The 62,397-nt window shown below is 39.3% G+C and overlaps 1 protein-coding gene, 1 long non-coding RNA gene and 1 other non-coding gene across 3 annotated transcripts; 1 reads left to right on the top strand and 2 right to left on the bottom strand.

Moving 5' to 3' along the window:
* The first annotated feature begins 33,187 nt into the window (after nt 1–33,187).
* Nucleotides 33,188–40,849, top strand: LOC131229320 (probable cinnamyl alcohol dehydrogenase). The gene is made up of 5 exons (XM_058225243.1): nt 33,188–33,276; nt 33,343–33,456; nt 36,568–36,795; nt 37,942–38,378; nt 40,511–40,849. The coding sequence occupies exons 1-5, from the start codon at nt 33,188–33,190 to the stop codon at nt 40,708–40,710; spliced, it is 1,068 nt and encodes a 355-aa protein (XP_058081226.1). The 3' UTR covers nt 40,711–40,849.
* A 10,639-nt stretch (nt 40,850–51,488) lies between these two features.
* LOC131229273 (uncharacterized) lies at nt 51,489–52,837 on the bottom strand. Its single transcript, XR_009163243.1, has 2 exons — nt 52,785–52,837; nt 51,489–51,736 (listed from the first exon to the last, which is right to left on the bottom strand). It is a non-coding gene; the product is annotated as an uncharacterized LOC131229273 (long non-coding RNA).
* Nucleotides 52,838–58,868: 6,031 nt separating this feature from the next.
* Nucleotides 58,869–58,975, bottom strand: LOC131230132 (small nucleolar RNA R71). Its single transcript, XR_009163856.1, has one exon. It is a non-coding gene; the product is annotated as a small nucleolar RNA R71 (small nucleolar RNA).
* Between the last annotated feature and the right edge of the window lie 3,422 nt (nt 58,976–62,397).

A 62,397-nucleotide genomic window follows, 5' to 3' on the forward strand; every position in this document is an offset into this window, starting at 1 on the left:
CGTGCGCTCATGTGCAAAAATATCTGCCTATCAGGGAGTCTCATAACAACCTGCCTAATGACATATGCAATGGTCAACCATATCTCATAATAAAGCAACGTGGACATGGTCAAGTACATATTAAGATATAGACTGTTAATAATATTCATAATCAAACCATCTCATGAATGTGGCATTAATCAAAACAAAAGCATGACATTTTCTTCATTGTGAATCTTTACATAGAGCACCCACAGTCAATCTGCTAATCAGTGTATTTATCCCATTTAAATATTTTTACAAAGAAGATCATTAATCTTCAAGTTATACAATTTCCATTAAAAAAAAAGATTTTATTAGACATCAATTCCATTTATAGAAGTTTTGGAATTTATCCCATAAACCTTTTATAGTAGTTTCATTAGACACCTTAAACAAAACGAAATTATCTAGTGGAAGAAGAGATTTGTCATAGCTACGTAATTTTTCTATTCAATTACCTCATCTTTCATTTCTTCTAGATTTATTTTCCTTCTATAGTAATTGTGCAACATTCGTTCACTAACATTGTGTTTATTTTCAGTTTTCATGTGTAATTAGATCTATTGAACTTTAATACCTGAAATCTAGTGGAATTTGATCTAGTCATCTGAAACACAATTGCAACACCAATGTCAATTCCAATCTTGTGCTGAAAGGTTTCTTAACATGTTTCTTATATCAGTTGTTATGGAAAAACAACGACTGATATATGACAAACCAAACTACAAAAGGAAAAGGGGCAAGCCAAAAAGCCGAAGGGCCAAAAAATACAAGAAACAAGAGGCACGTAAATTTACATGGTTCAATAATATGCTAATGTCTATAGGGTAGCAATATGAAGCTTTATTCTTCACTAAAATAAGAGAAAATGAAAATACAAAACTTATCTCGAACCACTCTTCTTCCTATACAAGAACTTCCAACACTAAAGGCTGTAAGTGCTAAAATGATTAAAGCACACTTTAGTTGTCAAATTTCATATAGTCAAAATAACTTGACAAGCAGGGCTGTACATCGAGCCGAGTCGAGTCGAGGTGGGCCAAGCTCGGCTTGACTTGTCCATGCTATACTCGAGTTTGAGCTCGAGCTCAATATTGAAGCTTGGCTTGTTTGCCAAAGCTTTCGAGTCGAGTCGAGTTTACCTCAGTAGGGTAAGGGAAAGAAAAAGAGGGAATGGGGACAGGTAGGGTTTTTTAGTAAAAAAAATTAAGTTTTAACTTCTTTTTTTAACTTAAATATATATATTATATATATTTAATATTAATATAATATATATAATATATATTATTACAATATATTACTCGAGCCGAGTCGAGCTCGAGCTCGAGCTTCGAGTCGAGTCGAGTTGAAATACACTATGGTCGAACTTGGCTTGAACTCAACTCAAGCTTTAGTAAACAAGCTTGACTCGCCTTGAGTTGGCCTTTCAAGCCGAGTCAATCCGAGCTAAGTCGAGCCAAGTCGAGCGAGCTTTTTAAGTTAGCTTAACTCGTGTACAGCCCTATTAACAAGAGATGTTCAAGATCGGTCCAAGATCAAGAAAAGATCAAGCTCAAGATTAAGAGAAGATTAAGCTCTAGACTAATACATTCTTAAGAGAAGATCAAGCTAAAGATCAACTGATGTTCAAGAATAGATGAAGCTCAAAAGTCAAGATGAAGTTCGTTAACAAGTTCAAGACAAAGAAGTTCAGATATTTCACATATCTCAGTTAGTATAAAACCCTAGAAAGGCCTTAGGATTAAGTGCTTTCAAAAATTATTTAAATTGGATTTTTATACTTGTGTTTGCTTGGAATTGGACTAGCCTAAGATTTGGTTTGACTAGTCTGAGTTTTCTTGACCAGTTTAACTTTAAGTCTAAGCAAAATCATTTTTTGGTTGCAAATTCGACTGGTCGAATTTTTGGTTTGACTAGTCGAAGCTTGACCTTCGACTAGCCTAAGACAATTCGACTCAAAGTCTAGCAATGACAACTTTTTGAATTTTTAGATCTTCGACTAGTCGAAGACCAAATTCGACTAGTTGAACAGACCTCTTTGACTAATCAAATTGGTCCTCGGGTGAGTCGAAGTTTGGATAGATCTTATCCCGCGCAATCTGAAATCCGTTAAACCAAATCCAGTCTTCTTTGATTGGTCGAAGACTACTCGAGCTAGTCCAAGATTCAACTTCTTTGCCTATAAATTGAGTTCCTCTCTCAATCTGAAATATCAATTATTATTATCAAAATCCTTCTGTAAGAGACAGAGAAGCTCTAGTTATTAATAAACTATTGAATGGTATTTATAAATTTTATTTATAGCTTTTGTTTAATTCCTTTAATCTTAGATCCTTTCATTCTGATTCTAAAGAGAGTAAATACTACTCTTCTTTTGAGATTTAAGAGAATTAACTCAAGTAGCTATTGGTTTGAACTTAATTAAAATCAATAGAACCCTGGACCTTTTCTATCTGACTGAACATTGAACAATCGACATTCAAGAAAAGCGGTTCTTCGGCTACAGCTTCTCATACATCTTCCACGGTGAAGATAAGTATACCTTAAATTCTTTATTTGATTTTTCTGAGAGTGCCAGAAAATCTCAGTGTATGATTTGTCTGAGATAACCTTAAAATCTCAGTGAGGGGTTTGATTGTGATAGCTCAGTAAAATCATACGAATTGTATCAGGTTTTAAGGTGAACCTGAGAAAACATTTTTCATAGTGAAAGTCAAGATTACGTGGAGAGTAATTTTGGAAGTGGAGTGGGTGTGGCTATTTTAGAATAGTTGTTGACACACCGTACCACTATAATTCTCTGAGTTATGAGGTGAATGTTTTTATCTTTTATGTGGTGAGTAGTTGTATTTACATTTCAGTTCAAGTGATGAATGATTGTAATATTTATTTTTATTTACTCTCGCAAAGTTTGAAATTTTGATTTTAAAGGAATTCATGAAATAAGGTTGTCCTGCCTAAACTTTTAAGTGAAGGTTGTCTTACAAATCATTTGGAATCAACGTCTCAATAATTAGGTAGTCAAGATCTCTGATTTATTTATTATTCAACCCTTTATTCGATTATTTGGCATAGTCCTATTCAAACCCCCCCCCCCCCCCCCCCCCAACTCTAGGACATCTTAAGCTTTCCTTTTCAAGGGCCTTATTCGATTATCATTACCACTGTAGTTGGAAGTAAAACGGGATATTCACTATACATTACACCACTCTCACAGGGTTCACTTCCAATTATGGATATGTATATAAAAAACTACGTGGTTGGATACATGGATATAAATTCTTTAATATGTATTATATCTACACCATCCATCCATTTTGCAATATCATTTTAGGGCATGACCTAAAAATGAGACAAATCCAAAGCCTTAAGTGGACCATATCACAGAAAGCAATGGGGACATTGACACCTACCAATGAAACTTTCTTTAGGCCCACCAAGATGTTTATTTACCATCCAACTTGTTCATAAGGTCACATAGACAAATTAAGGGAAAACACAAATATCGTCTTAATCCAACACTTCTTTGGACCCAAAATAGTTTTCAATGATAAGCGTTCGATACTCATGCTTTCTATGGTGTAGTCCATTTAAGGTTTAGATAAAGAAATTTCCCTCTGTAAATTTTACTTTTGACCAACCACCCTAACTAAACCTCCAAAACTTTACTTTCTATTTCTAAACATGTGTTGTACAGATTGAATTTTTTTGGATGAAAATACCCTTATTTTTTTTTGTTATATTCCTTTCACTAACCTATACCCTAAAACCCATTTTCTTCTCTTCGTTTTTCTTCTTGAAATCTCCAGTTATTATCATTTTACATCTGCAATCTTTCTCAGGGTTCTGTTCACTGCTTTAAATTGGTCGCATTGATAAACTCAAAATCTTCTGGGTTTTGTCCATAAGGGTTTTCTGTAATCTTTCACAGGGTTCTATTTTAAAATCTTGTTTCACTTCATCACACTCTTCTTCTTCTTCTTCTTGAAATCGTGTTTCACTGGAACGACGGCTATGGGAGGCAAGAATGAAGAATGAATGTATTTTTTTGTAATGAAAATTTACCCGAGTACAAGTGAATAGTAGCCAAGTACATGTGCAAATTCACCGAGTATAGGTGAATATTGACTGAGTACAGGTGAATATTGACCGAGTACATGTGCAAAATCATCGAGTACTCGATCGAATGCATCAAGTACATGTGAATATTGACCAAGTACATGTACAAATTCACCAAGTACAGGTGAATATTAACCAAGTACATGTGAAAATTCACCGAGTACAGGTGAAAATTCACTGAGTACTCACTTATAGTATGTTTTTATTTTGTAACAATTTGCTAAGAATATTTTGAAGTGTTTGTTTTTAGTAAATATCTTTGAGAATTATTGTATGCTCTTATGGTGGGGAGTTAATATGTGAAAACAATGAATACATGTATAAGGATGAAACTTCAAAAAATATTGTTTTGAGTTTCGGGACTACAAATGAGGAGATTCTACCTAAAATGTACAAGATTATTAAGATTACACCAAAGGATTATGATATTAGAATTAAAGTATTATACCCATACTCAAACTAATCAATAATTTCATCTGAAATCGAAGACGACGAAGACGTGCAAGTATTCTTGGCAGCATAGTCGGTTCATCTAAATACATGCATGCCTTTGGTGATAGAGACAGTGTAATGTATTAATGAGATAATACATGAATACCCCATCGGTTGTAATAGTGTCGAACATGATGTCGTCGTTGAACATGATGCCCCTACGGTTGTAAATCCATGTGAGGAATGTGGCGTTAGTGTTGAGGCGTGGAGCCAGCACACCAAATTGCGTCTGTTGAAAAATGGAGGCCTTTCACCACACCACTCGATCGGTCGAGTAGACTGCTTGACTAATCAAGTGGGCGACCGATCGAGCGGTGCTCGACTCAAAGTCCAGCAAGCTAATGTTTTGGAATTTCACGGTGCTCGATTAGTCGAGTGGGGTGCTCAACTGGTCGAGTGGGCCGCTAGACCGGTCGAGGCCCCTACTAGACTAGTCGAGGCTACGTAGATCCTAGTTTGGATTTGGTATGGACTGCATAAATTTGAGGCAATTTTCGCCATGGTGCGGAAGGGAGTTGCCTACACTATAAATAGGGGTTCCTAAGGCTGTTATAGGGTATTCTAAGGTGTATGCAAAGGGTTTTTTTATACATCTAAAGAGAAAAGGGCTATCTCTGTGAATGGGAGTATTGAGAAGGTTAGTACATTACTTGTAATCTCATTTTTCTTCATAGTGGAAGTTTGCACTCGTGGTTTTTTACCCTTGTTGGATTTTTCCACGTAAATTCTGTCTTGTGGTTTGTTGGTATGCTTTGATTCTACTTATAGATTATATTTCTTCTTGTTTATCGTTTATGGGTGAGACAAGAGATTGAATCTTTGTTCACTTACGTTGTTGGTGTGCTGTGCAACAACTGGTATCAGAGCTATTGGTTTAGTTCAAGTGGGAGCGATGACAGAAGAAGGAAAGACTAGAATTGAGAAGTTTGATGGTTCAAACTTTGCCTTTTAGAAGATGCAGATGGAGGATTATCTATATCAGAAGGACCTCTATATTCCTCTATGAGGAAAAGAGAAGAAACCAGAGAAGATGATGGATGATGAATGGTCTTTATTGGATTGGAAGGCTTTAGGAACGATTCAACTTTCTTTGTCTAAGAGCGTCGCCTTCAACATATCAAAAGTGAAGATCACAAAAGAATTAATACAAGCTCTAGCTACGATGTATGAGAAACCCTCGGTGTCCAACAAGGTTTATCTTATGAAATGGCTATTTAACATGAAGATGTCAGATGGTAGGAGCGTGGCTGAACATCTAAATGAGTTCAATACAGTCACGAGCCAATTGGAATCCGTTAGCATCACTTTTGAGGATGAGGTCAGGGCGTTATTGATCTTGTCCAGTTTACCAGACAGTTGAGATGGTTTGGTGATTGCCATGAGAAATTCTTCAAGCTCAACAAAGCTGAAGTTCGATGATGTGGCCAGTTTAATTCTCAGCGAAGAATTTAAAAGAAAGGCATCGGGAGTTTCAGGGGATTCGAGGAATGCTCTAAACGTTGAAGGAAGAGGAAGATCGCTGAACAAAGGAGGTAATAAACATGGACGTTCTAAGTTGAGGAAGAGTCCAAGGGACCAAAAGACATGGACGGGTATTGGCATTGCGGGAAGAAGGGGTATATGAAATGTGATTGTAGGGCACTTAAGAAATAAGAAGGAAGCTCTCAAGGTGGGAAGGATTTAGTGAATCTATCTGAGGAAAGTGATACAGAGGCGTTGATCTTGTCTCTTGATGTGCGGAATAAGTCTTAGGTCATAGACTCGGGTGCTTCGTTTCATGCCACTTCGTGTAAGGAAGTTTTACGTGATTATGTGTCAGGTGACTTCGGGAGAGTCTACATAGGTGATGATGAGCCGTGAAGTATTGTTGGAAGGGGAGACGTTCATATAAGTTAAAAAATAGAATAGTTTTGAAATTAAAGGATGTCAGACATGTATCAAGTTTGAAACGAAATTTGATCTCAGTGGGGCAGTTAGCCGATACCGAATATGTGACGACATTCACTAGTGATTCCTGGAAGGTCACAAAAGGTGCCTTGGTGATATCTCGAGGCAAGAAAGAAGGTACTTTGTATGTGACTTCCAGATCGTATAGTTCACTCACAGTCGCATCAACTAGAGTGAATGAGTAGCTATGGCATCAGAGGTTTAGACATATGAGTGAGAAGGGGATGAAAGTGCTATTATCAAAAGGGAAGGTACCAGGTCTAAAGTCTATTGACTTAGAATTCTACGAGGACTGCGTATATGGCAAGCAGAAGAGGGTAAGCTTCAAGAAAACAGGACGTGCTACAAAGATGCATCTATTGGAGCTTGTACACACTGATGTGTGGGGACTGGTACAGGTATCATCTCTTAGTAGTTCACGTTATTTTATTTCTTTTATTGATGATGCCAGTAGGAAATTGTGGGTCTATTTCTTAAAGCACAAATCTGATGTATTTGATGTATTTAAGAAGTGAAAAGTAATGGTAGAAAATGAGACAGTAAAAACAGTAAAATGTCTCAGATCAGATAATGGGGGAGAGTACTGTGATAAGAAGTTTGAGGAGTATTGTGCAGCAAATGGAATCAAACATTAAAAAATGATTTTAGGAACACCACAGTAAAACAGTGTGGCTGAGCGCGTTAACAGGACTATCCTTGAGTGCTCCATGAGCATGAGGTTACATGTAGAATTGCTTAAGACTGCATATCTCATCAATAAAGGTCCCTCAACACCATTGGATGGTGAGCTACTAAAAGAAACGTGGACAGGAAAATAAGTGAACCTTGTATATCTTAAAGTTTTTGGTTACACTTCATATGTTCACATTGATGTAGAGCACAGAAACAAGCTGGATGCGAAGTCCAAGAAGTGCACGTTTATAGGCTACGGGCAGCATGATTTTGGCTACCAGTTTTGGGATTCAGAGAATCAAAAAATCATCAGAAGCAAAGACGTAGTCTTCAATGAAAAAGTGATGCATAAGGACAGTGTACAACAAAATAAGGCTGATGAGAAAGAATTCGTAGAGTTTGAAGAGTTACCGGACACGGGTGTTACAGTGCCACAGGATGAGCATGTACAGAAGCATAATGAGGTAGAGCCGCAGACACCGGTTGTGAGGAGGTCTACTCGGGAGAGGATACCCAAGGTCTGATACTCACCCTCCTTACATTATCTACTGCTGACAGATAATAGTGAACCAAAGTGTTTTGAAGAGGCATTACAGTTAGATACACGGGTTAAGTGGGAGCAAGCCATGGATAATGAGATGGACTCTCTTGAGGCCAATCGTACGTGGGAGCTAGTCAATCTACCTAAGGGTAAGAAAGTTCTTCATAACAAGTGGGTTTACAGACTGAAGGAGGAGAACGATAGTTCAAAACGATACAAAGCCAAATTGGTTGTGAAAGGGTTCCAACAAAAGGCAGGTATAAACTTCACTGAAATATTTTCACCAATGGGAAAAATGTTTACAATTCACATGGTCTTGAGTATAGTGGTTACGGAGGACTTACATCTAGAGCAGCTAGATGTTAAGACAGCCTTTCTTCATGGGGACCTTGAAGAAGAGATATACATGCATTAGCTGACAGGATACGTGGCACCAAGAAAGGAGAATAAGGTGTGTAAACTAAAGAAGAGTTTATATGGCCTGAAGTAAGCCACGAGGCAGTGGTATAAGAAGTTTGACAGTTTCATGTCGAAAAATGGTTTTAAGAGATGTCTGCAGACCACTGTTGCTATTTGAAGAAGTTTGATACGTCGTATATCATCCTTCTTCTGTACGTTGATAATATGCTAGTAGCCATATCAAACATAAAGGACATCTCAGATCTCAAAAGACAACTGTCTAGATAATTTTTCATGAAGGATTTAGGAGCTGCAAAATAAATCCTAGGCATGAGGATAAAGTGTGACAAGGAAAATAAGAAACTAGTTTTATCACAAGTAGAGTACATAGCCAAGGTACTTGATCGATTCAGTATAGGAGGTACTAAGCCGGTTAGCACTTCATTAGCCAATCACTTCAAGCTTTCTAAGGAGCAAGGTGTGAAGACGCAGGAGGAACGAGACTATATGACTAAAATACCATACGTGTCAGCTATTGAGAGCTTCATGTATGTTATGATGAGCACGAGGCCAGATATTACTCAAACAGTAGGAGTTGTTAGCAGGTTCATGAACAACCGTGGGAAAGAACATTGTGAAGCTGTAAAGTAGATCCTTAGATACCTAGTAGGTACAGTGGATGTAGGACTGTGTTATGGAGGATCAAAAATTAAGCTACAAGGTTACGTAGATTCAGGAGATATCGACAACAGAAGAAGCACTACAGTATATGTCTTTACTCTGGGTAGTGTTGCATTCAGTTGGGTCACTCAGTTACAGAAGATAGTATCCATTAGCACAACAGAAGAAGAATATGTTACAGCTACAGAAGTGTGTAAGGAGATGGTGTGGATGCAAGGTTTTATAGAAAAGTTGAGAAAGAAGCAAGCAATTGCAAGCTGTACAGTGACATTCAGAGTGTAATACACTTGGCTAACAATTCAGTCTTTCATTTAAGGACCAAGCATATTGACATCAGATATCATTTCATACGTTCGTTACTAGAAGATGGATTGATTCCTCTAGAGAAAATCCAAACAAGTGAGAATCCTGTGATATACTGACTAAGGCGGTCACACGGGAGAAGCTAAAGCTCTGTTCAGTTTTAATTGGTCTTCAGGCTTGAAGACGGGAAGATGTTACAATCCGGATGTAGAAGACGAATGTTTATAGTGATGTGTCTCCAAGTAAGAGATTGTTGAGGTGTGGAGCCAGCACACTAAATTGCGTCCGTTGAAAAATGGAAGCCTTTCACTGCGCTGCTCGACCGATCGAGCGATGCTCGACTCAAAGTCCAGCGAGCAAATATTTTAAAATTCTATGATGCTCAACCAGTCAAGTGGGGTGCTCGACCGGTCAAGTGGGCCGCTCAACCAGTCGAGGCCTTTACTCGACTAGTCAAGGCTACGCAGATCCTAGTCCAGATTTGGTGCGGACTACGTAAATTTGAGGCGATTTTCGCCAAGGTGCGTAAGGGAGTTGCCTCAACTATAAATAGGGGTTCTTAGGGCTGTTCTAAGGTATTCTAAGGTGTATGCAAAAGGTTTTTTTATATACATCCAAAGATAAAAGGGTTATCTCTGTGCATGGGAGCATTGAGAAGGCTAGTATATTGCTTGTAATCTCATTTTTCTTCATAGTGGAAGTTTTCACCCGTGGTTTTTTACCCTTGTTGGAGTTTTTCCACTTAAATTTTGTCTTGTGGTTTGTTGGTATGCTTTGATTCTACTTCTAAATTATATTTCTTCTTGTTTATCGTTTGTGGGTGAGACTGGAGATTGGATCTCAGTTCACTTACGTTGTTGGCGTGCTGCATAATAGTTAGCTAGGCAGTTGACCTTAACTTGAAATGTGAATATATGACACCACCTTTACAAGTATGTCTAAGCGACATTCCACCGCTTGAGCTGCCTTAAGACCGGTCAAGTTAACGTGCCTTTTGAGGATGAAAATCTATGTCAGGAACGTGACGTTGTCTAGGCAACTGACCTTAACCTCAAATATGAATATATAACATCACATTTATCTGCAAGAGTACATGTGCATTCATCCTCCACCACCAGTGATAAATATGTACGTCTAAGTGACATTCCACTGCCTAAGTTATCTCGAACATCAAACTTCAAGACTGGTCAAGTTAATGTGCTTTTCGAGGATGGCACACTCATCAATGCATATCTGTCAGAATATTTGGATTCATTGGATGACACGATTGAGATAGTCGTTGGACAAACGTTTAAGGATAAAAATCGATGCCAGTATGTTTTGAGCCAATTTGCAATTCGAAAAAACTTCCAATATAGGGTCTTGTACTCATCATCTAAGAGATTCACAATGGTGTGTTTCGAAGATAATTGTGAATGGAGGGTTCATGCATTTAAGATGAATGATGCAGGAATATTCAAGATAAAGACCTACACGTCCAAACACACATGCGGCATGTCATGGATAAAGAGCGATCACCGACAAGAAAGTAGTAAGGTAGCCAGTTAGTTAGTTATTAGTCGTATTGAGCAACACATGAGATTAAGGCCAACTGACATCATATTGGTTATACATGAGAAATATAATATTCTTATTAGCTATAAGAAGACATGGTGGGCTAAGGAGATCTCAATCAAGCATGTAATGGGATCTTATGAAGACTCTTATAATGAACTCTTAGTCTATTTGCATGAGCTGATGAAGGTCAACCCAGAGACGATGACTGTCGTGCTTATTAACCCATAGACGAGCAGGTTTGAGAGATGTTTTGTTACTCTCAGATAGTACGTTAAAAGTTTTCAAAATTCTTTGCGAAAGGTATTGACCATTGACGTTACACACCTAAAAGGTAAATATAAGGATGTTATATTCATGGCTACAATCTTAGATAGAGACAATCATATCCTACTGGTAGCATTTGGTATCGAAAAATTGAAAAACAGTAGTAGTTAGGATTAGTTCCTTACCCACCTCAATTGTACGTTAAGGTATCTTCTGGATCTTGTCATTATATCAGACCGACATAAAGGTTTAATGAAAGAAATTCCTGAAGTCTTCTGATATGCAATTCATGGATACTGCACCTATTATATCTATAAAAACTTGGTTGACACATTTAAAGAAAATTCGTTCGAAAAGTATTATTGGCAGGCTATAAAAACATGCAGGAAGGCTTCTTTTGAAAAGTTAATGTACAAAATTGAAATGTCTAACCATCTAATACATGCATGGTTGATAGAAATATGATACAAAAGATAAGCATCTTCGCATTTGCTAGGAAAAGGATTTAACTTGGTCACTACTAACATATCGGAGTATGTTAATATTTTGTTCAAATAAATAAGAGAATACCTTGTGACCATATTGATAGAGACGGTCGGATTTAAGATCCAAGAAATATTCTACAACAGAAGAGAATTTGCATCATCATTTACTAGACCGTTGACATCATGGGCAGAGGAACAACTAAAGGGCTCCTATCGAAGACACGCGATGTTCGTTGTAATGCAATTTCTTGATATGATTATTATATTGTGGGAGATTATAATGACATAGTTAAGCTTGGCGAGCTTTCGTGTACATGTTGTGAGTTTGACTTCAAAGGGTTGCCTTGTTTGCATATTCTTTCGGCATATATAAAGCATAATCTTCCTCATTATACCTACTGCTCCCCATTCTATACGGCATAAAATTACTAGATCACATATAACGAATTCATATACCTAGTACGTGGCGAGAGCAAATGAAAAATATCAAACGAATTCAAGGAGTATTGTGAGAAAATTAAACTCCCATGACAGAAGATGTCAGTCGAAAGACCAAAAAGACAAGAATTCGTTCACGTTGAGAAGAATGAAAAACAGTAAAGTATGGAAGATGCAAACAAACGGGGCATAATCAATGGAAGTGCGAGTTTCTAATACCAAATAAATAATATATTTTTTGTGATATGCATTAATGTATTTTTTGTTTAAATGTAATGTGACGGTGAATAATTTAATTGCGAGACGTCTTTAAATATTATTGAAATTGAGGATTTACTACTACAAGTGAGACTTGAAAATATGGCTAATGTTACAAATTTAATCAAACTCAGCCCTTAAATAATTGCATTGATCAAAACTAAGTGACTAAGTGGCACAAAGTTCGGTGTCACCAACATTAGCATTCGGTTGCATTCGAATTTGGCAATTCACTTGCTATCTCATTTTGGATTAGTTCAGTGGCATCGAGTGTTGCCTTCGATAGCACCTAATGTACACTTGGTGCCACCAAATTTAGCATTCAGCTGCAGCTGAATTTGGCAATTCGCTATCTCAATTTGTATTAGTTCGGTGGCACAGACGGTGCTCTCATTGCCACCGAATTTAGCATTCAGTTGTGGCTGATGTCTCATTGAAGCTTTTTTCTGTGATACTGAATGTATGTTCAGTGCGACTGAATACATGAGAAAATTCATCGATGATAAGTCAAAATTCACCAAGTATAAGTAAAAAAAATTTGATTGAGTACAGGTCAAAATTCACCGAGTACATGTGAAAATTGACCGAGTACATGTGAAAAATCACCAAATTTGTGAAAATTCACCAAGTATAGATGAAAATTCACTGAGTACATGTGAAATTTGACCGGGTATGCACCGAATACAGGTTAACACCATGGCACACATATCTCGACTCTAGATGATCCAGGACCGAAATTGGGATCGAGTGGGCAGCCTATACCATTAATCATACATTCACATACACATAAGCAATGATACAGCTCAAAAAGATAACAATTAGTGACCGAGCTAGTCAAAATAAGTACCAATAACTGTTTTTCTAAGCTAACACACTCTCTCTCTCTCTAAACACAACAACAATTAAAAAGCTACTCTGTAGCTCCTCAGCTCTTAGAAATTGGTCTAGGTATCGCAACATCATCGTTGCATCGACAAGACAAGTGGGCGATAATGCTCTGGATGGTGCGTTGTATGGACTGGCAAAGCTGCTCAAAATTCAATTAGTATAGGTCAAAACTCACTGAGTACAAGTGAAGATTCACCGATTACAGGTGAAATTTGATCGAGTATAGGTGAAAATTGACGAAACTTGTGAAAATTCACCCAGTATAGGTGAAAATTCACTGAGTACAGGTGAAAATTCATCGAGTAAGGGATAAATTTAACCGAGTATATATCGAGTAGGTTAGCACCATGGCACACATATCTTACATTTCTTTGTACTTTGGTTCTTTCAAGTCTTCAAATCTTCTTTCTTTCTTCACAGGCCTCATCTGGACTTGAATTGACAAACTTATACGGTTACAATCTCCCCCTTCATTAATCACATGACAAAACCTAACCTAGACTCAAAGGTTAATGACAACCAATGTCAACCTCAAAAACTTACAATACTTACATGTCATACTAAAGATTACATAAATACAATATTTTTTACATGACATGATTACACAAGATCCCCCTCAATTCCTCTTCTTTCTTTATAAAAGATTGCCTGCAAAAAGATAATTTAGCAATTTTTGGTGGGAGCTATGTCTCCCCCCTTTTGTCAGAAATTGAAAAGGGGTTGTCGACAATTAAAAAATATTAACATGTACATAATTCTCAGACATTTAGATAGAAATGTATAGACAGAGAAAATATAAGGTGTTGAAAATATGTCTATCATATCATAAAATATCCAATCAAAAATGGTCATGATAAGGCAGGGCGGCCTATAATATCAAACATACAAATACAAACATAAACACAATAATAACCACATAGCTTAAAAGTATACACATAAGTGACCGAGCTAGTCAAAATGAATACAAACTATTGTTTCTCCTCACGAGGTCTCTCTCCCCAATACAACACAAAAAACTATTGTAGTAACTCCTCAAAACTTAGAGACTGGTCTAGGTGAGGCAACGTCATTGTTGCACTTACATGATAGGTGAACAGTGATGCTTTGAACGGTGCATTGGATAGACTGGCATAGCTTCTCTAATTAAGACTGGCGTGTAAAGATCTGTGTCTACTGGTCTTCAATGCGAGTGATGCACACGAGAAGATCACGTGTAGACACAGAGGCTGAAGGAGTGTCACTAGCTATTGGAGCCATGGGGTCGAACGACAACATGCCATCGATATCTGCCATAGTATCGTCGACCAGAGGATCAACAAGAGTAAACAATTCATGGGCTCTAAACAATCTGGGACCGGTGTGCTGATTAAGATTCATCTTCCGTATGCAGTGCACATTGAACCTAGGTGTTGTAATGGTACATTCTCAAGCTCTCTGAAACCACAATCAATGGAGATTCAACAAATCAGCCGACCGAAAGGAATCCTCGTATAATTGGACTCAAAGACAGAGACCAACTGATGGAAAATTATGGTGGACAAACACATATGCTCATGGTTTCCCAGGTTATATAGGGTCTCGACCATGAAAGGAGTAAGGTCTGTATGATTGCCGAGGTGGGGACAGAGGTTGGATGTAAAGATTAGATGAACAATGGATAATTAGAGGACATGTTTGACGCACGAAGGGCATTCCCATTATTTCATGGGACATTTTCCCCCATTGTAGAGGAATTTGGTCCATACTGCCCACTTCGCCTTAGATGATATGCATAGCTCGGTAGGCCAGTCAAGGCATAATGAGACTTTGATAAAATGAGAAATAAGTGTGAGCGTAATAGCCATCACCTGTGCCCTACATCGAACCTTGGATGTTAATGAGTCCTCATCGTTTGGGGGGATACAGCTAGAGAGGAACAACTGAACTAGATTCGAATTTACCAGGCCCCCAAATGACAAAATGGGCTCCCAACCCCTTGGTGACAAAAGTTCAAGCACCTTGTATGATTTTAGACAGGCCCTATGAACATCATGCTCGCAGATAACCTTGTGTTTGGCAAAGAGAGATTCAATTGGATTTGGGGGTGATGGAGGATCGGCCAAAGTTGGATTTGGATCGGGCGAAGAAGGGCCCGATCTCAAATTTTGGGTGGCCTCGCTTTGGTGCAAGTTACTTTGTCCTTGATCGTTTAGGTGGAAATGCATCATACCTCTTTCTTTAGCAGATTTCTTGAGGAGATTTGAAGGCATGACATGACATTATAGGAAAAACAAAAATAAAGATGGAAATGAAGCACAAAGGAGTGTTTTTACCTAAGATGCAAGAAGTAGATAAGGAAGCAAGGACTTTGGAAGGGAATGAGAGTTTCCGCCAAAACAAGGAGTAGAAACGCTTTGACCTAAAATTGAAAAAATGAGGCATCGAATTACCCTTAATTAGCACCAAATTAGGCATGAAAAATAGCTCTAGTAGCTAGACAGCTTTTGACACTTTCAATCCCACCAAAGGTGACTTCGGTGGCATTAAAATTGGCATTCAGTTGCAGCCGAATTTGGTACTTCGCTTGCTGTCTCATTTTAGCTTAGTTCAGTGGCACCGAGTGCACCATCGGTGCCGCCAAACTAAGCATTCAGTTGCAGTTGATTTATCATTTCGCTTGTTGTCTCATTTTGGCTTAGTTCAGTGGCATTGAGTGTTGCCTTCGGTAGCACTGAAGGTGTACTTGGTGCCACTAAACTAAGCATTAGGTTGCATCCAAATTTGGCCCTTTTACTTGATGTCTCATTGAAGCATTAGGTTATAGCCAAACTTGGCCCTTTTGCTTCTGGTGTGACCGATCACATATGACAATTCACTTAGTATAGGTGAAAATTGACCGAGTACATGTGAAATCTCACCGAGTACAGGTGAAATTTGACTAAGTACAAGTGAAAATTCACCGAGTACAGGTGAAATTTGACCGAGTATAGGTTAAAATTGACCAAGTACGGGTTTAAATTCACCGAGTACATGTGAAGATTCACCGTTTATAGGTGAAATTTGACTGAGTACACAACGAGTACAGGTGAAAATTCACCAAGTATATGTGAAATTTGACCGAGTGCAGGTGAAATTGACTACATCACCATTTACAAACAAATCACCATTCACCATTAATTTAATTCAAAATTCACAAACAAATCAGCATTCACCATTAATGTAATAAAGATATCATTCACAACATAATACAATATATCACAAAATTTCTATCTTCCTCCCACGCCTAAGACAAATCTCCTCAATATTCAACACTCAAACAATTATACGCCAATGAATTATTAAAAATTGGAGTGTATTGTTGCAACTCTTTTTTCACCAAAAGTTGACCACTGCACAATATGTCAATATATTTCATTACAAATATGTCGCAATCATAACCATTCGTCTTCTTTGGTAGAAAAATCTCTTCTTTGATGGTCCAGTCATGCCTGTCAAGTACAGACATGTCTCCTGTGGCATGGAAGATTATTGCGAGTCCCTTAGTCGTGATCTTGATCTATTTCTTGTATTTACTGTGTGCATTAGTTTGTAGACTATTTACAATAACAATCTCTCTTTTTAGTGGGTGGATGACCATCAAAATCCAATGTTTATTCTCATAGTTCACGGGTATGTATACCTATCCATGTTTTTTTTAAAAAAAAAATTATCATTAACGACATGATGGAAAAGGGTATGCCCAACGTGGATAAGTGTCACGCTCCAAACTTGGAAAACGGGCTCACAAAATTCTCGATTGCCGAATCCGGCATCAACAGCCTCCGTAGTGCCCCATTCTCGAATCCCGACACTCACATGCCAGATTCCGATCCTGGGATCCTACAGGGAGGATTTTCAATAGGAATTTTTTTTTGTAAAGGAGCATAACTACAAGTATAACCAAGTTACAAAACAACATCACCACATATCCACTATATCAAAAACTTTAAGTAAAATGTGGAAAGGAAAATACAAGGTGATCAAAAAGCTCCAAAATAGTTAAATGTGCACTCCTGCCTCAGCGCTGCTACTGTCCAACGCTACCTTCACGCAATTGTCATGCATAAGCTTACAAAAGCTTAAAGGGTGGTGTAAGTGTGTGTGCAAGGCAAGTGCCAAGTATATAATATCAGAGTAATGTGGAAATATGCCGATAAGTCTATGAATAATATCAGTTGTACCAAAGCTATGTGATGCAAGGCATAAATGCTATCGGCCATACCAAGACCATGCAATGCGAGGCCTATATAGCCAAATGTAGTATGCGTGATGTAAAGCAAGCATGCTAGTCCTCATCAAGTACACATATCAGTATAATTCCTCTCTAAGATATCATCGGGGTCTAGTACACTCCACACTGACTGCCGCCTCCCTAGCCGCACAGCCCAGCGAGTGGAATAGACCTCACTATCCGCCTGACCAGTAGTCTGCCAATACCTACCCGACTCGTCGATAGCGGACTCATTTACGAGCTGGTCAAACTCAGCCTAGCTTATAACCCCCTCACTCGGGCAGATAGGCCACACCCCCTTCCAACCAACCACGACATAGTGGGAGACGGGGCTTACTGGTATCTGGCACTCGGGTGCTCGTGTATCCACTCGATCTATATGTTGGAGCAGCTCTTGGTACCAAAAAGGTTTTGGGACTTTCACCCAAGGACATCTTAAGTACCCACAGTGATAGAACCAAGTATTTTCGGTATCCGATACAGCCATCCACGATGTGCCTGTGGAGCCACGACCCTGATGTCGCTAGGGCGTACAATGATCAAGTCATACATATACAAGATGTATAAGTCACAATGTTAAATCATGCAGCAATCCCGTGCGTATCACGCGCTCACATGGGGCACTCCGTCTCATAAGGAGTCCTATAAATGTCTCAGCCCAACGGCTTATGCTATACTCAAACATTCCTCATATCAAGCATACATATGATGCGTATGGGCATGAATCATGGAGCTATACTAAGCATGTTATAAAGTGATGAACTGTCCTTACAATAAAGATAGGCCTAGATGGCCTACACACAACAAGTACGAGCTTATCAATAGGCCCTAGGGAGAGTTATAATGTGGACATTTAACCAACATTATTCTTACAATATGGACGTCAAACCAACATTGCTCCTAAGGCATGACCCACCATAAAACATCATTAAACCATGGGAATCACACATTGCAATGGACCCTAAGGACATCCCGTTGGACCTCGACCCATGGGCCTTAGATACATCAAATGGGCCACATCAATGGGCCTTCTGTACACTGCAATGGGCCATATCCCATGGGCCTTTGAATACATCAAAATGGACCCTCATATGGCAAATGGGCCACATCACATGGGCCATATGTATATCAAATGGGCCACACCAATTGGGCCCCAGGCATAACAAATGGGCCATACCCAAGATAAGAGGTGATAATGATTTCCACCATTAAAATTCCTAAGGCCCACGATAACATTTATTTCCCATCCAATCTGATCATAAGGTCACAATGACCTAAAAGGGGTTTTAATGGTGGACGGTCAAACCCACTGATTTCTATAGTGTGGTCCACCTAATCCTAGATCTGCCTTATTTTTAGTCTCAAGCCATAAAATAAGCTTTCAAAATGGTTGGATAGATTGGATGTAACATATGCATCATGGTGGGTCCCACCGTCCACACCACTAGACGGTGGTGTGAATAAAACACATACATCATTGGGGGTCCCACCGTCCACACCACTAGACGGTGGTGTGAATAAAACACCTACATCATTGGTGGGTCCCACGTGGGGCCCACCATAACGTTTGTTTTCCATCCAATCTGTTAACGAGGTCACACAGACCTAGATGAACAGGAAAAACAAATTTCAAGTGATCCAAAATTTCTGTGATACCCAAAAGGATTTTAAAGGCAGACGTTCAATCACACTATTACCTATGACATGGGCCACCTGAGTTCCAAATACGGCTGATTTTTGGAGGGGGCCCACTTCAAGAAGGGGCCCACCAAATCAACAGTGCGGATGATAAACACACATCATGGTGGGGCCCACGGCTAGGACCATGGGTCCTGCTGTCTGTTTGCCTACACGCCACAGGCGCTGCCTACGCGCCCTTTGGCAGCAGCAGCGTCTGCTGCATATATATATATATATATTTTTTCACATTTTTTCATGTGTGGGGCCCGCATCGGAAGAATCCACCCGCCCATTGATTTCCATAGCTCAAGACAAGCCAAACAAGCCCAATATTCAATATATTTTGGGGTGTGGAAATATCATGTGGGTTTTAATGGTGAAAACCACTGTTTTCTATGCTATGGCCCGCCAGAAAGTCGGATTGGCCCCACTTTTCAGCTCAACGCCTAAAATGGTCTGGGGAAAAGGATGGATGGCGTGGATTGAATTTATACATCAATGTGGGGCCTACACAAGCGGCCCACCTAAATAGCTTGTGGAACCAAGCTAATATTTGTATTTTCCATTTCACGTCCAGCGTCCTTGGACTCTGGACGATTTGGGCTCAACACATACATTTAAGGTGGGCCCCACCCATGGACGTGGGCCACCAAAAAAAAGGGTTGGATGGCATGGGTAATACATACATCAAGATGGGGTTCATCCGGGTGGGCCACACGGCCACATCATCACACCAAAAAAAAAATATATGAAAGAGAGGGGGAGAGAGAGAGAGAGAGAAATAGTCACGTGTGATGGAGGGAACCCGACACTATGGGCCCTCCCTTGCATTTAATCATACATCAAGTGGGTTCCAATACATGTGGGCCCACCAAATCAAAGATCAACGGTGGAGATTCCTTCTCCACCCAAAATGGACGGTCTAGATAACCTCTTTTCATGCAAGGAAAATAAACATCATGATGGGGTCCATGGGAATGGCCCCATCATGAAATGATCATGAGAATCAAGGTGGGCCATCAGCCATCTAGGATCCAATGTGAGATCCATACCATCAATCGGTAGGCCTCACTTGGCCCATCATCAAAACATGAAAAATCTAGCATATAGAAGCACCCACCGTTCGATCTTCTTGGTCTGTTGGAATGCCGGTCTCCTTGTGCTTCACTTTGATGGAGGGTGATGAGAAGTGAATGGCTAGGATGAAGAATTTTGGGATGGGAAAGTGGGCCACACAAAACCACTTTCTCTCACACTTGTGATACTTGGATGTCCATTTTTTTCTCCTTTGTTGCTTGAAAAATGTGAAGAGAAGGAGAGAGAGAGAGAGAGGGTTGTAAGGGAGAGAGAGTGATGGGTGATGGATGTGAGGTGAGTGATGGGTGAGGTGAGAGACTTGTTGACTTTTGGGGTTTGCTTGACTTGTGGAGAAAGAAATGATGGGTTGCTCTTGTACTTGACATGAGGTGATTGATTGATTGATGGGACATGATGTAGAGATTCTCTTGGGATTTCAAACGCTCGGTGTTTTCTTCGAAATAAACGCTAGCCCACATCTCCCTGCCAGGGTATCGGATCGGTATGCAAGACGTGGTATTGGAACCGCGGCGACGGTACAGTCACAATGGTACAAGTCTCGGATTAAGCCAACTCAAATCTACAAGATACGACTTAAGGTCGGTGCAAACATCGATTATACGTCGCAAATTGCCGAACTTCGACGGGAAGGATCGCGGGAGTCGACGGAACAATACAAACTAGGATACGGGTCTTACAATTCTCCCCACATAATAAAAATTTCATCCTCAAAATTTATACTACCATCGCACTAAGCATAACTCATAAGGGAATATGGAACATAACATCATATATAATCAAAACACAACATATCATCAAACACCTAATAGATGGGGATAACGCCCACGAATCTCAAGCTCTAACTCCCAAGACGCATCATTCATGAGCAATTTAGCAAGACGGTATAGGGGCCAAGTCACACGAATCGTCGATGACTGCTCCTGATGACTGAGGGTCCTGCTGGGCGGCATAAAATCTGCCTTGGGCCTGCTGGGGAGGTCCCGGAGGCTGGTGCTGCGGTCGCTGCTGCTACTGTGGGGGCTGTCGGCGAGGCTGATACGGTGCCCTCGGCTGCTTCAGCTGCAGATGGGGACACTCATGCACAAGATGTCTTGTCCTACTGCATCCAAAATAGGTACCTCCCGTAGGTGGTACTGGGGGTGCCACTGGTGCTCGGAATGTTGGGCAGGTCATGCGCCACTGCTTTGGAAGATGTTTCTGCGGCTGGGAGCTACTGGAGGGCTCCTTCCTCTTCAGATCTCCCTTTAAGTCACGGGCTCTCTGCAAACTGGCCCAATCTGTCTCATAGATCTGAGCCCTCTTCACAATTTGCTCAAACGTCGGAAGCATGTGTCCGATCACATAGCTCCTGAGGGCAGGACGCAAATCGTTCTCAAAATGGCGGGCCTTCTACCCCTCATCATCAACAAGATACGTCGCAAATCTCGATAGTACGACGAAACATGCCTCATACTGGGACACAATCATGTCTCCCTGGACCAGAGTCTCAAATTCTAATGCGCGCTGCTGCCGCACATGCTCAGGAAAGAACTTCCAGTCGTATCGGAAGTCCTTGAGAAGGGTGCTCGCACACTCCTGCTCAGCCTTGGCTAGTGTCACAGTGGGACGCCTGCTCTGCCCCTGAAGAATAGCTGTCATCGCCTGTAGCATCTGCTGCAGCTGGGCGGCACTCACAGGTACGGTCGGATCCGCACCGGTCTTAGGTAGAGGAGTAGTATCCTCAGGCTTGAAAGTAGGAATATCCGGTGGTGGAGCGAGAGTAGCAGGTGGTGGAGCGAGATTTGCTCGGGTCGCTCTTCTAGGCATAATGTCCTATAGCAAGGAACAAGGGCCTATCAGCCTTGAGAATTCTCAAAGGCATAAACGTTAAGAGTCTATGTCAGAAAATCGCTAAGTCATTCAGACTCGGAACCTATTCATTCTAAATTTATAATAAATATGTGATGTGATCCTTAGGTATTCCCAAGTTATGCTCTGATACCAACTTCTGTCACGCCCCAAACTTAGAAAGCGGGCTCACAAAATTCTCGATCGCCGAATCCGGCACAAACAGCCTCTGTAGTGTCACATTCTCGGATCCCGGCACTTACATGTCAGATTCCGATCATGGGATCCTACAATGAGGATTTTCAGTATGAATTTTTTTTGTAATGGAGCATAACCACAAGCATAACCAAGTCACAAAACAACATCACCACATATCCACTATATCAAAAACTTTAAGTACAATGCGGAAAGGGAAATACAAGTTGATCAAAAAGCTTCAAAATAGTCAGATGTGCACTCTTGCCTCAGCGCTACTACTGTCCAACGCTACCTACACGCAACTGTCGTGCATAAGCTTACAAAAGCTTAGAGAGTGGTGTAAGTGTGTGCGCAAGGCAAGTGACAAGCATATAATATCAGAGTAATGCGAAAATATGTGGATATGCCCATGAATAATATCAGCTGTACCAAAGTTATGTGATATAAGGCATGAATGCTATCGGCCTTACCAAGACCATGCAATACGAGGCCTATATAGCCGAATGTAGTATGTGTGATGCAAAGTAAGCATGTCAGTCCTCATCAAGTACACATATCAGTACAGTTTCTCTCTAAGATATCACCGGGGTCTAGTACACTCCACCCTGATTGCCGCCTCCCTAACTACACAGCCCAGCGAGCGGAATAGACCTCACTATCCTCCTGACCAATAGTCTGTCAATACCTACCAGGCTTATTGATAGTAGACTCATTTGCGAGCTGGTCAAACTCAACTTAACATATAGCCCCCTCACTCGGGCGGATAAGGCCACATCCCCTTCTAACCGACCACGACACAGTGGAAGACGCGGCCTACTGGTATTCGGCACTCAGGCACTCATGTATCCACTCAGTCTAAACGTTGGAGCAGCTCTTGGTACCAAAAAAGTTCTGGGACTTTCACCCAAGGACATCCTAAGTGCCCACAGTGCTAGAACTAAGTATTTTCGATATCTGATACGGCCATCCACGATGTGCCTGTGAAGCCATGACTCTGATGTCGTTAGGGCGTAAAATGATCAAGTCATACATATGCGAGATGCATGAGTCACACCGTCAAATCATGCAACAATCCCGCGCGTACCGCGCACTCACATGGGGCACTCCGTCTCATAAGGAGTCCCATAAATGTCTCAGCCCAACGGCTTATGCTATACTCAAACATTCCTCATATCAAGCATACATATGATGCGTATGGGTATGAATCATGGAGCTATACTAAGCATGTTATAAAGTGATGAACTGTACTTACAATGAAGATGGGCCTAGATGGCCTATACACAACAAGTACGGGCCTATCAATGAGCCCTAGTGAGAGTTATAATGCGGACATTTAACCAACATTATTCTTACAATATGGACGTCAAACCAACATTGCCCCAAGGCATGGCACGCCACAAAACATCATTAAACCATGGGAATCACACATTGCAATAGACCCTAAGGACATCCCGTTGGGCCTCGACCCATGGGCCTTAGACACATCAAATGGGCCGCGTCAATGGGCCTTATGTACATTACAATGGGCCATATCCCATGGGCCTTTGAATACATCACAATGGACCCTCATATGGCAAATGGGCCACATCACATGGGCCATATGTATATCAAATGGGCCACACCAATTGGGCCCTAGGCATAACAAATGGGCCATACCCAAGATAAGTGGTGATAATGATTTCCACCATTAAAATTCCCAAGGCCCACGATAACATTTATTTCTCATCCAATCTGATCATAAGGTCACAATGACCTGAAAGGGGTTTTAATGGTGGACAGTCAAACCCACTGATTTCTATAGTGTGGTCCACCTAATCCTAGATCTGCCTTATTTTTAGTCTCAAGCCATAAAATAAGCTTTCAAAATGGTTGGACAGATTGGATGCAACACATGCATCATGGTGGGTCCCACCGCCCACACCACTAGACGGTGGTGTGAATAAAACACATACATCATTGGGGGTCCCACCGTCCACACCACTAGACGGTGGTGTGAATAAAACACCTACATCATTGGTGGGTCCCACGTGGGGCCCACCATAACGTTTGTTTTCCATCCATCTGTTGACGAGGTCACACAGACCCATATGAACAGGAAAAAAAAATTTCAAGTGATCCAAAACTTCTGTGATACCCAAAAGGGTTTTAAAGGCAAACATTCAATCACACTGTTGCCTATGACGTGGGCCACCTGAGTTCCAAATATGGCTGATTTTTGGAGGGGGCCCACTTCAAGAAGGGGCCCACCAAATGAACGGTGTGGATGATAAACACACATCATGGTGAGGCCTATGACTGGGACCGTGGGTCTTGCTGTCCGTTCGCCTACACGTGAGTTGCCCGCCTCTATATATATATATATATATATATATATATATATATATATATATATATATATATATATATATATATTGAAACCTTATTTTTTCACCTTTTTTTCATGCATGGGGCCCGCATCGGAAGAATTCACCCCACCCATTGGTTCCCATAGCTCAAGACAAGCCAAACAAGCTCAATATTCAATATATTTTGGGGTATGGATACATCATGTGGGTTTTAATGGTGAAAACTACTATTTTCTATGCTATGGCCCGCCAGAAAGTCGGATTGGCCCCACTTTTCAGCTCAACTCCTAAAATGGTCTGGGGAAAAGGATGGATGGCGTGGATTGAATTTATACATCAAGGTGGGGCCTACACAAGCGGCCTACCTAAATAGCTTGTGGAACCAAGCTAATATTTGTATTTTCCATTTCACGTCCAACGTCCCTGGACGCTGGACGATTTGGGCTCAACACATATAGTTAAGGTGGGCCCCACCCATGGACGTGGGCCACCTAAAAAATGGGTTGGATGGTGTGGGTAATACATACAAGATGGGGTTCATCCGGGTGGGCCACACGGCCACATCATCACACCAAAAAAAAAATGAAAGAGAGGGAGAGAGAGAGAGAGAGAAATAGACACGTGTGATGGAGGGACCCCGACATTATGGACCCTCCCTTGCATTCAATCATACATCAAGTGGGTCCCAATACATTTGGGCCCACCAAATCAAAGATCAACGGTGGAGATTCCTTCTCCACCCAAAATGGACGGTCTAGATAACCTCTTTTCATGCAAGAAAATAAATATCTTGATGGGCTCCATGGAGAATGGCCCCATCATGGAATGATTATGAGAATCAAGGTGGGCCATCCGCTACATCTAAGGACCAAAGTGAGATCCATACCATCAATCGGTAGGCCTCACGTGGCCCATCATCAAAACATGAAAAATCTAGCATATAGAAGCACCCACTGTTCGATCTTCTTGGTCTGTTGGAACGCCGGTCTCCTTGTGCTTCACTTTGATGGAGGGTGATGAGAAGTGAATGGCTAGGATAATAGATTTTGGGATGAAAAAGTGGGCCACACAAAACCACTTTCTCTCACACTTGGGATGCTTGGACGTCCATTTTTTTTCTCCTTTGTTGCTTGAAAAATGTGAAGAGAAGGAGAGAGAGAGAGAGGGTTGTAAGGGAGAGAGAGTGATGGGTGATGGATGTGAGGTGGGTGATGGTGAGGTGAGAGACTTATTGACTTTTGAGGTTTACTTGACTTGTGGAGAAAGAAAGCATGGGTTGCTCTTGTACTTGACATGAGGTGATTGATTGATTGATTTGAGTGATTGATTGATGGGACATGATGTAGAGATTCTCTTGGGATTGTAAACGCGTGGCGTTTTCTTTGAAATAAACACCAGCCCATATCTCCCTGCCAGGGTATAGGATCGGTATGCAAGACGCGGCGTTGGAACCACGGTGATGGTGCAGTCGCAATGGTACAAGTCTCAGATTAAACCGACTCAAATCTATGGGATACGACTTAGGGTCGCATGCAAACATTGATTATAGGTCATGAATTGCCGGACTTCGACGGGAATGATCGCGGGAGTAGACAGAACAGTACGGACTAGGATACGGGTCTTACAATAAGTCTTAATGAAAACATTATTCATTCGTAGCATCACATGGCCATGGCCCCTTCTCGTTACATGACAATTCTAAAAGCAGCAGCCTTCTCAATTTCTAACGGTTTTCAATCTGAGGTCCTAATATTTTCTCAATTTCGGGAGACTGGTTTTAAGACATGCCTATTACAAACAAAATCACATATTACTACAAATCTCATAAAAACGGAAGACATATCAACCATAATCCAAAGTAAAAAATAAGTAGGGCAGAACTTGCAATATTTAGGAGATGCTGCTGAAATTTCGTTCTGCCTTTTCTCCAAGAATGAAATGTATTTGTCAATAGCCTAAGCAATAAAATAGGATGATTCAGCTCAAAACTGATATAAAAGCTAAATAGATGTAAATCAATGTATATAGATTGAGAATACTTACAACATTATCAACCCATCCATCCTTCACCCATAGTGAGCTGAACCAAATTCCCACAACTGAGTCTTTGTTTGCATCATACTAACCCTCTAATTCTAGAAGTTCCTCCTCCGATAACACTCTAAATGGGTCCATTTGGGCCTGGAAGGGTATAGGAGAAGTACATAAGTATTTGGATTCTTCAAAGCCGTGATGATGTTAGGAGTTGTAGGAAGGGCAGACATGGACAAAAATGGAGAAACCTTTTAGTAAGAAGGCTTCAAAAGCCTTTTTGGTCTCCTTTCATAAGAATGAGTAGTTATCGCTGCTTCCTCTTCTTTCTCTGTTGTAATAGAGGGTTGTCTCTCCATCTCTTCTGTATCCTCTATCACAATAAAAGGTTGCATCTTCACCTCTTCCTTCCTCTCTTTGATATCTTTTATACCTTCTATTTCCCTTTATTTCTTCTACTCTTCCTTCTCCTTCTTCAACTCTTTCCACTCCTTCAACCATTCCCTCTCCTCCTTCAGTTCTTCAACCAATTTATATCCCTTACCCTTCTCTTCTCCCACTCCCTCTCCCTCTCCCTCTCCTTCCCCATCTTCTTCGTCATCCTCATCTTTGTCTTCCTCATCTCCCTCTACCATCCTTTCAATATAACACATTTTAATGCCCCGTAAAATGTAATAGTATATATATCAAAGATGTAATATATCAAAGAAATTAATAATCTTTTTTGAAAAATTGCATGACATCTTACCTCATACTTTTCGCGCACCAAACGAACGGCTTCCATCTCCAATTCTTGACTGGTGGGTTCAAAGGTAAGGATTACTTTGGTCTGCAAAATAAGTTGTAAGTTCGCGTATAGAACCTATATGTTAAAATAAGTGACTAAATAGCTTAAAATAAATTGTCTTATGTCTTCAGTCTTGAAGATTTTGTATATTGTGTTGTACTTCTAACCCTTTTAGCCTCGATATTGAATGAAGCGTGGAATTTGGAAGGAACAAATGAGATCACACGGTCTCTAAGGACCGATATTCTCTCAATAGCCCATAACTATTACAATGAAATTGCACAAGGTTAAAAAATTATATGGAATAAGGAATAAGGAGAGATGCGGTAGTTATGTGGAATAAGGAAATAATCCTTACTTGCAACAAAAAAATGCAGCCATAGACATTATAGGTGTTCCTTGTCCAATTCACAACTCCTTCAACCCCTTCACTGATTGTCTTGAATGCCAAACTACCCAAGGATACCTATTGAACTCTTATAAAGAGTCAACTATGTCAATGTACTCTGATTTGCAGGTATATTTGGTGTAAATTCTCCTAATAAACAACTCTACAGACATTAATAAGGAAACCTTCACGACATCTTCCTGCTTATTGGTGTCAAATATCTTAACAAACACCTCTTCTAGATATTTCTTTAATATGAGATATTATTTGTTCAAGTACTTCTCTCTTATTGACTTCTTAGTAGTCCCTATTTTAGGTTTAAAAAGGTCTTCAGTCTTAAGCCCTGTTATAAGGTCGAAGTCCATCTCTATAAATTTCAAAGCTTCCCCTGTATCTCAAATACAAGATCACCTTTTTGTTTCAAAAAAATTACATGCGATAGAGCTCCTATAAATGTAAATGATGGAATGTCTAACAAGAAAGAAAATGGAGATTACCTAAATAGAATTAACCTGGTCTCATTCTTCTCCAAACCACTCTTGACTTTATCAAACCACCATGTTAATAAACATTTCATGGGCAAGTTTGGGATCCCGAAATTGCTTCCCTTCTTCGGAGACTCTTCAATTTCTATAAGAATGAATTGCAAAATATATCACAAATAGTTCAAAAGTTCACAATCACTGAGTACAATTATAAATTGACTGAGTACGGGGTAAAAATTCACCGAGTACAATTGCAAATTCACCGAGTACAGTTGCAAATTGACCGAGTACAATTGAAAATTGACCGAGTACTCATGTAAATTAACTGATTACTCATGGAAATTCACCGAATACAAATGAAAATTGATCGAGTACATGTGAAAATTCACCGAGTATAGGATGAAAATTGACTGAGTACTCATGAAAATTCATCGAGTGTATGGTGAAAATTGACCGAGTACTCATGAAAATTCACCGAGTAAAGGTGCACATTGATCGAGTACTCGATCAAATTGACCGAGTACTAGTGTGACCAAGTACACAAGTGCAAATTCACCGAGTACAAGGCAAAAATTGATTGAGTACAGGGTGAAAATTAACCGAGTACTCATGAAAATTGACTGAGTATACGTGAAAATTAATCGAGTACAAGGTGAAAATTGACTGAGTACAAGTGAAAAAATTCACCAAGTACATGGTGAATATTGACCAAGTACATGTGCAAAATCACAAATTACAGTTAAATATTGACCGATTACAAGTGCAAATTCATCTTTCACCATTTCACCATTCAGAACATCCATACAGTTTAATGTTTTAGGGTTTTAAAGTTTAGGATTCAAGGTTTATAGAGGGAAATTTCTCCAATTATATCTGCAATGTGTAGCTTCTTGGACGAAGGCACTATCTTATTCATTTTCTATCTCTTCAAATCCTTCTTCAAGAAGAAAATGAAGTAGAGAGATTTCAAGAAGAACAATGAGAAGATTGTTCAAGGAAGATGGGTTTTTGGTATAATAAGAGTATTTTCGTTCGAAAAAGCTCCAAGATTTAAAAATGAAAAGTTTTAGAGGTTTAAGTAAGCTGCTTGGTTAAAAGAAAAGTTTAGATAGGAGAATTTTTTGCTCGGATGTCTTATTTTTTCATTCCATACAAATGAATGAATGGTGTGGATATAATACATGCGTCATACCAGGCCCACAGAACTTTGCCACATCAACTGACCTTTACCATCCGTCTCAAAAGTGATTAACAAGGACTACCGTAATTTAATAGCTTGGCCCTATCCAACCAATGGTAAATTGTAACGATGAGTTGCATATACAGCAAGTGGAAAGAGGAGACGCACAGGGAATCGCCCCCCTCGTGCTTACGTAAGCACGAAGGTAAGCACGAAGGCACCGCCGCCTTAAAGGATCTCATCTACACAGTCCAGCAATGTGGGCCCCACACCAGACAATGAACCCAGGAGGATTGCATGAACCTAGCCATGCATCTGACCAGCGTACCCTGTCGTATTGTGACGTCAGGCCAGAATCCATTCAGATAGGGTCCTGATGCATGAGGAGATGCATGGTATCCTGATAAGCCATCTAATGGGTCAATCTCTCTCGTTGGAGAATCCCAACCCTTCAATCAAAAGATCTACAAAGTATGGTAGTGGACCAAAAAAATGACAAAGAATGGATGGCAAGAAACATCAGATCTGAACTAGTTCTTGCTCATCATCTCTCCATGTAGGGCCCATCTGATCAATGGTCCGGATCAGTAAACTACGGGCCCCACCGTTCTTAACCTCCCATGGATCAGGACTGTAGTTCCTCAATCTGTAGTAGGTTACAGGATATGTTGGGCCCCTGCTCACCGTCACCGTTGATCCTGTCGTCTATAGGTGAATGTATCGCGCTGGATGCGAGTGTATTCTCAAGATGAATGCTATTTTTGTCATCGCACCACATCCATGATACGTGTAAGAGATTGAAGCAGTTCATCAAGTTCATCCACCATCCATAAGGTGGATGCAACTATATGGAAAAAGATGGACGACTAAAGGAATGAAAGCAACGGTACATATCCAGCATACAGGTGTGGTCCATATGATGTGTATGTTAGCATGATTTTAAGACATTTCAGACTCACATAGAGGCCGACATGATGAACGTTTCAGATCTCTAACATGTATGACACGTCAGCACCAACAAGATGTTTTGTTTTTGGCGCATGATATGGGCTGCAAATACCATTGCTGTTTCTTCTGTGTCGGATAAACTTTCATCTTTTGGAATTTTTATTGAAGATTGAAGGAAAAAAATAACCTGATTTCATAGAAAGGAAACGGATTGGCTACTCCCCCTGACACCAGCCCCTGGCTGATGGTCGGTGCTCTGTGAGCCCCATCATGATGTACGTGTTTCATCCATTCCGTTCATCCATTTTTAAAGATCATTTGAGATCTTTATCCTAAAAATAATGGGGATGTAAATCTTAGGTGGACCACACCAAAGGAAAACAATTTTGATTGGATATCCACCATTTAAATGCTCCTTAAGGCCCAATGTACCTTTTATCTGACATCCAATATGTTGATTAGGTCATAAAGACCAAGATGAAGGGAAAAAACAAAGATCAGCTTGATCCAATACTTTTATAGCCCCAAAAAGCTTTTAATGATTTTCGTTCATTCAACACTGTTTCCTTTAATGTGGTCCACTTGAGATTTGTATATATCTATTTTTTTTTTTGATACCATATAATTATCTATAAAAATAGATAGACGGCATGGATGAAACACATACATTATGATGGGCCCACGGAGCACCGACCATCAGCCACGGGGCCGGTGTCAGGGGGAGTAGAAAGGCCTTGACCATTTTGAATTTTTAAAAGGTCAGCACAAAAGACTAAAATAACCTTGGTCAAAAAATTTGTTTGTGGCCGAGCATTGTGGGGCCCGTGTGGATTTGTATCGCATCCAAACCATCAAACAGGTCAATGGTTATCATGTAACAAAAAAGCTCATGCTGATTCAATCTTCGGGTACACGTGTGGCTCACTTGATAGTTGGATTGGCCTGATTTTTAGGGTATATGATCAGATGCAGATTTTGGACGGTTGCCGGGTGCAGCATTTGGACGGTTGGATGTCATAGACAAATCATGTCACCTTTATAATGTTGGGATAAAATATCAAGCAAAGGCATTTTGGTCTTTATGCGCTTTGTGCATCGTTAGATAACCTTTTAAATGAAAATAGCCTTTTTGGAGGATTCTTTTGAAAAGGAATCCCTCTAATTTTTTAATAGCGTTATCTGACACTAACCTCCTTTTGGTACGTACTGCTAACAGAAGGCCACGCGAGTGAAGCTTTTACAAAATCCACTCCGTCCATTAGGTATGCTGCCTCATTTTCACCGCATAAACCAAAAATCATAATGATCTGAAACGTAGGTAGGCCATAACATAGGGGAAAAGAAAATAGGGATGGGACCTCCACCATCAATTTTTGTAGGGCCCATCGTGGTATTTATATAACATCCAATCCATTAGTCTGATATTAGTCATCAGGATGAATGGATTACCTGGAATTTTCAACATGTTAAAATTCAAGTGTTCTGTATCACATGAATTTATAGGCTTTTCTTTGTGAAAAATTAAAACGTTTGATTGCAATCTTGATTTTTGGATAACATCAAAAAGAAGAGTGATTAACATGATGGACGGTCTAGATTTTATGCATGTTAAATCATGTTCCCAATTTAGAGAAAGTTACCCTGGCACGTACCAACGCGAGGTACGCAAGAGTTTTCCTTTTTTTTAAAAGGCGTCCGGACTCTATTGTTTGGAAGTGGACGGCAGGTACGTGTCGTGCGAAGACGAGCACTGGCGATCCTCCAGCTCCGACTTGTACGAACGGCTCAAAGGAGATCAAAGTTTCATGGGCCCCACAGTGATGTATTTAGTATATCTACACTGTTCATCTATTTTTAGAGATCGTTTTAGAGTATTATTCAAAAAATAAATCATATCAAAAGATCATCCAGACCACACCACAAATAGCAGCGGAGATAATGATTTTCACCATTAAAACATTTGTAGGGTCCAGCATGATGTTTATTTTTCATCCAATCTATTCATAAGGTCACAAAGACCTTAATGAAGAGGAAAAACAAATTTTATATTAATCCAAAACTTCTATGACCCCAAAAAAGGTTTCAATGGTAGACGCTCAATCCCCACTGCTTTTTGTAGTCTGGTCCACTTGATAGTTAGATCTGTCTTATTTTTCATCGCAAGCCTTAATAAGAGCTAAAAAAGATGGATGGACGGTTTGGATATAACACAGACCTCATGATCAGACCCACAGAACTTGCTGACGTCAATGCAATGCCTCGTGTGAGGTACAGCGGCCAATCCGCCTCCCTATTGTTTGAACTTGGAAGCGCGCGGAATACAAACCCGAGTCAGAGAAATTATCAGTACAGCGTATGTATCGGAAGTTCTGATACATCCAATTTTCATCTCACCTACATGTCGTATGTGTAAAATATCTAATCTGTGGAAACAGTGGTCCCTACCATGGAGATCATCTGAATAAAAATCAGGCCACCCACCTCTCATTGGACTGTCACATCATTACAGTTTGTTCTACCATTGGCTATCCATGGATCTTGAGTTTGTTTCTCTTTTAATGAGTAAAATCATCTGATTTTCATTTATGGTGATTAAAATTGTGTGACTCACCTTGTTCACGGACTGGATATTCTACATATATCAGTTTTTGATGGAGAATGCGTCCGCAGCATTTGATCATTCCTCAGCCAAGAAAGGTGATGAGAGAGAGAGATCGTTGGCCGCCCGAACTTGGAAACGCTTTCACCTTTCCATTTCTCTTTCCATATTTTAATATTTTCGTATTATATATCCAAACTCCCTCATTGAATGTCTCTATAAAAGTCCCAACCCATTGAAAGCATTGCAACAAGCACACCTCTCTCTCTCTCTCTCTCTCTCTCTCTCTCTCTCTATCTAAAAGGAAATGGACAGCCCTCAATCAGAGAGAAGGGTCGAAGGATGGGCTGCAAGAGATACTACTGGGATTCTATCTCCCTATTCATTCACTCTCAGGTCCTCTCTCTCTCTCTCTCTCTCTCTCTCTCTCAGTTTTCATTTTTTTTTGAATTCCATGGACAGGAAAACAGGTGCTGAGGACGTGGCATTTAAGGTGCTTTATTGTGGGGTGGACCACAGTGACCTGCACCAGATGAGGAGTGAGGTTCAGACAACCAATTACCCTTTGGTCCCTGGGTAATCCCCACCTCACCCTTACTCCCCATTAGTACGTGCATGTTCCCGCACACGTGTGCAAGGGAAACCCCTAACGGCTAGGTGGACCCCACCATACTTCGAGAAATGAAAGGACGACTGATTTATTTTCTGCGGTCAGGATGGTCTGGATAAATTACACAATCTTTCATTGGTGGAACCCACTGCCTCTTTACGTAGCCGCTCATCAGCAAATGTACCCCTTGCTGATGCGCTGGATTCCAGACACCTGTGGCTTTGTTTTGCTTATCCAAACCGGACATCTGGTGGACCCAACCTTGGATGGCTGGTGAGCTGAATACCTTCCAGATTGGATGATCTCAGTCTTTTGATTAAAGAATAAATTATACAGCAACGGTCTATGCTTAATGAGAAATATTAATAGATCAAAAGTTTGGTATCCTCCAACCTGAAAAAGATTTTGGTAGTCCCGCTATCATGAGTATGTCCATCAGATCAACGGTTTGGATCATGGGACCAGGTGCTTGTGTGTATTAAATCATGCCCATAGTGGAAAGGTAGGTTTCCCTTTGGTACTCTGGCATAGTGTGATGGATGATACGCAGGCACTTATAAATAACTGAAAATTTGCATAAATGGAAGGCAAGTAAATTAGATTAAACTGTCCAAATTATATAAGCTTGTTTGATTATCATGTCGGCATTTAGATACCACCAAATAAGTTACTTTTTCTACTTAAGTAACTTATTTTAGAAAAGTAAATTTGATTCATGATTAATTATAAATAATTATTTTATTTAAAATTACTTAATCTCTTAGGTTGGAGGATACCAAACTTTTGATTTATCAATATTCTCTCATTCTATTTTACAACGAAATTCACTTAGAAACTTTTTACAAGTAAGAAAGAAACTCAGGTTCTCATCAAGCTATTTGTGCGGTATTTATAAATTTCATTTAGCTTCTTCAAATCCATTTCTCAAGTTGATCTCAAATATATTTTAGAGAGTAATATATACTCTACTTGAAAATTAAAGAATTGAATTTGCAGCATTGGAGTTTATATTCCTTGAAATAGATTAGATCCCTATATTCTCTCTGGTTTAGCAAATATTGCCTCCTCTCTACACTCAAGAAAGAAGATCGTTGCTTCGAGTTTTAACCACATCTTCAAATCATCATTTGAATATAAGTATATTGTCAATTACATTATTTTATTTGGATTTTTTTGAGATATCTTATAAATCTCTATGGGTTGATTTATGATAGCCTATGAAAATCACAAAGGGGTTGATTTGTGATAACCTGTGAAAATCATAAAGAGATGTGATTGTGATAGCCCGTGAAAATCACAAGAACTATAAGAAGTTGTTGAAGTGAACATGTGAAAACCTTAGTATAGTGAAAGCCAAAATTATGAAGGTAGTAATTTTATGAGTGGAGTAGGTATAGGTTTAAACACCCAACCATTATAACCCCTTGTGTCTCTGTGGTGACTGCTTATTTCATTATTTGTGGTGTATGTTATATTTATTTTATTATTTGTGGTGAATATTGTATTTATTTTATCTTCTCCTTGCTAGTTTGAAAGATTAATTTTAAAGACATCGTGATATAAGTTGTCCTGCCTAAAATCTAGTGAAGTTTATCTTACAAATTATTTGGAAAGTGATAATATATTGTTTATCAAACATATTTATTTACTTAATAAGTAAAAATTAAAATAAACTATTTTAGGTATAAATAACTTATGTTAATAACTTATAATACAAACACCCTTTTATCGAAGGGTTAAAAATGAAAATTTTGTAATGATCCTACCCCAACGGGCAAGTATCAATGAATCAAAAGATAGGATCGTTCAACCAATCTAACAGTGGGTTCCACAGTTTAGATGGTTCAAATTGCGTTAGTATATGCCCCGTCTATCATTTCTGAGTGCATGCGCATCAAGTGTCATTAGCTGCCTGAGTATAATATCAACTCCCAAAGAGTATTCTGCGTAGCATCGAGACTATGTGATCTTTCAGCATGCGTGGCGGGGTGTCAATGGGTTGGGCTCAGGCTTGAAGATCAGAATTTAAATAGTGCCCGGCCTGAAACAATTCAAAATCCGGGCATAAACCTACCCAAGGCTCGGCCTATTGACAACCCTAGTGGCTGGTCGGAGCGGATCAGATGTTACCGGGCTCGGTTTGGGTGGATCACCGGATCCACCGAGGTCAGTGGATCCCTAATTGTGGGGCCCATTGTGATGTATGTGCCTTGCATCCACATTGTCCATCTAATTTGGCTAATCATTTTAGTATATGATCCCAAAAATGAACAATGCAAATCTGAGGAGCACCATATCACAGGAAATAATTGTGATTCATGAACTCCCACCGTTAAAAACTCCACGGGATCATCGGAATGTTTATTTGCCATCCAACCTGTTGATAAGGTCATAGAGACCAGAGACCTGGATTAAATATCCGTACAATTATCAGCTTGATCTAAAACTTTTGTAGCCCAAGATAAGTTTTTAATGGTCAATTACTACGATATCTATATTGTCCATTCACTTTTTTGGGTGGACTATATCATAGGAAACGACGGTAATTGGTGATTGACCATTAAAAACCTTTTATGGAACACAAAAGTTTTGGATCCAAATGATATTTGTGTTTCCTCCGGGTCTTTGTGACCAACCCTAGGAAGATTTTAACGGTGGCACTTAATATCCTGTGTTTCCTGTAGTGTGGTTCACTTGAGATTTCGATATACTTCATTTTTGGGACCATGTGTCATAAGATGAGCCAAAAAATTGATGGACCACATCGATATACAACACATATATCAAGTTTGGGCCCCACAGTCACCGAAACATCCACTACAGTGTTACCCGGGTAATACCTAATCTGCTCCATCAGGTGGGCCCACGTGGCACATGTCCAGAGGATCACAACCGTGCATCAGCCTCTATGGATGGATTGGATTAATCTGCATACTTTTCCAGTTGAATGTGGACGTTGACTAATTCATTTCAACCATCCATTTGGCTGATGTTACTCCGATGGTCAGCTAATCAATCACATTATTTTTGGATCGTGGCCCATTTGAGATTGGCTCACCTTTTTTTTTTTTTGGAAGGCACGAGGTTGTAGGGGAAGTAGTAGAAGTGGGGCCAGAGGTGAAAAAAATCAAAGTGGGAGATCTGGTGGGCGTCGGGTGCATCATAGGGTCTTGTGGGGAATGCTCCTCTTGCAAATCCAACCTCGAACAGTACTGCAGCAATCGCATCTTTACGTACAACGGCATCTACAAGGATGGAAAGCCCACCCAAGGTGGATACGCCACTGCAATGGTTGTGCACCAAAAGTATGCAACTCCTTACCCATCTATGTTCCTTGTTGAGAGATAGATCACCAGTTCCTGCAAGTGGGCTGCATAGTTTGGTGATCCAGACCGTTAATCTGGTGATAATCATCGTGGATGGAGGATGCTCCAAACATATCGGACACTGGGAATTTCAACCCGTTGATCAGTGGATTTAATTGGACGTTTTAGATCATTCAACCTAGATGGTTTTTGGAACTTTCCAGATCCTTGATGGGGACATAGTTAGGTAATCCAGACCACCCATCTGTTGCATCCTACCTTGGATGAAACATGCCTTGAGAACCTCGGAAACGGATTGGCTACTCTCCTTGCCACCAGCCCACGGCTGGTGGTCGGTGCTCTGTGGGCCCCACGATGATGTATGTGTTTCATCCATTCCGTTCATCCATTTTTAAAGATTATTTTAGTGCTTGGTCCTAAAAAATTATACGGATATAAATCTCAGATCGACCACACCACATGAAAACAATAGTGATTGGATATCCACCATTAAAATCCTCCTAAAGCCCACTGTACTGTTTATTTGACATCCAATCTACTGATTAGGTCATAAAGACCCAGATGAAGGGAAAAACAAAGATCAGCTAGATCCAAAACTTTTATGGCCCCCAGAAAGTTTTAATGGTCAATGTTCATTCAACACTGTTTCCTTTAATGTGGTCCACTTGAGATTGGAATATACCTTATTTTTTGTCTCATTTCATAAAACTACAAAGCACAGAGCACAGCAGCCAATCCGTTTCGGAGAACCTCCTTGATAGGACAATGTCAACCTTTCGATCAGTGGCGTATAAACGGATGGTTAAGAAGAGAAACAGAGCAATAGTGCACAGACACCAGTCTCAACTAAAACAGTCCCAAGATTGGTGTGGCCCACCTAGTGATTAGATCAGCATGATTTTTTAGAAGAGTGATCTTCATGGTGGGACCTATCGTCTTGATGGTACTGATTTGGTAAGGGAAATGGTACGGAACCAAAAGTTGTGGTATCGTTGACTGGAGGTGATAAGTGCTCTTTTGGACCAGGGCAAATAGACTACAGGGCCCACCTAATGAACTCTCCTGATCAGGGCTTTTCCTTATATGGGCCCACAGGTGTATTTCTACTGATAACACTTCATGCAGGTTTGTGGTGAGCATACCCGAGAAGCTGGCACCAGAACAGGCTGCTCCACTACTGTGCGCTGGGGTGACAGCCTACAGCCCATTGAGACAGTTCTCTGGCCTGAAGGGTCTCAAGGGAGGGATCTTAGGCCTGGGAGGAGTAGGCCATCTCGGCGTACTGATTGCGAAAGCAATGGGCCATCACGTGACAGTGATCAGCTCCTCGGAAAGGAAGAGAGTAGAGGCATTGGAGCACTTGGGTGCTGACGCTTTTCTCGTGAGCTCAGACCCAGCCCAGATGGGCCAGGCGATCGAGAGCCTGGACTACATTTTGGACACTGTACCTGCAGTGCACACCCTCGATTCGTACCTCTCGCTTTTGAAAGTGAACGGGAAGCTGATGCTGGTCGGGGTCGCAACCCAACCGTTACAGTTCGATGCGGTCAACGTGATCTTAGGTATGTGCATTGTCATGCGTTCATTTACATGGGCCTCACTTTGGTAAAAGTTAACATGGGCCCGTTTGGGGACCATAGAAGCACACATTGATGAATCAAGTAAAGTATTCTAACTGCGCAACCAAGTCCAATCATAAACATTCTGAATTTAATGTAATAAAAGAACCATGGCACAAAGCAACAGATATCACTATGAAAGTAAAATTATAAGAGACGGGAAGAATACCCGATTCGAATAAGGCTTGAATCTCCCCTTATAAATCCTTGAAAATACTATAAACAAATCAGAAAGCTCTGAGATACACCCTAATCCCGATTACACACACACACACACACACACACACACACACATATATATATATATATAACATTTATGATAATCACAATTGAAATCGAAAACAAATCCCGCAGATACACAAATTTACGTAACTCTATGCGATCGTTCAACGGAATTTCGATAGGACTTTGATGTCATCAAACAGTCTTCAATGCCATCGAACTAAACACCAAAATGTTCAGCGATAAATCATAGATTTTCTGAATTTTATCGATGTCATCAAGTAGGCTTTTAATGTCATTGAACAGCCTTCAATAGCATCAAACAGCCCTTAATGGTATCGAATAAGACACATGAAGTGTCCATCAATAAACATAATAAATTTTGAATTTTTACGATAGTATCGATCAAGACTTCGATAGCATCAAACTGTCATCGATAAGCATATTGAATTACAGATTTAAGACATCAATCAATAGGTTATGTGGTTGAGGAGCCAATTTCACTTAGCTGGATCAGAGGTGAAAATGGGCTGGGTTTTGGGATGTCAATGGGCTCGAAGGCTAGGGTATGAGGTCTGTTGATGTCTGGTCCAGCCCATAAACAAACAAGCCCGGCCCGGCCATGATTATGGTGGCTGGCTCAAGGTAAACCCGGCCCAACCTCTAAAGCCTGATGGCCCCACAGGGACAAGGCCCATCGACAGCCCTAGCTAGTTTCGGGTCAGGGTCAAGGTGAGGTCACCCACCCTAGAGTGGTCAGATACTCAGCATTCGTCCCAGTCCTAATCCATGGACCTAGAATAATTGGGCAAATTTATTCCCCCATGACCCAGACCCGAGCCCAACAGCCCAGTTCAGTCGATCACTTACACCGCATGATTTTTTCAATTTCAGAGCAGTTTAATGGCCAGGATGATCTCTGTAAAGAGGTGGCCAAAAATCAAGGACGCGGATTGTGTAGTAACTCACCATGCGGTCCACTGTGATGTATGTGTTTTATCCATGCCATTCATCCAATTTTCCAGCTCATTTTAGGGCATGAGCCCAAAATTGAAGCATATCCAAAGCTTAAGTGGACCACAACACAGGAAATAGTGGGAATTGAAGGTCTACCGTTGAAAACTTCCTGGGGGCTACGGAAGTTGTGGATCAAGTTGATATTTGTGTTTTCCCTTTATCCATGTCTGTGTAATCTTATAACAGGTTGGATGACAAATAAACATTGTTCTCGGCCCTAGGAAGGTTTTAACATTGGACGTCATTATCCATTGTTTTCCGTGATGTGGTCCACTTGACCTTTGGATCTGATTCAACTTTGGGCTCATGCCCTAACTTGAGCGGGGAAAATAGATGGACGGTGTGGATAATGACACGTACATCACAGTGGACCCCACGGAGTTTACTCACCACGCTACACACAAACCACAGCCAAAAATCAAAATTATTGGACGTTCCTGATAATCCAATCACTGGCCCAGGACATTAAAACTACGATTACCTAAAGAAATTATCCAAGTTAGATCTCAACCACTGTATCTGAAAACATGTGACACCTACAGGATATCCAAACCGTCCATCTATTGGGCCCTGATGTGAATGAGACGTACCCACAAAATCACATCCGTCGGTTGACCTAGTTGAGATGAAAAAAATTGGACCGCATCCAATGGGTAAAAATGCTCCAATTAGGAGCTAAGGTCATGGAATGGTGTACTCCGTGGTATGGCCCATCCACTGCATAGCACAAGTAAACAACGGTTCTGATCTCACACGTGTGCCCCACGAATAATTTCATTTATTATTTTTATAATTTTCCTAATTTTCTGAGCGGGTTTGTCCGACGCCATGCACAGGGAAGAGGACAATCACGGGTAGTTTCATCGGGAGCATGGAGGAGACGCAGGAACTGTTGAATTTTTGGGCAGAAGTGGGCCTCACTTCCATGATAGAGATTGTGAAAATGGAATACGTGAACACTGCAATGGAGAGAATGGAGCGGAACGATGTAAGGTATAGGTTCGTCTTGGATGTTGCCGGCAGTAATCTCGAATAAATCCAACCGTTGGATGAGCGGGACACGTTCGACGCATGGAATGGCAAACTTCTTCACACAAATTTTTCATATGGCTATGTATTTTGTGTCTTAAATAAATAAATAAGCAACTTTGCACGTACACAATACGAAGTTGTACAGGGAGAACCTAATAAAGTGTGTGCACATGTGAATATGCTCATGTGCACCCCATTGTTATTGATGTGAATTTGAGATCATATATATGCATTAACAAGCGTATTGTTTTTTACTTTTATTTTTTTTTATTTTTTTTATTTTTTTTACACATACCTAAGATAGATGGGCGCTCAATCCCATGATCTCATTGTTGAAACAGAGACTATCTACCATTAAACTACCAAGTTGGACCAAAATCAACTAAGTGTTAATTTGAAATAAGAACTTTCAAAATTAAAAGCCATTGCTTAGCTAAATTTTACAAACATTAAATAGAGGAACCTAAGTATGGTACTAAGTTGGCTTTGTTATCCATCTTTTTGTTTATTTGCTCATAAGGTATTGATTTAACCTATTGTTTAAAGTTTGTTAAAGTGTACTGACACTAAATATAATACAGTTGTGCCCTAGCATTTTGGTTAGCAGTCATGATCAAACCGAGTGCATTGCATGTATATGTTGGATCCTTGAAACCAGTGTGCTTATACCATTTATTGGAATTGCAAAAACATGATTTGACTCGTCACCAAACACCAAACTAATGATAGTAGTTTGCATGCTAAGGCATGAGTTAGTTTTCAATATTAGTCACATGGGGCTTAAATTTTTCATATCACTCTATGGCTTTCCAACAAGAAAAAAACAAAAGGCACATGCCCCTGTAGATTTTCTAAGGGTTCGTAAGCTGCAAGATTAAGTCCAAAACAGAGTAACCGTACGTGGTGACACATTTACTCATATTTGTACCTGTGGGCAATGGGAATATCCATCATGGGGTTGGATTAGGTGTGATCCTAATTAATTTCTATGAATTTATGCATAAAGTTAGATGTGCATTCCACTAAGATAGCTATAACTGGGGATGATTATCAGCTCTTAGAATCAAATGGCATAATATATTCGTCATGCATCAAGGATCAATAAGGTAGAGTTTATTTCTAACAAGTGGCGTTCGATCTAAAGGAGTTTATCGTCTAGTGTGAGCCAATTAGAGTGGGTTGGATAGTGCTAATGTCATGAGATCAAATGGTTCATCTTACCACAAAAGTGTTAGGCGATTTGGGCTTGTGTTGTTGGCATTTCATTAACCTCATGTTATGTGAACCACTTGCATACTATAATCTCGACCCAAAGGAAATTGTCGTAATGATGCATTGGGCTTCACACAAAGGCTTGATGTTTAGGCCTAATATCGTGGATGATTTAATCAACTACTTATGTCATTTAGGTAAAAAAATTAGCATGATAAAGTTTTTCATTCACATTTAAGTATGATGGGATTTCATTTCTAATATAAGCTACTACACTCTATTGTCACAATCATGAATATTGTGCCAACCACCTTCTAATTAGCATTCCATTACTTACTAACTTTAACTTTCAAAAATGAAAGGAGGCTTTTAGAAATCAATTTTGGATATATGGATTTGGACTTGGCCTTTAAAGAGGACCTACCTCTTAAGTCCATCAATTCAAGTTCGGTTGTTGAGATAGTTAAGTATGAAAATAGGTAAATAACAAAACTCTAAAAAATATTAAATATTCCATTCCAAAGACTTTTCATAAAAAGAAACTCTAAAAAGAGAACATGGATGAATTCTTAGTTGATATATTAGATATTTTATTCCAAAGACTTTTCATAAAAAGATACCCAAGAAAAAGAATACGAATGAATTCTTAGTTGAAATTAGAAATTTTTTTATGAAATCTAATAAGGCAGAAACTATAATAATCCTTAGCGAACTCACAGCCTTAAAAGTATAGCTACTATGGGAATATAAGGGAGAATATTATAAGGATGACTGGTCTTACGTCTAAGTTAAGTGCGTTCCAACTATAACAAACCCAACAAATTGGTTGTTTATTACATACTACTTTCACTTCCATTTAGCTTCAACATACTCAGGGTCATCTACAACACAAGAAAAGTAAACCTTTATTGAGCTAATTGCACAAGGTATGCAAGAAGAAGAAATGTTTAAATGATATTAACCTAAGAATGCATATATCGTATATTCTTCTCGAGATAATAACTCCTAAAAAAGAAAATGATTATTTTAGAATAAAAGAAAGCGAAAAGTAACAGATGATAATAAAAAATCAAAGGATAAAGGCCAAATGAATTAAGCAATTGTTACCTATACAATAAGAATGGTCATATAAAGAAACAGTATTATGGATATAAAGCATATCGTAAAAAGTAGAAATTTAAAGGTACAATTTCTTATCCGATGGAAAATAAATTTTAATTAATAAACGTAAGTGTTCATTGTAGACTAATTCACGGTTAATACTCATATCTTAAATTTCATGTAAAGGCAACTAAGGAGCCAAAGACCGGGTGATGTAGAGAGCAGCGTGATCATATAAATGGCAATAAAGTGAAGAATGCTATTTTTTTTAAATATACGAGATAGTTTACATTTAAATATTATTAAAACATCATCTTTTTATATTTTTATTATGATAACTTATTTCTTATATAAATAAAAGGTATTATTAATTTTTTAGTTCAAATGTCAAATCAATCTTCAATCCTTTAATATTAAATGAAAATGTCTATGTGAATGATGATAATATAAATAATAGATAAGAATAAAAGAAAATACCATTAAGGTCATGACTTTTCAAAGATGACTTGCAAATAATTACAATTTGGACATAAGTATACGTTATTTTTAGGAAATGGATTTACTAGTTATAACATTCAAGAAAAAATATAAATATTCATGCAAATGTTTAAACTTTAAAGGATATATGGATATTCATGCCAAAATTTAAAAAATCTTAATAAACACAACCTAAAAACCTCTATAAAAATCAAAGCATGGCTTTATGATAATTGAAATGTTAGATTTGTCTTTTAATCAAATAATTAATTAATGAGAGAATAGTTAGAGTTAATTTCTGACATTGTGAAATGCCAGACTTGTACTTAGCCTAACAACGTCTTTATAGAATACTTAGGGATACGATGAATCCAAGTATACATCCACAAAAGGGTGACAAAGAGGATGAGACAATATTATGCTCATATATAATAACATCAGTTAATTGAGGATTGATTGGATATACAGTTTGGATTATGTTGAGTACCTCATAAGTGTAAAGTCCATTTTAGGTTTTATTATCATAGTATAAAGGCCATTGCACAAGAGAATGAAATATAGGTACACGCGACTTCTCCATTGAAAACATATGTTAATGTTCATATAAACCTAAGTCTTAGGTATTTTGGTATAATGCTCCTCTTAATAATGATAAGGATGGGCTGCAGGCCATGGAATTGTGTCTTTCATGGATGGGCATGCTGGATACAATTAAATCTACATTACGATGGATGATGTACCGAAAACGGCATTCAGATGTCTTGGTCCACTAAGAACCCATTGTTGGGTACTAATCCCCTTTGGACTTAAAAACGTGGAAGCTACATACCAAAGGGTAATGAATGTCATCTTTCATGATATAATCGGCCAATTCATGGAAGTTTACGTGGATGACATAATGATCAAATTGGCCGATATGGAAGATCATGTGGCCCAAATGCGTAGCTCATTCAAATGAATAAGGCTCGACAAATTAAAAATTGAAATATGAGTTATTGATGTCCTAAAGGGGGGGTGAATATGACAATACCAAATTTTTCGAAATAAAACTGAATAAATAATTTCAATCGCCTAAAGTATTAAAATCTCGATTCCAAATAATTCGTAAGACAAGCTTCACCTAGTATTTTAGGCAGTACAACCTTATATCATGATGTCTTTAAAATCAATCTTTCAAACTAGCATGAGAAGATAAAATAAATACAATATTCACCACAAAGAATGAAATAAATATAATATTTACCACAAATAATGAAATAAGTAGTTACCATAAAGGCACAAGGGGTTATAATGGTTGGGTGCTTAAACCTACACCTTCTCCACTCCTAAAATTACTACCTTCATAATTTTGGCTTTCACTATACTAAGGTTTTCACATGTTCACCTCAACAACTTCTTACAGTTCTTATGATTTCATAAGTTATCACAATCAAATCTCTTTATGATTTTCACGGGCTATCACAAATAAACCCCTTTGTGATTTTCACAGGCTATCATAAATCATACCACAGATGTTTATGAGATATTTCAAAAAAAAAAAACCAGATAAAAGAATGTAATTGACAATATACATATCTTCAAATGATGATTTAAAGATGTGGTTAAAACTCAAAGCAGCGATTTTCTTTCTTGAGTGTAGAGGAGACAATATTTGCTAAACCAGAGAGATTATAGGGATCTAATCTATTTCAAGGAATATAAACTTTAATGCTGCAAATTCAATTCTTTATTTCTCAAGTAGAGTATAGATTACTCTCTAAAATATATTTGAGATCAGCTTGAGAAATGGATTTGAAGAAGCTAAATGAAATTTATAAATATTGCACAAATAGGTTGACAAGGACCTGAGTTTCTCTCTTACTTGTAAAAGGTTTTTGAATGAATTTCGTTGTAAAACAGAATGAGAGAATGTCCTTATTTATAGCCAAAGGATTTGAAAATTTAGTCATCCTAAGAATAGGTTCGGCTAGCCGGATTCCAACGATTCTGTTGCAACGGCTATTAGATTGTGCGGGATAAGATTTATCTGAAATTCGGCTAGCCCAAGCTAAAATTCGGTTGGCCGAATTTCCTTGAAAATTCGATAATCATTTGTTGAAAAATGACCTGAACTTTCCTTGGGCTAGCCGAATTTCAAGTTAGGTTGGCCAAACCTAAAGTTAGGTTAAACGAATTTGCAACAAAATTTTTAAATTTTCAAATATGAAAAATTACCTGAACCTGAAGTGAAGTTATCCGAAGTAAGTTAGAATAGTCGAACCTAAAGTTAGGCTAGTCGAAATCTAGTAAACTTATACTGAAGTTAACCCATTTTAAACATATTTTGAAAGCACATAACCTAAGGTCTTTCTAGAGTCATTCTACCTGATGGTTGGCCTATATAGAGATCTTCTAATCTTGATAAACTTGAAACCGAGTGACGTCGTTTAAGCCCAAAGATGTTGAGTCGATCTTGAGCCAATCTACTCAAGACGTCATATACTGTTGTAGTATACTTGCGATCTGACAGGTATCTTTGTCTACAAAATTTGAGAACCTCATGTATGCTATAAATATAAGCACTTATAAAAATGAACCCCTTGAAATGTGCTTTCGGAGTCTCAGCCGGTAATTTTTTAGAATTTTTATTTTACCAAAGAGGAATTAAAGTCGATCAAAAGAAGGCTCGAGCTATCATCAACGCTCGTCCACCGAAGAACAAATCAGAACTGCAAAGGTTCCTGGGCCAAGTTAATTTCGTGTGAAGATTTATATTTAATTGCATAGGAAAGACTAACATCTTCTTTCCACTTATAAAGCTAAAACATGGGTCCGAGTTTATTTAGGAGGCAGAGCATCAGTTGGCTTTTAATAAAATCAAGGAATATCTAATGAGGCCACCTGTTCTCAAGCCACCAATTGAAGGTCAGCCGCTTAATCTATACGTCGCGACTTTGGCAGAGTTGATTAAAACTCTTCTTGCCCAAGATGATGATATGCGAAAGGAGTATGCTATCTATTATTTAAGCCATACATTACTCAGTGCCGAGAGATGACACTTGCTATAGAAACATAGTGTCTGTCATTTTATTTCGCAGCCACTAAACTAAGGCATTATTTGTTGGCCGAGAGAGTGAATGTAATCGCAGTAATCGATTTGATGAAATATATGTTAAATCAACTGATTTTAAACGACCGAATTGGTAAATGGTACTAGCTTTGTCTGAATTCGATCTTTATTATATTTCGTAGAAGACAGTGAAGGGTTGAGCCATAGCTAATTTTTTAGTCAATCGCCCCTCCGATCGGGAAGAACATATTCCCCTATAAGTCTTGCATCTATATTATGTGCAATTAATACCATGAAAAATAATTTTCGATGGGTCAAGAATACATAATGCATTACGGTTTGGTATAATCTTGATAGCTCCGAATGGAAACAGGTAAGAATTTGTGTTCCAATTGGAGCTTAGTTGTACTAATAACCAGGCTATGATAATCAGCCTGGATTTATTATTAGAATTGGGTGCAAAGACCATAACTGTTATAGGTGATTCACAGTTAGTGATTAATCAAATGGAAGGGTTGTTTAAATGTACCAGTATGCCTTTATTGCCATATTATGCCCTAACAAATCAAATGTTGGACATTTTCGAAGAAGTATAATTGATACATGTCACTAGGGAATACAACGCGGATGCTAATGAAATGATGCATCTCACTGCAGGGCTCGACGCCTTGGGAGGGTCGGCCGAGCAGACGATCAGTGTCCAAAGAAGATCCTTGCCATCTGTTTTTAAGAGAGATAATATAATAGAGGTATGACAGATAGAACCAGAAGAAGAAGAAGAAGATTGAAGAGCCCCTCTCATAGGTAATTTATAGAGCCCGCGTACCAAAACTAACAAAAATGTGAGGAGATTAGTCGTTAACTACGTCATGATTGACAGCAAATTATATCGTAAAGGGGCCGATAGAGTTTTGCTTCGATACCTGTTTAAGAAAGAAGCTATGCTAATAATGGGGGATGTCCACGAAGGGATATGTGGGGCCCATCAAACTGGAAGAAAAATGAGGCTTACGTTTAGATGTTGCGGATACTTCTGGCCGACAATAATGGCCGATTGTATTCAATATGCTAAGGGTTATGAGGCTCGCTAAAAGAATGGGCCAGTCCAGCATGTACTTACCGTAGAAATATATTCTATAATAAAATTTTGGCCATTCCAAGGTTGGATGATCAACTTGATAGGACAAATCCACCCACCTTCATCGCAGATGGATTCATTCATAGTTGTTGCGACCAATTACTTCACTAAATGGGTAGAGGTAACGCCCATGAAAAGGGGTCAGACACCGAGAAATTATCGAATTGATCGAGAATAACATTATCCATCGATTTGGAATCCTAGAATCCATTGTGAATTAAGGTGCAGCTTTATTAGCTAAAGAAGTACGGGCAATGGCTAATAAGTATGGAATAAATATTTTGCACTTGACACCATATTATGCGCTAGCTAATGGTCAGGCCGAGGCTAGTAATAAGGTAATAAAAAAATATCCTAAGAAAAATGATTGAAGAGAATTCTCAAGAATAGCACACCAAGTTTTAGAAGCTCTTTGTGCCTATAGAAATTCATCTTGTTCAAGTACTGAAATCAGTCTATTTACAATGACATAAGGACATGATGCAATGGTACCTTTTGAAGTCACTGTACCATCGTTGTGGACCGCTTATCAGGCTAAATTAACACCTCCTGAATTCACAAAGACAATGTTGGCCGAGTTTGAAGGACTAGATGAAGTTCGAATGAAAGTCATTAACTCGATCGTCACCCACAAAGTAGTCATTGCTCGTGCTTATAATAAAAAAGGTGAAAAAGAAATCCTCTGTGGTGGGAGATATGGTATAGAAGATAATACTACATATAAGTCAGAAAGACCAGACTCTTAATAAGAAATGGTCTCCCACATGGGGTGGACCATACATTATCATCTAAGTTCACAAATGAGGAGCCTATATTTTAAGGGGTATGGATGGGAAGATCATAAAGCTCCAATTAATGGCCGATTTCTGATGCCTCACTTCACCTCGTTGTGGGAAGTCGTTACAGAACAAACTAAGTAAAGTTAAAAAATTGTATTTCTTTAATGATAAAAAAAACCCTAAAATAGAGGTCAATGGATTACAAAAAAAAAAAAAAAAAGATATTCTCGGCCAATCGGCCGAGTTACAGGTGAGCGGCTTAGAGTTCTTCAAATCTCCTAGCGGATGACGCATCGGCCTTTAAGGCTAGCACACATATACTTCTCCATGAAGGTTGTTGGTCTGTCAGCTTGCAGAGAAGACTGCTAACTTCATTAAGATGACGACTGATGGCCGCGTACTCCTTCTCAACTGTAAACTTCTTGAACTTGTTAGACTCCATGCGAGCCCGATAGAGTTTTATCTGGGACTCGATGAAGTCTCTCAAGTCTTGATTGCATAGCCGATCACGGGTTGGATAGAGTTGTTGGGCCTTGAACAGATTAGCGAAGAAGTGGCGAAGTACAACCTCCATGGATTGCAACAACTCTTCATCAAGGCGATGTTTTTAGGTTGTATCATCACAAGCTGAAAGGGCCACAGACTCAGCACGGGGGGCCGATAGCTCCATTAATGAGGCAATGCATCGATTGAGCTAAGAATTGGCCCTGGAGTATGCCTCTCCAAGCCTCTTGAGTTCTAAGATGATCTTAAGGACCTCTTAGAGGGGTCCATCAGTCTCGGATGCCTTGGTCGCATCCCTAAGAAAAGGGTATGGATCATGGAGTAGAGATGTACAAGAAAAGAAAAGAATCCCTTCTTCGAAAATTTCCTCTAAAATTTGTAAGGATTTGGTAGAAGAAGGAAGAAGAAGTCATGCCGTCAAGGTCTGTTGCTAAGGACTCATGTTCTTAGCAGACTGTAAATCTGAAAGAAGAGTGCTTATATATATATATATATATATATATATATATATATATATATATATATATATATATATATATATATATATATATATATATATATATATATATATATATATATATATATATAATGAGTAACGATCAACTCTTTGATAGGGTTCGACGGTTGGAAACTTGAAGCTGAAGGCTAGGTTGCTGATTCATTTCCAAGATTGTGGGAGAATGCAACGAAATAAATGAAACTTCTCAGGGAATGTTGCACATTTACTTTCGTTGAGTTAGCACGTGATAAAGCATGCACAAGCGGAAAAACGACTAAGTATCGAACGATTGACTGATAATGCAGAAGCCCGATCGACTATGAAAATACCATTTGATATCTTCTGAACATCCCCAGTCGTGACCAATGATCTAAGATTCACTACTAGAAAGAAGTACACTTCATGTCATGCAAAAAATATTAACTTTATTGATAAAGGAAAGTTTATTTAAGATACTGTGGGTCATTGACCGCATTGCGTTTGGAAGGAAAGAGAAAAAAGAGAGAAAACTAAAAGCAACTGAATAACTCAGATCTTCATTCCCTCGAACTCCTCGAGGAGAGCCTACATCTCAGCCTCATTCTTTCCTACATCGATGCCCAATCCGCACCCTTCTCAATGATGATCGACAGAAAGTGAAGCAGCTGGTTGACATGAATGCTACTTGAGGAAACCTTATTCTCAACTACCCTCTTAGCACCGAGGCTTATCTTCAACCACGTTTAGTAAATCACGATCTGTTTGTCCAAGAATGAAAGATCTTATGGGATGATCACGTCCTTAGAAAATAAGGAATGTTCTCGTTCCTTGAGTTCTTCCATCAATTCAGTGCGGTAAGCTTATAGCGCACGGAGCATGGTGCGATTGAATTTGTGCATCTGAACCCATCGCAACTGATCGTACCATGCCAATTCGTTAGTTTTACCCATTTATGCATAATCTTCTTTGGGTGATGCTTGTTGGCGATAGTATCCAGAGGTCACTTCAATATCAAATGTAAGCTCAAGATAACAGTTTCCCATGACGTATAGACATTTAGCTTTTGAAGGAATTCGCCGAATCAGCTTTTGATTCAAAAGTTGTCGATGCGTCTCTGACGAAGTGATTTGCATCAAAGACTAGCGAGGATTGAGAAAACTCCATCAAACCCCACTCAAAAATCTCATCCAGACAACTTTCAGCACCGACATGAAGGAAGAAGGTTTAGAAGCCATGAGAGTAAAGCAGAACTGTGAAAAGAGGTTAGTATGAATTCGAGTAAGTTTTGAATCAAATTAAAAAGGTGATCTGGGCACCTAAGATCTAGAGCGATTATGGCAAAGGAATCGTTGCATGTCCCGTGTAACTAGGGACGTGTAGTAGTTGAGGCTTTAAATTTGGAACATTGCCTACAATGTACCAAGTTTTAATAGCCAAGTCAGCAATTAGTTACAAACATGAAAGAGCACAAAACAAGCTAAGGCACAACAAAAAAATAAAACAGGCTCGATGGCCAATTGTATTAATAAGTCGATACAAGTTACAACTCAAAAGAAGAGAAAGACTAGAGTAAAGCATCTATTATCTCTAGTCGTCCCTTCACAGTGCTCAAGATGGTCTCGTGTCTGATAATAGATTAGCAGAATCGGCCAATGGTATTTGCTTGATGTTGAGTGTCAAATATTGCATAATTTCCCCTGCTTATATCTTGGTTTTATGAACATAATACTGTTTAATGGTATATTTTATATACGTTTGTGTTGCAAGGTGAATCTGAGAGCTTGGATTGAAAAGAATGTTAAAAGCATGAATTTGATGCTCAAGAATCACCAAAGCAAAGGATGGATCTTAGGAGATCGAGATTGAAGAATTCACATGTTAAGGATCCAAGGAAACCAAGTGAGGAATGAAGAAATGTAACGCCTCGTGTTTTCAAGACCCGAGTATATGACTCGTTTCCCAAAAACCCGAGTGTTAATCTAAAAGGATGGTCAAATTCACATATATTTTTTTCAACTATCAGAGTAAGCAGATGAGCGTAGAGTGGATAAATCAACATAAGGGAAATTTCATTATCATTCAAATATACAAGCAACCCATAATGACTTATACAAACCAATGTCTCAACATTAACGATTACAAGATCTGCATACATAAGAAATAACAAAAAGCATATAAATGTAAGCCGCATGACCATGCAGCTCCTCTTAGCAATACGGTCGTGCGTCCATGGCACCTGCACAGCTCCTCATCAAGTCTGAACATATACATCATCTGGGCCACCTGTTTTACCTGTACGGTTGTATATTTGATGGTGAGTGGCCAGCTCAGTGTGAATCCCCCTCAAGATTACACACCGCCACATTAGGTAAGTATAGTTATAAAACAACAAGGCAATCAAAACGACACTTGATGCAATCTTTTTAAATGCATGGATGCGTGCATGCACATCGACCTGAGGATGCACATCCAGTCAGACTTGGGCTCATCACCTATGCAAATCATCGACCTGGGAAAATCATCCAATCGGACAGAGGTCGATAGTTGGTGGTCTGGAAGCTAGCGAAACGATACCCCAATAACTCTAGAGCACGTGCTATAGCATCCAGAATTGCCACCCGTCATCGCCAATATACTATGAATGCATGATTAGCCAAACCGTTATTAGTCCAGTTACAATTAGCCAATTTAAATACGCTCACGGTCACTACGGGGAGCACATGGCCCAGCGTAGGCCGACGGCTCGGGCATAGTGTCCCATTACCACCATCCCCGGCCCATGAGACTACCATCTTAGGATGTTTAATGGAAACCCATCGACTAGTGGTCAATCATATTACAGTATATGGGGCTTACCATCGCATGGTTGCACGGTATAAAACATCGAACCCATATAGAGAAGATATCAAAACAAAACTATGTAGGGCGAGTATCAAAATATACCATATAGGGCGAATATCAAAACCATACGATAAAGACCATCCTTGAAAATCACTTAGACACAACAACCCTGGATGATGGGCCCACATCGATGGTCCATCTAGACCACCGCTCAATAACCATTAGATCGAAGGTTCATTTCAGTCACATCCCAAGTATGGGTGTACATTTATAAGTGGGGGTTTTCCACTAATGTACCAGTTTAAGTTCCATAAGCAATCCACAAATAATCCACAAGCATGAACAAATATACAAGATGAATATTAAGCATGTAATATAGTAATTCAATTTCCACCAGCTAACACATAATTATAAAAGGGAGATATCAATTATAAATTAACATAAAAACTATAACTTAAGCTAATGGGAAGATGGAAAGCTTAAAGGGAAGAATCACTACCTTATACTTCAAATCGCCTTCTAGTGTCGCTAAGTACTTGCGCCATTAGAATTTGTACCCTACCACAAATCATGAACATGTATAATTAGGTCCAAGTTTTAATCACTACCTAGGGTTTAAGGGTTATCTTTTAGGGTTTTAGTGTAGAATTAGGGTTTTCATCATAGGGTTTAGTATTAAACTTAGATTCTAGGATTTAGACTCTACTTGGTGTATTAGTTAAAATTACATCTTAATAATTACAAGAATACCATAGGTGTTAGCGTTATAATTTATATTAGTTAATATGTTAATAATGATGGTGTATAAGTTCACATTTAAATATACCAACATTAGATTCTACACCTAGATCCAAACTCAACACACCATCTATGTTTAAAGTTTTAGCCTAAGGTTTAGGCCCGGATAGGAATTTTTTTTTTTTTAAGGGTTTGAACCCTAGTGGTGCGTAGTTAATTATAATGTTAACTTAATAGTTATAAAATATTTATTAGCATCCTTGTTATGATTAATGCTAGCTATTGCAACAGTGACAACCATTATGATGATATCCATTTGTACAATCTACTATCAATGATAATATTTGGGCATAATGAATAGAATGTTAATATCCAATAACTATAATTTTTATTTTTTATTTTTTATTTTTTTTTAAATACTAGTATAAGCATGGGTAATCTTTCAATAGTTAATCAAGTTGTATAATTGCAAATACTAATGATGATAACTACATACCAAGATCTACTATTAACGATGATCCTTAAGACTTCTATTATTTGGTAAATACAATCTTGTTTGTAATAGCTAGTTATAGTATAAATAATCTACTAATGTTTTAATTAAAATTCCAATGCAAAATGTTTGAGAGAAAGCGCACCTATGATTCGACTTGAATCAACACAACTTGGCATCTGAGTTGACTCGGCTCAACTCTCTCAATCTCACCTTCTCCTTCTTCTTTCTTTTCTTTCTCTCTTATTATTATTATTATTTTCCATTTCTGCTGGAAGATGTCCAGCAATAGACTCAGCAGAACCGAGCCTAAAAATGAGTTTCCAAAAGGTTCTCAGGATAACCAGTGAGAACTGGCGCACGACTGACCATTCCTCTCTCTCTCTCTCTCTCTCTCTCTCTCTCTCTCTCTCTCTCTCTCTCTCTCCCTCTTTCTCGTTTCTCCTTCCTTTCATTTCTTTCTCTCCTTTTCTTCTCCCTACTGGGATGTCCAGCAAACCCCCCAGGCATGAACTAGATCCGAGCCAACTCGGCTCAGCAGCGAGTCGGGTTGCTACCCGAACCCACCATCTCTCTCTCTCACTGCCCTGATTCTTCCTTCCCTTCTTCCTTTCTCTTTCTCTTCTCTCACTTTCCTCTTTCCATGTGCTGGAAGTCCAGCAGCACCTCTAGGCGATCGGCCTCAAGCTCGACAGTGAGTTAAGCCAAGTGGTGCAATGGCCGCACCTTGAACCGACACTCTCTCTACCTTCTTCCCACCTCTTCTTTCTTTCTCTCCTCTCTTTCCTTTCTTTTCTCTTTTCTTCCTAGCTTTTCATGAGATTTGGAGTGGACAAAACCCATGTGAAAATAGGGTTGCTGTCCTGGACCGGACCGAACCCGGTTCGACTTCAAACGAAGGAAATGATCCGCCATTAATGGTGGATTTGAAAACACCACTAAATCCTTCAATATACTTCCTTCAAATGGTCCGTATGGACCCTACAAAACTTGTGGATAAGCTTTCATGAAGCTTCAAGGGGTTTAGGTTGGTGGGTTCGCTAGAACAAAGGAGGTGGATGGTTTTTCTTAGGCGGCTGCAATAAATGGAGCAGAGAACTGTTCATTTTGTGTGTGTGTGTGTGTGTGTGTGTGTATATTTATATATATGTCCTTTCTCTTGAAGCCCTAAGCTTCACACCACCATTAGATGGATGGTGGATGGTCAGGATTACATCCTGTAGTCTGGTTTTTACAAAACTGTGAGAAGGAGCCGAAACCGTAGTTAGGACGCCCTAAGCAAATGGATGGCTGAGATTTTCCCAGGCAAATGGTCGGGATTCGCTAAAATAAAGGGCTGGGATTGGAGGACTTCTTCTCACACAGATCGTGCCAGCTGGCAGTTTCCGTTTTCAGAAAATCTGGTTTTATACAGCCCACTTATGGCAAGGATTGCGCCCACACACGTACATATAAAGGTACGAGGTGAGGTGAGTTTTGGTGGGACCCAATCCATAAACCGTGCAGGTGGGCCACTGATCAAGGGAAACGGACCGTCGTCCATCGGCTGCTGCAAATGAGGAGAGAAGGAGAGTTTTCTCCTTTTTTCTGGAAAAACACAAGTTAGAGCTTGTCTGACCGTGCAGGCAGTTTGGTGCACCTCACGTGTACACTAGTTGTGCACATGTGCATCGCTATGTGGGGTCCGCCATGATGTTTGTGATAGATCCACCCCGTTCACTAGGTTCATTTACTTGTGTAAGGCTATGATCTCGAGAATGGGGCTGACCTAACTCTTAAGTGGGCCATACACCTAAACTTCTACTCCCAACGGTGGGTTCTTGTCATTCTAATGGTCAGATTGTTCCTAAATTGAATGTCAACGGTTAAAATGGTCCTCGAAACTTATCAGATGACTGGGTTTACATGTTGTAGGGACATGGGGGTGGAAACCACTGTAATTTCAGTTTCATCATCCACTATTACAGCATGCAGACAAGTTTCTTTTCTATATTGTTGTTCAAAATAGATGGGGTCCACTTGTGATGATCTTCCGGAAGATCCACACCATTCACCACTTTTGTATCGCTATGTTAGGACACGGGGTCAAATATGAGACGATTTGGTTAGTCGAGTAAGTCGTACAGTGTGTCCAATAGCAACCAACACTCACCGTTAAACCCCATGCACGAGAGACGTAGCTTGTTATGAAAATTTGAATGAATTGAGTTATTTTGTGTGAAGTCCACTTTACTACTTGTAGTTGTACGATCCACTTTGTTCATTGTGTTTAACATGCCTTGCTAGGATTAAGGTCCAAAAATGAGGTAGATTTGTTGATCGGGTGGGCCATACCATCCGATCAAGCATCAATGGTGGCATGTAGTGGCATTCACTATTTACGAACTCGCCATCCATTTCTCAACCGGCATCCGACGCTCGTTATATCGAAATGTGCCGTCTGAATGTCTTGAAATTTGGCGAACATGCATCATTTTTCATGCTCTTTCCTGTGATCCAGTTTGGGCCCGATCTCCTGAGGATGAATAAGATGTTCTTTTAATGGCTAATATACTTCAAAATTCTAAGATAATATTTGTATACCTCTAATCAACAAGCTACCGGGCAGTTTGAACTTAGAACCTAAGATCTTCATGATGATCGGTTTACCGTGATGTTCTTGTGGCCTGTTTGGCAGATCCGAATATGATTGGGGGTCAGATGAATAGCTAAAAATAAGAAAACTTGATGGTTAGCACTCTTACTATGTATGTAGGTGGGTATACGGTCAGTTTCGTAAACGGATAATATGTAAAGCGGGTTTCAGGAGGATTAGGGCTAAAGCATGTGTATCGTCGGATTAGAGTGTCTTATTCACACGTGTAGGTTTCTCAGATTATAATTCTAATGGTGTGTTAAGCATATTCATATGGTGTGAACAAGATGAATGGATTAGAATCTTGGTCGGATAAGTGTACGGACGGATGTAGGAATCAAGTAGCTAAATTAATGTGATCTAAGGGCTGAAATTTGATGTGTACAGTTGATTTATGATAATTAGGCCTGATATAAAGTTTCACATGAAACGGATCATGAGAACCCTGTGAGTTGGAATTCAGGGTATAGGTTGATGGCATTTTCATAATTATTACTGATCTAAGAGTTTTGTGAAATCTAATGGCTCCGCATAGTTATAGGTACGTTACTAAGCAATTCTTACAAAAGAACGTATATCTAAATCATTATGGATAGGGAGTTTATCCATCGTTTCATTCAAGGGAAAATTACTTATGTCAAATCCGGTGACGAATGGCCTTGTTTTGAAATTCAAGGGCCAGATGGCATATCGATGGAGATTATACTAAACGGTTGAGATGCATAGATTGTGGGTCACTAGATGATGATGTGTAAGGTAAGTCACGTGTGTTTCCACACACGTGTAGACAGATTTAGACTTCCACTATAAAACCCGTGTACTGAAAGGTACGAGGCGTTACAAGAAAATCGAAGATTTGAAGAGAATTTGTGTGATTTTCGACTAGCCTAAGCTTTGGCTCAACCAGCCCTGGCCAGGCTTGACTAGTCGAAAAAACTTTGGCTCGAACTCTAACAACATTATCTTTTAAATTCACGCGATCCTCGACTAGTCGAAGATGACCTTCGACTCATCTAAAGTTACGCAGATTTTTCGTGGACTGCGTAAATTTGAGGCGGTTTCTGAATTTTTCAAACTCGGTGTGAAAGTTAGAGTTCCCCAACTATAAATAGAAGTTCCTAAGATGTTCATAGGCATATTCTAAGGTTTAAGGAGTAGAGCAAAAGGGTGGAGAGCCGCAGCCAAGAGTTTTTCTTCTTTTTCCTTAGTTTATTTTTATGTTTTATTTAAGAGTTCTTAGTTCAATCATGTCTATAGTTGGCTAAACCTCTTAGCTAGGGCTAAGAGGTGAAGCTTGTAGCATGATTGGGATGTTTGCTTTTCTTTGATTCATGTTTATTTTGAACTTCATTGATTTCTAGTTGATTTTAAGGAATATTTTTAGTTTTTAATGGTTTATTGTGATTTCAATTACAATAGATCTGCGATATCTTTGAATATCTTCTTTTCCTCTTTGAGATTGTGAGATTGGTAAATCCTGTTGTTCACCATCGTCTCTTAGGCATGGTAGGGTGACAGAATTTCTTCCAAATTTTTATAATTCTCTTCCATTGAGACTGGATCAATGAGAAGTTCAAAGATTTGACCATCTCTTCCTCTAACTAGATAAGATAGGACTCTGATTCCAGTTGGATCTCTTGACTCATGCAAGGTAGCATCTCAATTGCTACAAGTGGATCCTTGGCACCCTAATTCCCACCTTTCAATTGTTAGTTTAATCAATATTCACAATTACTCGCTTTATTTCCAAATTTCTAACTTAGATCTTCTTCTAGTTCTAGTTCTAGTTACTTTTAAAATACGCACAAGTTTAGTCCCTATGGATTCGACCTCGGTCTCACCGAGATTATTACTACATTGCAACCCTACACTTGGGTTTGTGAACAAGTTTTTGGTGCCATTGCCGAGGACTACAACTGCGTTTTTCTGAAATTAATTAGTGTTAGAATTAGGTTAAGATTAGGACTAACTTTCTGTTTTGTTTCTAGTTTAGGATTTTTCTGCTTTGTTTTTAGAAATTAACATTATTTTCTGTTTTGTAGGGTCTTAACATAAAACTCCGATCCAGTAACGTTCTTCTAACTTCTTCCCTCTACTTGTTTTTCATACTTGTTGTAGGAATTAGAAAATAGAATTAAAATCTGGTGTGGTTCATTCCCTCACGAGTGAGGAACCATACTCTGAGACCTTTGAGAGAGAGTTTTAGTTGAAAAATCCATTGACAAGTTAAGAAAATCCTCAAATCTTTTTGAAATATCATCTAAGAGTATGGCTCAAGAACGTTGAGTTGATGAAGATCCCATGCATCACACACCACCTATTAGGACGGTGCGTGATGAGAATGAAGTGCATCGAGTTCCACCAGTTCGAACTTTACGAGATTATTTACGGTGAGAACAAGTTCACCTTCTTGCATAATTCTCCCAATCAATATAGGAAATGTGAACTTCAAACCTGAGATAATCCAATTACTTCCTAACTTCCATGGACTTAATTCAGAAAATCCATATATGCATATTAAAGAATTCAAAGAGATTATTACAACCACACATTTTAATGATGTTCCTTCTGATACAATTAGCCTTAAATTATTTCCATTATCTCTAAAAGAAAAGGCTAAATCATTTTTTCATTCATTAAGGCCTGGATCTATTGGCACATGGGCAAAGATGAGCCAAGAGTTCCTTTAAAAGTTCTTCCCAGCTCATAAAACCAACGCTCTTAGATAGGAAATAATGAACTTCTCCCAGGAAAATAATGAGACCTTCTTTGAATTTTGGGAACGATTCAAAGACTTACTTTTCGCTTGCCCACACCATGGTTACTAAACTTGGTAAACAATTGATCTTTTTTATGATGGACTCAGTCCAAACATGCGCCAATTTGTACAAATTATGTGTAATGGCGAGTTCATGGATAAGAAACCAGACGTTGCATGGGACTACTTTGACATGCTAGCTGAAAACACCCAATTATAGGACACATCAAACTAAGCTAGTACTTCCAAGGAAGTGCCAAGAGAGATAGGAATACATGTACTCAAGGAGGAGGATGATATTAATGTACGGTTGGCAATTCTCACACGAAAAATTGAGGACTTGGAATCTAGGAAGGAATTAAATTGAGGACTTGGAATCTAGGAAGGAATCAACTCAGCCCAAAGCAGTCATCGAAACCGTATGTGGAGTTTATGAGAGCGGTGTACACCTAATCAAAGATTGTCTTACAATCCCAGCTTTTCAAGAGGTGTTTCATGTTCAAGCAGATACTACAAACACGTATCAACGACTACTTAGTGTACCAAATTTTGGCACGCACACTCCTGATGAGTGGAACCTTAATTGGAGAAATGAACCAACCGCAAATGTAACCAATTATCCACAAAGGCCATCTAGTGGACTTCCACCAAGGAGAACCCTTGAAGATACATTAGATGCATTTAGGCAGGAGCAACTATAGGCTATAAATGAACTTAGAACTTCGGTTGCAAGACTTGAGACACAACTGAATGTTAGGGAGACTGGAATCTTTTCGGCCCAACCGCAACCTAACTTAAAAAGACAATGTGAGATATGTGATCTTAACTCTTCAACTCGGCATCTAGAACATGTTAAAATCATCACTACCTTGGAAAGTGGAAACGAAATAGATAAAGAGATTCCAAGGAAGGTTGAAAACCTAAAGAGTCCAAAAATTCAAAGGATGGTGGTGAATCTAGCAATACTCTATATGATAAAGAGACATTGCAGGGATACAAACTCGTGACCCCATTTCCCCAACATCTCATCACATCAAAAAGGCTAAGTAAGAAATAAAATATTCTAGAGATTGTTCAACAAGTCAAGATCAACACCCCCTTGTTGGATGAAATTAAACAGTTCCCATCTTACGCCAAATTCCTAAAAGATCTATGTGCAGTAAAGTGGAAGCTGAACGTACACAAGAAAACATTTTTGACTGGACAAGTGAGTGCCATAATCAATCAAAATGCTCCCTCAAGATATAAGGATCCTGTAAGTCCTATGATCTCATGTGTGATCGGAAACTTCAGGGTTGATAACACACTTTTAGACCTTGGGACAAGTGTTAATCTAATACCATACTCGGTATATGAACTGTTAGGCCTCGGTGAGTTGAAACCCTCTAAAACAACATTACAACTAGTCGATTGCTCGACTAGAATACCAAGAGGTATGATAGAAGATGTGTTGGTCCAAGTCGATAGATTCTACTACCCAGTAGACTTCATCGTCTTAGACACACACTCAGCTTCAAATATGGGTGCTCAAATTCCGATCATATTAGGTCGGCCATTCCTGGCCATTGCCAATGCCATCATAAATTGCTGGAATGGAGTAATGAAAATATCTTCTGGGAATATGACGGTAGAATCAAATGTGTTTCATTTGCACAAGCCACAAGAGAATGAGGATCTGACCCATGAGGTGAACTTGATAGATACATTTAAAGATGATGAGTCACTTTTAACTGAAACTCTTGAATCTCTAGATGTTTGCCTGGCACACTTCATGGATTCAAACGATCATATTGGCTAGGAAGTTAATGCCACTCCTTCCACCAAAACTAAATTCTTACCATTACAAGTGGAGGAGATAGATTCTGAACCAGAGCCTACGACTTCAGATTTTAAAGGGACCACAGCGAACAACTTTTTTGTTATTCAATTTTTTATGGTCTCTCATTCACCTCAGCCTATTAATATTGAGAAATTATCTTCTGCAGGTGAATCATACTGGAAACCTCCAAATTTTGATTGCGAACATGTTACTAAGGTTCTTAAATTTCTCTGTACATTCATGCTCTAGGACATCTAATCCAACTGTAAAAAGGACTTTTGGATGATCTTGTTGAGAAACCTTCTAAGAAATTTATTAAGATATTGATCGAGGAGGAACCTTTACTGCGTGGTTGAGTAGCTTTCCTCTACTTTCCTAGTTTAAGATTAGAATTTATTACTTTCATAAGATTTAGAATTAGGATAGTTTGCTTTAAGTTTGTTGAGTCTTTGTGCTAACCCATCTTCACGTTGAGTTATTTGGAATAACGTCAATTCTCCTTCTTCAGGTATTACCTTTCCATCACTTCTCTTTTCTTTTCATTCCCTCAGTGCATTGCATGCTTATATCTTTAACATTAAGAACAATATAGATTTTATGTCACGCCCCAAACCCAGAAATCGGATTCGCAGGAATCCCGATCACCGAATCTGGTGCCGACAGCCTCCGTAGTACCCCATTCTCGGGTCCTAGCGTCCATACGCCAGATTTCGATCCTGGGATCCTACAAGAAGGATTTTTTTTTTGTACATTTAACTCATAATAAGCATAACCACAAGATTACCCAATTGACAAAGGCAACATCATCATCACGTATCCACTAATATAATCATTTGAGTACAATGCTGAAAGGGAAAATACATATATCGAAATCAAAGCTCCAGAATACAACTGCACGCTCCAAGCTCAACGCTGCTGCAACCTAATAACACCTGCACGCATCTATCGTGCATAAGCTTATAGAAAGCTTAGGGAGTGGTGTAAGTGTGTGCACAAGGTAAGTGCCAAGTATTCAATACAATGCCATTATCATACAAACTGGAAGTACTGGTAATCCATAAATCGTACAATATCGGAATAAGCAAAGATACTAGCAAGATCATGAATTATCTGAGTAAGTAGAAATACTGACAAGAGCAGGAATTATCAGAGTAAACAGAAATACTCACAAGATCATAGATCATACGATAACAGAGTAAGCGAAAATACGAGCAAGTCCATGAGCCAATCAATATCAGAATACACAATGTATAACAACTACGCAAACGAGGAGTCATAAAGAGCCAAACATCAAATGCCGAGAATGCAATGGGGTATATAATTCCTTATGTGTTCACAAATGCGTCAGCCATATCTAGACCATATAAATGCAGAAGCACAGTAACCCAAGATGTCGTATGTCGCGGATGTAATGCAATATGCGGTGCGAATGGAATGACCATGCTGGAGTGTGAAGTCGGGATGGTAGTACGTAGTATCGCAGGCTATGGGGTCCATCACAAGGGACCTCTATCCAAACCAGTCCCATACCTAAATTTGGATAGTCAGACTCAATGTGGTAAACTCCTGATCTCAGGTTAGTCGCGCGCCCCAACCGAAATCCTGGCCATTGCGAAGGCACACGTAACAACTAGTTGCATACCACCAACCCGAGTAGATAGTGAATGAA

This window comes from Magnolia sinica, chromosome 16 (genome assembly GCF_029962835.1).
Source record: "Magnolia sinica isolate HGM2019 chromosome 16, MsV1, whole genome shotgun sequence".
Lineage (NCBI taxonomy): Eukaryota > Viridiplantae > Streptophyta > Magnoliopsida > Magnoliales > Magnoliaceae > Magnolia > Magnolia sinica.

Excerpts from the sequence above, each read along its gene's own strand:
- LOC131229320 (XM_058225243.1), top strand. The coding sequence starts at position 33,188 with ATGGACAGCCCTCAATCAGAGAGAAGGGTCGAAGGATGGGCTGCAAGA. Across the intron at positions 36,796-37,941 it reads GCAATGGTTGTGCACCAAAA|GTTTGTGGTGAGCATACCCG; the intron begins GTATGCAACTCC and ends CACTTCATGCAG. Across the intron at positions 38,379-40,510 it reads TGCGGTCAACGTGATCTTAG|GGAAGAGGACAATCACGGGT; the intron begins GTATGTGCATTG and ends CGCCATGCACAG.